Here is a 72,089-nt window from a genome sequence, read left to right as displayed (position 1 = left end):
AATGAAATGATATTTGTAAAGTGCTCAGTGCAGTACCTGGCATGTAAGTGGGTGCTAAATAAATATTAGCTATATATTATCTCAAAGCCACTGCCCTTTGAGGTTGGTACTATTATCATCTCAATTTTACAGATGAGAAAACTGAGGCTCAGAGAGCTCCAGTGACTTGTCCAATGTCACATAGAAGCATCTAAGACAGGATTTGAACCCAGATTTACCAATTCCAAGGTTATCAGATGTAACAATGAAGAGATTGTTCATAACGTTGAACAATTTCAATCTGCATAAACACTAGAAACCAGGTTGTGAAAGGCTGAGAAAACAGTAGAATGAGAGACAAGCCACCAAAGGCAATTGCGCTCCAACCTGCGTCTAGGTAGTAAACGAATTAAGTCTAGTCACAGCAATTTCTCTGAATATCTCTTTCACCCACAATGCCTTTAACTACATGATGAAACTAGGATAAAGCTGTCTTTGGTTTGACAGAGGTCTCTTGGGCAAAGAAGATTTTATCGGTAACAGCTAGGTGGCACATTGGATAGAGCACCAGCCCTGGAGTCAGGAGGACCTGAGTTCAAATCCGGCCTCAGACATATGATAATCACTAGCTGTGTGACCCTGGACAAGTCACTTAAACCCAACTGCCTGGCCAAAAAAAAAAAAACAAACCCAAAAAAACACCATTATTATCTGTATCATAGGAAGACCTGAAAGGGACCTTAGAGGGCATCTAAATATAGAATCATAGTTCTAAAGTTGGAAAGAACTATAGTGTTCTAAGCCCAACCCCATGATTTGACAGTTGAGGAAACTGAGTCCCAGAGAAGTTAACTAACTTGCCCAAGGTCACACAGGTTGGTTAAGTGGCAGAGCTAGGATTTAAACTCAGATCTTATGACATCAAGTTCAGCACTCTTTCTGCTGTGAACTACATCTTTATTATACAGATTGTTATCTATATCACTATTACAAATACCATGAAGCCATTGTTGAATCAGGAAGAAGCTTTCTCAATGTTCTGGGAAGGTCCACATATGTAAGTGCATGCATGTGGGAGCACATGTATCTACAAATACATACCTTTTTATTCTGTATTCCCCATTCGAATTTCCTTCCCCTGTTTCGACTTCTCTGGGTACTATAGAGGTTACAGACAATCCGAAGCGCCTCATTTCCCCACATGAGTCTCCACCCCTAATTACGTCTCCCACTCCCCACAATTCTGCAACTCTGGTCCTTGCTTGGGGACACCTCTTTTTATGTTAACCGCAGAACTGGTTTTCCCCTGTTAGTCTATTCACCACCAACAGTATTTTCTTATTCTAATGTAACTCCCTTTTATTCAACTTCCACCTAGCTCCCGTACTGCATTCCTTAAGGTTTCCACTTGGCTTTTTAGTGGAAATAATAACAAAAAAAACCAAACTATTTCTCTGACTCCAAACTCAGATTAAGTGATATGCAGAAGCAACATCCATATATCCCACACAGATAAAGAATCTAAGACCCACAGGGGCATTCTGGGGTAGAGATAGTACTGACCTCAGGGTGAGAAAACCTGAGTGAGTCCTAGTTCTGTTACATACTAGCTCTGTGATTGTGGGCAAGTCACTTCTCAAAACTTTGGTTTCCTCACCTGCAAAATGGGAGCCGTTGATTGATTGATTTCCTTCCTTACAGGGTTATTGTGAGGAAAGGAAACTAAAGCTCTTTATCAATTAACTTGCTTTTAATGCATTGAGAAAGTATATTCGAAGAGAGAGAAAAAAATCAGAGCGGGTATGAACAGTCAAATTATCAAGAAGTTGGCTCTTACCCAAATGATAAACATAACCAGAAAAGAAAAAGGAAGGAAATAAAAAAAGATTATAAGGGCATCAGATTAAGACAAGAGACATATAAAGGATCATTTGTGTGTGAGAGAAGTCTAAAAGGTTACCAGATAGTTAAAAATTGTTATTGTAATTACTGGGACATCAGAAATGTCAGACTAGGTCAGACCTCTGGTCCATCCCGCCCAATATTCTTTGTCTAACATGGAAATCAAAAAAGACAAGCTGTGGAAGGAAGAATATAATTAATCCTCCATAACATTACATTTCTAAAGGTTAGTAATGTACCCCTAAGACATCCCTAGATTCCTTTCTCCATCATGGATCTGTCGTCCATTAATTCACCTAGAATCCTTTTTAAACCTACATTCAGTCTTATCACCCTGTAGGGGGTCTATTTTTTAAAAAGTCATTTCCATCATCATAATCTAGCCACATATTAAACAGAAGGCATCCTTTGCTTTTCCATTGGTAATAACATCCTGCCTCCAAGGAGATGGCCTTACAATGCTTTCACGAAGAAAAGGAAAAAGTGAGTCATTCATCACAAACTTATAACCAAATCATTTTAGGTTAATCTCTCTAATCAATCACCTCAAAGTCTGCTGGGGTGGAAAATACTGAGATATAGTACAAAAGAGTATAGATGCCATTCATAAACCAGGGAAAAAAAAGTACTCCTGCATGAGCCAGACTCTTGTTACAAGAAAGGACATTGAGAGATCATCTTCTGCAAAGCTGCCATTTTATAGATGAGGAAACTGAGGTCTGGAGAGGCAAAAGTAGAGAAAGCACCAGATGTAGAGTCAGAATACCTCAGTTATCAGGGAGCTTAAGAAGTTTAGAGAAGTTCCTCCAAGTTCTCTCTTAGAGCAACACTCTTAGTCTGGGTTCGATGAGGGATAGGATGAAACGAATCCTTGCAAGTTGTTTGACATTTAACAAAAGGTGGCTGATTTTAACTCAGCTAAGATATGGACCAAGGAAACAGGGGTACTTAGCTCTGCTAGAGCAGGGACAACCATCTTCATAAGGAAACAGGTGTGGTCAGCAAGGCATGGTTGCTTGAGCAGGGGTGGGGAACCTGCAGCCTTGAGGCCACATGTGGCCCTCTAGGTCCCCCAAGTGTGACCCTTTGACTGAATCTAAACTTTACAGAACAAATTCTTTTAATAAAAGGATTTGTTCTGTTAAAACTTGGATTCAGTCAAAAGGCTGCACACAAGGACCTAGAAGGCCACATGTGGCCTTGAGGCCGCAAGTTCCACACCCCAGTTTAGACCCTTTTAGATGACCTGGAAACTGCATCAGGGAAGCCAGGGCCAATCAAGATCCAGGAACAGCTTTGTTCTAGGCCTCTGCAGTGTTGTCTAGGGGCTTGGGGTGAGGAAAACTGCATTTAGGTTTATCAGGCCCTGGAAGCTGCTTCGTTTTCAAAGGAGTGTAGCTCGAGCCAGCTCTAATGATTGTTAGATTTTTCAGCATGAACTTAGAAATCAGCCACTACAAATCAGGGCTTGGTTTATTGTTTTGTCCATTGTCTAGACTCAAGAAAATGTTAATAATGCAGATTAATACAATTTTTTTTTCAGAGAGTTCAGTTATTAAACATTTACCGGCACACCCCTGGGTGAAGCCTCCCCATATTATGAGTGAGAGGAAAAAAAGCTGAGTCAGGGAAATGCTGGTCCAATTACAAGAGTGGAAAATAGGTTTTGTAAAGGAAGTTTAAAAGATTGAAGTGTATTCAGGGAAAGGATAAGAAGTAATTTCTATTCCTGTCTTCTAACATGCACAGGTCTGATCATGTCACTCCCTCGCTGAATAAACTCTACTGTCTCCTTTTAGGAGTAAACATTAACTCATCTGTGTGACATTTAAATCTCTTCACCACCTGGCGCCTTCCTATCTTTCCAAACTTCACATGCTTTATTACCACCATTCTGGAGGATGGACACTCACTCTATTCCCCGCCTCTCTGTGCCTTCATACCGGCTCTCCACCATGCCTGCAATGTGCTCCCTCCTCCCTTTGGCCTCCTGGAATCTTTCAAGCCTCAGCTCACCTGCATGAAACCTTTCCTGATTCCCCAGCACTTGGTGCCTTCCATATCAAAACTCACTTATATTCATTTTGTATAAATTATGTCTGTACTTACTTAATTGTTGTTTTAATTGTACTTAATTATTTTGTCTTTGTATCTCCAGCACTTAGCACAGGGTCCAGTAACATAGTAAGTGTTCAATAAAGGCTTTTTGATTTATCAATTGAATATATAAGGAGTTTTTTTTTATGAGATGGACTTAATTCAGTTCAAGAATCCATTATTAAACAACTACTCTGTGCACAGCACTGCACTAGTAGGCTAAGGAGTTGACTATGGAAATTTGAAGTAAAGGAAATAGGCCTACATTTAAGCAGGAGACATCTAAGACTAGTTACATAGGAGAGCTTCTCGGCTGTCATGTTGGTAAAATCCTGGAATAAGCTAGCAAAGATGATGGGAGAGGCTTTGGTCTCCAAGAACAGAATAGTCAACCACCACATGGAAGGTTCAGACACTTACCTTTATGGAAGCAGGAGGCTGTAATAAACATTTTAATTTCTATGACAGAGCCAAGATCCATGTGGAATTACCTGAAATTCTAAGAGGTAACATGTGACCCAGTTTCTCAGCATTGCAGGTGGAGTCCCACAAAATCGACATAGAACTTGCTCCTTGGGTAGAGGAAACCTTTTCTAGTGCAAATGACCATTATGATTACTAAACTGTATTATGACCCATTTCCTCTTTATTATACTTACAGGAATTCCTAACCTTACAATAAAATTGAGTTCTAATTTCCTTTATGAAAATATTGGGTTGGGGGTGGGTGAGATAGAGGTCTGCCATTGGGAGATTTTGAACTACTCTGACAGAGAATGAAGTCAATAAGGGTGTATTGGGTGTGAAGGAATTCCATTGGGACCCTGCTGTAGAAGTCCTGTGGTGTGTATTGTGCTCTGGAACTAGAAATTAAGCATGGCAGGCTGACCTCAGAGTCAAGCCTCTGCTTTATGGAACAAAGACTCCAGATTAAGCCCATCAACTTTTAAGAACTGAGGAACTTTGTATAAGTTTTACTTTACTTTCTCCAATTTCCTCTTCCCTTTCCCTCCAAAGAAAGGATAGAAATCCTAAATTTTCTGTTTCTTTTAAATGGCGCATTGGCTGTTTTCAGCAATACTTTTAAAAAGTGAACTATCTCTAGGGATAAAGATAAGATAGATCTCAGTTGCTTCTGAGTTATATATGCATTTGATTGTGTACAGAAAGTGAAGATGGGGGAATGGTAGTGACTAAATTGAATATATAGGATTTAACCCAGTTGAACATCTACTCACCTGACCAAATATTAAAGATTTTCCTACCTTGGGGCTTGACAAGCTTTGTAGGTGAAGAAGGATCTTATTTTTAATGATAACCTGTATTCTTAACCTCCCTAAAATAACAGAGAAAGAGATTCATGTGGATCTGATGGTCATCATCCTTGGTCTAAAATTGAGAACTCATTATTTGAAGTTGCTTTAAACATGGAGCTCCAGACAAAACCATCAGGCTCAAAAGTGAACAAAAAAGGATTGGGGAGGTCAATGGTCAAAGAAAAGTTATTCCCTGAACCAACCCAATGGGTACAAAGAGAAACATAGTTTGGCAGAATTAGTCCTTCCTCTTTTCATTTGGGAAGAGATAAAAAGAGCAAAGTACTGTTGTTCATGAGCTCTCTGAAATGAGAGAAGAGATAGAAGGCACAGTGCCCTGTAACAGCCATCAGGTGGTGCTGTTGGCCTAGGACAGCTTTGTTGATATCCAGATGGAACAAATGTATGTATACTCTTTCAGCAAAAGGGCCAAGATAAATCACAGGAATCACGTGGTCATAGAAAGAAATGGGTTGCAGGGAAGGAAGGAGTTTAGGTGATACAGTGGTAGAACATTGGACATGGAGTCAAAAAGACCTAACTCACCTCAGCCATTTACACTGTGTGATCCTGGGCAAGTCACTAAGCCATTGTCTGCCTCAGTTCCTTTATCTGTAAAATGGGGAAAATAATAGCACCTATCTCCCAAGTTTATTGTTACATAATATTTATAAAACACTTTGCCAGCCTTAAATTACTCTGTAAAAGCTATCTATTAAGAGTATATAATAGGCCCCAGACTTCCAGGAGCCAAGATGGTGTAGTAAGCAGGGAATTGTCTGACCTTCCCCATATTCACCTCCAAACAACTATAAAATAGCACCCCAAAACAAATTCTGGGGTGACAGAACCAGCAAAAAAACAGGTGAAACAATTTTTCCAGCCTTAGAAACTTGGAAGGTTGGCAGGAAAGGTCAGTCTCGCTCTGGTGAAAAGTGAGTGCAGCCCAGGACAGGAAGTATCCCAACAAGGTAGCAGTGGGCCTGCCTCAACAAGCCAGTGGGAAGTCCTGAGCCCCAGTGTGGCACCAAGTGAGCAGGTAAACATCAACACCAGCCCCACTCCATCACCACCACCATCAGATGCCTTAGTACAGTGCTGGGCAAACAGGCAGATGCCAGTGCCAGGGGCCCCATGTATCTTAGTGCAACACCAGGTGAGTCATTGGACACCCATAACCCCAAAGCATGATGGTCCCCTGTGGGCCTCATGGCAGCACCAGCGCAGCACCAGGCAAATAGCCAGGGCCTGCAACCCCACACAGAAGAAACTTAGAATAGTACCTCCTGTGCCCAAGAAGCAGAGCTCAAATTTAAAAGTAAGGGGAGTAGTGGATAGAGCAACAGCCCTGGAGTCAGGAGGACCTGAGTTCAAATCCAGCCTCAGACACTTGACACTTACTAGCTGTGTAACCCTGGGCAAGTCACTTAACCCCATTGCCTAGCCAAAAAAAAAAGGGGGGGGGGGGGGGAAAGGTTGGAAAAGAAGAGCAAAAACAAACAAACAAAAAAGGAATCTGACCATAGAAAGTGATTATGGTGACAGGGAGGATCAAGACACAAACTCAGAAGAGAACAACAATGTCAAAACACCTGTGGGCAAAGTTCTCTCCTCCCCAAAACTCAAGCCCAAAAGAACTACTGGAAGAACTCATAAAGGAGTTTAAAAATCAAATAAGAGAGGTAGAGGAAAAATTGGGAAAAGAAATGAGAGTGATGCAAGAAAGTCATGAAAAAGAAAACAACTCCTTAAAAAGTAGAATTGGCCAAATGGAAAAGGAGGTTAAAAAAAAAGCTAACTGAAGAAAATGACTCCTTAAAAATTAGAATTGGACAAATGGAAGCTAATGACTCTATGAGACATCAAGAATCAATCAAACAAAAAAAAGGAATGAAAAAATAGAAGAAAATGTAAAATACTGCATTGGAAAAACAACTGACCTGGAAAATAGATCCAGGAGAGATAATTTTACATATATAATACATATACACACATATATATATATGTATGTATATGCACACACACACACACACATATATATATATTTTAATTTCATTTTCCCCCAATTATGCTAAAACAATTTTTTTTAACATTTGGGGTTTTGGTTTTTTTTTTACGTTTTGAGTTCCGAATTCTATTCTTCCCTTCCTCCCCTCCCTCCCCCTTCCCTGAGATGGCAAGCAATCAGATATAGGTTATATGTGTGCAATCATGTAAAACATTTCCAGAAGAGAAAATTTAAGAATCACTGGACTACTTGAAAGCTATGACCAAAAGGAGGACCTGTACATCATACTTCAAGAAATTATCAAAGAAAACTGCCCTGGTATCCTAAAACCAGAGAGTAAAATAGACATTGAAAGAATCCATCAGTCACCTCCAGAAAGAGATCCCAAATGAAAACTCCCAGAAACATTATAGCCAAATTCCAGAACTCCTCAGTCAAGGAAAAAAATGTTGCAGGTAGCCAGAAAGAAAGAATTCAAATAGCGGCGATCCACAGTCAGGATTACACAGGACTTAGCAGCTTCAACATTAAAGGATCAGAGGTCATGGGATATGATATTCCCAAAGGCAAAGGAGCTAGGACTACAACCAAGAATCACCTGCCCAATGAAATTGAGCATAATCCTTCAAGGGGAAAAAAAGTGGCTATTAAATGAAATAGAAGGCTTTCAAGCTTTCCTGAGGAAAAGACCAGAGCTAAACAAAAAATTTGATTCTCAATATCCAGTCTCAAGAGAAGCATAAAATAGTAAAAAGTAAAGAGAAAATGTAAGGGATTAAATAAGGCTAAACTATTTACATCTCTACATGGGAATATGATACTTGTAATTCTTAAGAACTGCATCATAAACAGTTCAGTCAGAAGGAGTATACATAGACAGAGGGTACAGGTATAAGGTGACTGTGGGGAGATGACATAAAAAATTAATCAAGCAGGGAGAAAGAGGATTACACTGGGAACAGAAGGAAGGGAGAGGTAGAACAGGGTAAATTATCTTACATGAAAAGGCACGAAAGACCTATCCCCCTATGAAAATGGTGAATTTACCACCAATAAAGAAGAAATTGAAGCAATCATTAAGAAACACTTTGCTAAATTATATGCCAATAAATCTGACAATCTGAGCAAAATCAGTGAATATTTACAAAAATATAAATTGTCCAGATTAACAGAAAAGGAAACAAAATACCTAAATTATCCCATCTTCGAAAAAGAAATTGAACAAGCCATCAATGAACTCCCTAAGAAAAAATCCCCAGGGCCAGGTGGATTCACAAGTGAATTCTACCAAACATTCAAAGAACAATTAATCCCAATACTATATGAACTGTTCAGAAAAATAGGCAAAGGCCTACCAAATTCCTTTTATGACACAAATATGGTGCTGAAACCTAAACCAGAAATAGTCACAGAATACCTGTGTATGTTCTGAATCTGAGGCAAGGCCCCCTCCATTACATGTCATCACACATTTCCAGAAGTAGGCTTCTCAAGACTCCAAGTGGGTCAGTATTAGGAAGAGTAGATTGTGCATGCTCAGAGGGCTGAGCCCTTGTTAGCAAATCCCCCCAACAAATACACCATCCACATCTGATAATATATGTAATATTCTATGCCCCTGGTCCCCAATCTCTCCAATGAAAGGAGGATACTATATCATTTCTTCCCAGCAAAAACAATCTTGGTCATTATAAAGGATTCAGTTTTAAATAAAACTTTTAAAATATATATTTTTTTTATCTTCCTGGAATGAGACTAAGTTATAGCTGTAGTTTTGAAAATCTTTTCTGAACATATGTGATTATCACTAACCAGATTCTCATGGAGGAGTACATGTCAGACTCATCTCCCCAGCAGAGGAGGATTGTTGAAAGGCAGAAGGATATCTTACAACCTGCCCAATGTGGAACAATTCTAAATGAATTGCTGTTTTCAGGTATGAGCTTTGGGGTAGTCTGACATGTTGGTCAACCCTCACAGAGAAACCTCCAATGAGGTCTGGCTGGGATGTCTTTCCCAAGAAAATCCTTTGATGAAATATTGGTGAATATACTAGAAAATCCTATTCAGGAAACAGAGGAGGTGAACTTTCCCAAGAGAATACAGATAAAATTAGCTTCCAGAATAATAGTAATCTAGAATTGATGCAAAATGCTTGCATAAGGAATTTTTATCCTCTTCCAATGAAATTTCATTCTTCACTTGGAAAATGGAATTTTTCTTCCACACCGCCTCCAGAACAGCTAGTTTGGGAAAGTCATGCCTTTGAACTCCAAACTGGAGAGCAATGACGTTTCTTTTTAAAGTAAGCATAGCACATATAGGATCCAGAGCTACTCTCAACCCACTCCTACTGGCCAGCTGCAACCCCATAATTCAGCTACTTCTTAGCTTTCAAGGTCTAGGGATAGCCCTGAGGGGTTGGGGGCTGTCTTTCTAATTCTATAGCTTATGAATTCTCACAGTTGAACCTTCCCCTACATCTATTAGTTGACATTAGCCAGATTTAATTAGCTTTTAGAAATGGTGGCATAATTGATACAAAACATCCCCCCAAACCTCTCAGAATTGAGGGGAAAGAAAGGCTCAGCCTTAGAGCACATAATAGTGAAAGGGGTAATTTATATGAATTTCTCCTTAATCATTACATTTTTTGCTGATATTCTTGTAGGGTCCTGAAGCTATCTTACCACAATTCCTGATGCAGAGACACTAATGCTGGCTGCTACAATCCTGAAAACACTGCTAGAATGCCAATGCAAAATAGAAGTCCTCTAACCTTCCAAACTTCACAAGGTGTTCCTCCAGGTAAGGTCGGGGAAGAAGACAACCAAGGCTGAGGCTTGGACTCTTCTCTATGCCACCCCAAGCAATTCATTCCCAGGAGTTATTGAATTCATTTCTTAATTGGGTTTTCTACTTCCAAGCTCTCCCTACCCTGTTATAGCCTGCACAGCCCTGCCAGATTAATCATCCTGAAATATGCCTTTACACCATCCCTTTGCTCAAGAGGGGAGACTTGCTGGTCTGGAAGCCAGGAAGTTGAGTCCACATCCTATTCTTGACTCATGCTTGCTCTGTGACCCTGAGAAAATCACTTAACCTTTCAGCCTTCTAGGCAACTGTCTCAGATTATAAATAGCAGAGAAAGTACCAAACTGCATTGATAGAGGGTATTTATCATTGAGATCTCCTTATACCAATGAAAGAACAAGCCTGGTCCATATATATGTATGCATACACACATATATGTGCATACATACATGCCTATATATGTATACATACATACACACATATTCTATGACTCACAGGATAACTAGGTGACACAGTGGAAAGAGCACTGGGCTTGGAACCAGAAAAACTCACCTTCATGAGTTCAAATCTGGTGTTGGACACTTACTAGCTATGTGACCCTGGACAAGTCATTTAACCCAGTTAGCCTTAGTTACTCATCTGTAAAATGAGCTGGAGATGGAAATGGCAAACCACTCCAGTATCTTTGCCAAGAAAATCCCAAATAGGATTATGGCGAATCAGATGTGACAGAAACAGTTAAACAATAGTGCTATGACTTCCCCTTGCATATACAGAGAAATGGTCAGTGGGGTCCTTTGATGACCTTGAAGAACTTACAGCATAGGAAGCCATTATCTTACTTTGGGGGAATAAAAAGGAGAATTCCAGCTCTGCAGGGTTCCAGGTCTCAACCATGGAGAGGCATCCAAGGTCCTCCACAATCTAGCTCTATTTATTTCCAAATCATACCCCTGCCCTATGCAGAACTCTAGTGTAGTCAAAGTGGTCTGTGCATGGTTGCCTATACACTCCATGTGCATTCCAGCCTCTTTACTCATAACATTTCCTACCCAGGAGAAGGTTTCAGAAGAGAAGGATGGGCAATAACAGCTGGAAACCGCAGCCAGCTAAAGAAAAAGTAAGGATGGACCAAAGTATGAGAGGCAATGCTGGCCAGCAGTCGTGCACATTGTTAAGTGACTAAAGCTACTTGAGTCACCAGGACAGTATCACTCATTGTGACATATTATTGTTTTCTGTTATGATACCATTTTCTTTGACCTAAGAAAAAAGATAGCTTCTTTATTCTTTGAATCTTACATTAGAGGCAATAGACTGGATGGTGTTAGGCACTTAGGGTCCCAGGTTATCTGAGTGGGGCCATGAACCAAAGGAATAAGAAAGCTTCTAAAGCCTATCCAGGCCCTTCTGAGGCAAGGCCTACACAGAGAATTCCAACATTCCAAGGGCTGAGTTTTTTGACATGTGGATAGAACCTTATCTCTAGAGGAAATGGTGTTTTAGGAAAAAGACATGAGACCTAGAGTCAGGAGGTCCCAGGATTTGAATCCCAGAACTTAATACTTGTGTTACCATGGGCAGGTCTCTGATCCTCAGTTTCCTCATCTATAAAACGGGCACAATAATGCCTTCAGTATTTACTTCTCAGGGTGTTATGAATATCACATGAGGTAATGAATACACAGTGCTCTATAAACCTTCAAGTGCTATATAAATGTGAGCTGTTGTTAATAGCCCTTTCCAAACTGTAGGGCTGGGCTTTCACGATTCACATGTACTAAGATCAAACTTGTAGCATTTTGTACCTACACAATAATGAATCCATTACTACACTGACAAATGCCACCTTGGTCTCTGGCTTTAATTAGGTCGAGGTGCCAAGAATCATTAGGATCACCTATAAACACTATGCTTCAGTTTCCATGATGCCGTGGATCTCCTTTTGTAAAGAGAATAGTCCTACTTAGTGGTGTTTTTTTCCCCTCTAATTTTAGATGCTGTAAAAACAAGTTGCCTTGGATCTAAGACATCTCCAAAGGTCTCATGATGGAAAATGCAATCCACATCCAAAGAAAGAACTATGGAGTTTGAATGCAGATCAAAGCATACCATTTACTCTTTTTTTCTTCTGTTTTGTTTTGTTTCCTCTTTCTGCTGGTTCCTCCCATTGGTTCCAATTCTTCCTTACAACATCACTAATGTGAAAATATGTTTAATAGGAATATATATGTATAGCCCATATCAGATTGCGAGCCATCTTGGGGAGAGAGAGAGGGAGGGAGAGGAAGAAAATTTTAAAACTCAAAAGCTTATGGAAGTGATTGTTGATAAATCAAAAGAAATTAAGAAAAAAAGAAAAAAAACCAAGTTGCCTCAGTGTATCATCTAAAAATAAATTGTTAAGTCTTGCTTAACATTATTTTTTAAATTCAGAATTATGAACCTGGCGCATACTTCTGAAAGCACTGAAGTCCATCTCCATGTAGGCTCTCCTTGAATATAATTTAATAAACCATGACCTACCTTTTTCTTTAAAACATCCAGAGGTTCTGTCTCTATAACTGTTTTTGCACAAAAAGCCTAGTGACAGGTGGGTGAGGCTCAAGCAGGAAGAGGGAGTGAGCAGAGAACGAAAAGAAAGAGAAGTAGACAACAGTGTAATATAATAGAAAGACCCGTGACTTTGAAATCAAAGAACCTGCACTCAAATCTTGCTTCTGTCACTATCTTGTGGCCTTGAACAAATCACTTTGGGTCTCAGTTTCTTCATCTGTGAAATGAAGAGGTTAGACCAGATAACTTCTAAGGTCCATATCAAACTCTATATCTGGGTCCTTTGGAACTAGAGAGATTGAGACAGGGGAAGGGAGAGAGAAAAGAGAAAACGGAAAGAGTGAGGGAACAAAGAGCAAAGAGGGAATGTGTATGTGGGTAAATGGAGAGACAGAGTTAGAGACAGAGAGAGAGACAGAGAGAGGGAAGGAGGAGAGATAAGGGAGAGGAAGCCCCAGAAAGAACAGATTCTGAGCAGTGGGAGTGTGAGGGGACTGAGCTAGCAGTCCATGGTGCAGGGAGAGAAGGAAGAGAAGGGGAAGAAGACAAGATCACTCTCTGTGGTTACTGCGACCCAGTTTTGAAAGAACAGACTAATTACTTTGCAGAGGGTATTATCCAAATCCCAGGTGTCCATTCAGCTGAGGAGACAAAAGTTTATTCACTCTCCGTTTCATCATAATAGCAATTTCCCCATCTTTTCCATGTTAAAGGACCTGTTTTTTGTCCTCTCTTAAACCTCGGAACCTCCATGAAGAAATCTGGGGCTGAAGTTAATTAGAGGGATAATTTATTTTTCATTATCTCTGTTTGTGAGGACAAAAAATTATTGATAATGAAAGGCTGACTGCTTCAGTATGAACTCCGAGGCTAGGAAGGCAGGACCATGTGGGTTTTCATCTTTGTGTTTTTAGCATCTAACATGGTGCCTGTCATGATTATTTTCCTTTTTAGGTCTAGACCTGTGATTTCATCAGTGTAGGGAACTCTCCATGTGCAAAGACCCTCCACTGATGCAGATCAGCAACTCCTCTGTAACTTACAGTCTCAGGACATTGAGAGGTAGAGCAATATCCCGTCTGAGGCAGGGCCTGAACTCAGGTGCTCCTTCATTCTTATTCACTTTTTCATTCCTCTCCAGGTGGTGCTCCTGATTCTCCAGAGTTCTTTTCCCACCCAGTCACAGAAGTCATCCCTCTTACCCCTTCCTCTGATTGGTCAGTTCCTCCTTGGACCCTCCATTTTAAGGAAAGTACCCAAGCCAGCCATGTTCACACTTCATTCCTCTTCTGGCTCCACTCCTGAGTCTCTGGACTTTTTTCTCAACCACACCTCCTTCTGGGACCTTTAGCTTCCTTTTACATATTGTCTTCTCCCTTTAGAATGTATGCTTCATGAGGGCAAGCACTGTCTTTCTTAGCACAGTGCCTGACACATAGTAGGTGCTATAAAATGCTTATTCCTTTTCCCTTCCACTTTTTCTGTTGGTATAATTGATAGAATACTGGAGTGGGAGTCAGAAAGAGTGAGTTCAAAACCTGCCTAATATAATTACTAGCTCTGTGACCCTAGGTAAGTCACCTAACCCTCTCTGTGCCTCAGTTTCCTCAACTATGAAGTGGCCTCTGAAATACTTTCTAAATTTGTGATACTATAATTCTTGTCTACATCCTCCTGCATAGAATGGGTTCACCCAATCTGTCAGGAGCTATCCCCTAGATCTCAAGATAGCATGGATACCAATGGAGCGCATGAGATGCTTGATGATGCTATGCTCTGACTATACATGACCATTCCTTCTTTTCCTTTCCCGTATCTTCCTTGATGATATCCTTCATGTCATTTCTCCTGTACAGTTCTCATCACGTATTCACTTCCACCACGTGCATCTCCATTGCTCCATGACTAGGTGACCTCCAAATGTAATTCTTCGGAGTCTTTTTGCCATTTTTGTCTTCCAATCTGTAGGCACTTAATAAATACTTGTTGGATTGGATTAGAGACTGTGGTAGTTCAGTCATATATCATCACTGGATGAATATTATTGTCAAAAAGATGAGTTGTTGGGTTGGTTTTTTTTTCAGGGAAAAGCAGAATTCCCTTCCTAAGAATTTAATCTAAATTGAGCACATTTTCAGCTACACACATTTTATTAACTTCACATCAATGCTAAGTATATAGCCATGACCCTTGGGCAATTCAACCAGCATGACTTTCTTTACAAGTTGCCTTTTGAAGGAATAAGTACAAAAAGTCACATTGTTTTAGAACAAAGCCAGGACCCTAAGAAGAGAGCAATGCACCATCAACCTGTAGCCTCAATCTTAATGTAACTAATTTTTTTTTTCAGTTACCTCATAGGACCTGAGGAAAGAGTGGCCCTAGGTTTACTGGGAGTTTTATTAGAGATTTTCAGAGAAAGACCAACCATTTACCTGTTACTAAAGCCTGAGCTCACTGGATCACAATTTATCATGTTACATCCTATGTCATTTTCTTAGATATTTCATTCAGAAAATTCTCTGCTTATAATAAACATATTAAATATATGTTCCCCTGTCTAAGGAAACTTAGCGTGTAAAAATCTGAGTTTACAAAACAGATTGGAAGGTAATTACACTATACAAGACCAAACCACTGGGCTCTTTCCTATAGCCAGATCTACTAGAGAATTTAAAATATGATTAGATTTATACTTCCCTCCCCATTTTTGTTTAACAAGTAACTTTTAGGGAACTCTTATTGTTTAAGGTTTACATCTCTGTTTATGAGAGGCAAAAGTTAGAGTGGCTAAATTAGCCCTATCAAAGGGGCTGGTATTTGAACAACTATAATTTTCTTTGATTTTTCTTAAAATGAAGAGAATAATTGATCCCTTTTTCTGATCCATCTTAATCCTTTCATTTGGTAGCAAATGTGTCTCCAAATATGAGATTTGGGGGCAAATGAGGCCCATACAAAGAAAGGAAAAGGAAAAAAAAATCATGTACAAAACTTAGGTGCCCCAAATGAGACCTATTGAAGGATGTTCTGTATAAGTCCACAGAGGCCTCAGGAGAGATGAAGAAGGAAGGCTGAGAATGCTCCAACTCTCCAAGTTTGCATCCAGCACAACTGAGTTGTACTGAGAGAAGGAAGAAAGGGGAAAGGCTGTGTAGAAGTCCCAAAGATGGTTTCCCAGCTTTCTCCCTTTGTGCAGGAAAAGTCCTATCTCTGGTTAAGGGTGCTCCCTTTCTTCAGATAGTTTCTACGGCAATGAAATCATAATGATTAAAAACAAGAATAACTTTTCAATTAGATTTAAAGATATGAAGCAAAAAATAACCAACACCCAATAAGACTATGGATGTACAGGAAAATAAACAACTGGGATGGACAAAGTATCCCCAGGGAGCTTTCACTGTCTCTAAATCTCTCAGTTGGTGCTGGGAGAAGGGCCTTGGCCTGTTTTCTCAAGTGAGAGGACAAAGACTTTTCGATGAAAGTGTTTTTATACCTTTCCCCTAGATAAACTATTGGGTGTACAGAATAAACTTCCAGCACTCATGGATTCTAATATTAGGGGAAAGGGGTCTCCATTACTAATATATCTATACATAAATATATGCATGCATGAACATATTCTCTAGTATGCGATATCAGTTCATTTCTATTGCTAGACTATGAATGGAACTTAGTTACAACACTTTTAAATAGCAAACATATCCTTCTACACATAAAATACGATAGCCAGTATTCATATAACAAAAGGTAGCCAGATGGCTCAATGGATAGAACTCTGGGCCTGGAGTCAGGAAGACCTGAGTTCAAATTTGGCCTCAGATACTTACTAGCTGTGTGACCTTGGGCAAATCACTTAACCTCTATTTTGTCTTGGAGGCAGCTAGATGTCTCAGTGGATAGAGTACTGGGCCTGGAGGCAGGAAGACTTGTGTTCAAATCTAGCCTCAGATACTTATTAGCTGTCTGACCCTGGGCAAATTCACTCAAACTCTCTTTGCCTCTGCTGGAGAAGGAAATGGCAAACCACTCCAGTATCTTTGCAAAGAAAACCACACGGACAGTACTGGCATGTTATCGTCCATGGGGTCATAAAGAATCAGACACAACTGAACAACATTTATATAGCACTTGAAGGTGTGCAGAGCACTTTACAGATATCATCCCATTTTGTCCTTATAACAACCCTGGGAGCTATTATCATCCCCATTTTACATATGAGGAAACTGAGGCACAGAAATTAAATGACTTTCCCAGAGTCACAGAGCTATGTGTTTGAGTCCAGATTTGAACTCAGGACTTTGAGACTCCAATACCAATGCTGTAGCTATTATGTTACTTAGCCAACTTGCTAAGTTATTATGAGAAGGGTCATAGCAACCATACTATGAAATGAACTAAGGCCATCAGTTTAGTGGGCCCATAACCCTGGCCTTGGAGTTGGAATATCTGGTTTCAGGTCCTGCCTCTCATACATCAGAATGTAGATTTTAAATCTATGATCTCTGCTAAATCTATCACGGTCCTATGTTTGCTTCATCAGCCTAGATTCCTGAATTTCAGGTTTTCTGTGGCTCAAACTCTCTGCCTTTGAGACTCTCAATATTGGAGAGGCAGCTCCCTGGACCTGAAAAAGGACAAATGAAAGGATCGTAGACTAAGGCTCATTCTCAGGGACCATATGGCCTTAGGGTGATAGGTTCAGAGAGAAGAAGACCCTAAGGCTTTACCTCCTTACCATTGTCAACCTTTCTTCTCATCTAGGTCCACTAGAATTTATTTAAGAGAGAAAAGGAGGCTCTTTGCCTGTCCTTTCGTCATTGTCTTCAATACTCAGAAGTTTAGATCTTCAAAAAACCTAGGACTCATTGTAGGACAACATTTATTCCTGTGACCTTGTTTGATATGACATTTCCACACTAACCTTCTTTCTGAGCAGGAAAATTCTACTCTCCTCCTAAAACTGAAGGCTCCTTCATGTTCTAACCCATGCTACACTCTTGAGACAGGGAGGGCTCCAGAAGCCAATCATATTTTGGCTAAACACCTAGCATAGGCCCAACACTGGGCTAAGTCTGAAGGGAGAACAAGAAAATGAGAATGACCCTGCCATCAGGGAGTTTGCAATTTTGGGGAGAAACAAGATAAACACAGAGCAATACCCAAAAGTCACTCATTGGCGTGGCTCAGACTTCAAGTATTCAGAGAAGAAAAAGATTGGTTTGGTGGCATAGTCAGAAAAAGGAACAAAAATGATAACATTAGTACCTGACATTTATACAATGCTATAAAATTAGAGGACTTTATATTCATTATATCATTTTGAGCTTTGCAACAACCCTGAAAGAAAGGTTAATACTACAACTATCATTATCCCCATTTCTCAAATGAGGAAACTGAAGCTCAGAAAAGCTAAATGACACAGCCATCATGATACAGCAAATAAAGTGTTAGAGGCAGGAAGGGATCTGCTGGTAAATGTTTAACAACCAGCTGTCCAGGAAAGGGGGGAGGGGATGTATATACAACTTACTCTTAAGTTTAATTTGCATTATTTAGCATTTTTCCCATCACTGCCTTAAGTCTAGGCAATCAACAAAACAACAAACCAAGCCCCAATCTGTAGTGTTCATTAATTTTCAAGGTGTAAATGTTCACATTGAAAATATATCAATTACTTTGAGAGCCAGCTGGACTCCAACACACCCCAGGAGGTGGAATTCAAGCCTAAGTCTTCTTGACTTGGCTTAAAGGAATGGTCAGGATTTGCATAATTATAACAACAACAACAACAACAAAAACAACAACAACAACAACAGTAGTAGTAGCTAGCATTTACATGCTAGCTTGACTTGCCATGAAGGAATGCATAGGATTTGGATAATAATAATAATAATAACAACAATAATGATAATAGAAACTAGCATTTATATGGGCCGTTAAGGTTTACAAATATTATCTCATTTTCTCCTCACCCTGGAAGGCAAGTACTATTATTATCTCCATTTTATAGATAAACAAACCAAGTAGACAGAGGTTAGGTGATTGCCTAGAGACACACAATTAATATCTGAGGACAGATTTGAACTTAGGTCTTCCTGATTCCAGGCCCAGCTCTCTATCCACCAGGGGAGAGGAGTAATCACTCGTATATCTTCACAGCTGACCTGCTGTAGCATTACTAGGTTGGCATATTTATATTAGTAAGGGTTTAAAAGTCTGTGATGGGCACCGGTGGGTGGTGACCCTCAAGCTGAATTTAACTCATTTTCCTGAAGTTAAACAAATATTACTTTAAATATGTGGAAATGAGGGTCTCTTATGTTTGTGGTGCAATAGTACACAAAACAATATATGGATGGGCATGTTAGCCTGGGGACCCGACCCTGATGCTTTAAAAAATAATTTTCCTTCCTCTAGTAGGAGGTGTGTTTTTTTTTTTAAAGGCCGTAAGTCCTTCTGGGCCTTCCTAAGGCTGCAACAGTCTAATTTCAAAAACGGGCAGAGTTATTCATGGAACTCTAATCACCAAAAATAAATTGCGTAGGAAAGTAACTATATGGATCTAATACATGAATTGAAACAGCTCCTGGATAAGGACCTGTCCCCTTAATAGTGAGAGCCAAATGAAGGGAATACTGGTGTGAGTTTTTACATTGTCAGTTTATCTTACGAACTTTCCAAAACACTCAGGTTCAGAGTAGGGGAAAAAATACTAAAGAAAATAAGCAAGTTTACAGGTATGCTGGGTCAGGCTGAATGATGAGACACTTGGGAAAAGAGGACAGAGCAAAGCAGAGTAGAAAGAAGCCAGGACTGATTATGCCCCTCATTCAACATGGGACCTTGGGGAAGTCACTTTATCTTGCATCCAAGCAAAATTGAAAGATTTTTGGAGAACAAAAATAAAATAAAACAAAACAAACAACAACCAAAAAAAAAAGCCAGCTGTGTTTGAATCCTTTGCTGCTACTTACTCTCTGTATGGTCTTGAGATACTTCCCCTCACTGAGCCTCAGTTTCTTTTTCTGTAAAATGAGGGAGTTGAACTGTATGTCCTACAAGGTCCCATCTAACTCTAAAGCCTATGATCTGTACAAAATAGGAAACTAATTGGTGCCTACTCTAAGTGGGAGAAGAATGGGGGCAGAATAAGCACTTGATAGCACCTACTTTGTGCCAGGCATTGTGCTAAATGCTGTTTACAATAATAATTCTGGGAGGGAGATACTATTATTATCCCTATTTTACAGTTGAGGAAACTGAGGCAAACAAATTAAATTACTTGCCCAGGACCACACAACTAGTAAGTAAATAAGGCCAAATTTTGAACTCAGGTCTTTCTGACTCCAGGCCCAGTGCTTCTACCCACTGTACCATTTAGCTTTCTCATGATAAGAAGTATAATAATAGCCCTACTATTATTAGTCCCTACATAAACCCTCATAGGATTTTTGTTAATTAATTTTTGTTAAAAACAAATTCTAGGTCTATATCCCAAAGAGATCATAAAAACAAGAAAAAGACCCACATGTACAAAAATATTTATAGCAGCTCTTTTTGTGGCGGCAAAGAATTGGAAACTGAGAGGATGCCCATCAATTGGGGAATGGTTGAACAAGTTGTGTTATATGAATATAATGGAATACTATTGTGCTATAAGAAATGACGAGCAAGTGGACTTCAGAAAAACCTGGAAAGACTTATATGAACTGATGCAGAGTGAAATGAGCAGAACCCGAGAACATTGTACACAGTAACAGTCATACTGTGTGATGACTAACTTTGGTAGACTTAGCTCTTCTCAGCAATGCAAGGATCTAAGACTCCAAAAGACTCATGATGGAAAGTGCTATCCACATCCAGAGAAAGAACTCAGGAGTCTGAATGTAGATGGAAGCATATATTTGCTATCCTTTTCTTTTGTTGTTTGGTTTTTTCTTTCTCGTGGTTCCTTCCGCTAGTTCTAATTCTTCTTTACATCATGACTAATGTGAAAATATGTTTAATATGAATGTATAAGTAGAGCCCATATCAGATTGCACACTTTCTTGGGTAGGGGGGAGGAAAAGGAGGGGGAGAAAATTTAAAATTCAAAATCTTATGGAGGTGAATGTTGAATACTAAAAAATGAATCAATTAAAAAAACTAATAGTTCTTACAAAAACCAAGAAATAACATCTATATGGTGATTTGTAAAGCTTAAAGTGCTATAAAATGCTAGTTGTTGTTGTTGTTGTTGCAAGAATGACTACATATTCTCCATTTCCAAGAGTCAAGTTGTATGGTAGAAGAACATTGGACTTAGAATCTGGAAAAACCTTGACTCAAATCTCATTTCCAACTCTTACACTGATTTGGAGTCAGGAAGATTTGTGTTCAAATCCAGCTCAGGTACTATCTCTGTGAACATTGGTAAGTCACTCATCCTCTCTGAGCCTCTGTTCCCTCGTCTGTAAAATGAAGATTATAGCAACATCTACAATGTTGTTGTGAGGACCAAATGAGATTAAATATGAGATAATACATCTTGTGAGGACCAAATGAGATTAAATATGCAAAATGCCTTGCACACCTTGAAGCCATATATGTGCCAGCTCTTACGAACTAATTAAAGTTTAGCCAGGCATGGTAGTGCATGCCTAGAATCCCTGCTACTGGAGAAACTGAGGCTGGTGGATTACTTGAGCTTAGGAGCTCTGAGCTGCAGTAGGGCTGCAGCTGATTTGGTACTGGAGCTAAAGCAAGCCCCAATAATGGCGAGACTCCAGGAGCAGGGGGCCGCCAGGCTGCCTCAAGAGGCACAAACTAGCCCAGATCAGAAACACAACAGGTCAAAGCTTCCATGCCAATCAATAATGGGGTCTGGTTTGTGAGTGGCCACTGAACTTCCAGACTAGATGATGATAACACAGTCTCAAAAAATAAAATAAAATAAATATTAAAGTTTGAAGAACTTAATTACTCAATCCCTTTTCTGATCAAAAAAAAAATCTATTAGGCTTTTGGTTTAGTGACGAAGTTAGGCTGCAGAATCTTTGTCTTTAAAAAAAATTATTCTTAACCATCTGGGACAACAGATAGAGGAAAACACAAGTAGATCTTTTACCCTCAGGCTTCTAGTCCTGTATGGCCCAAGGAGTAGGTGGCAGCTCAGTTTTGTTTAGAGCTAATGTTTTCTGCCTTACCTAGGAGTTTCTCAATGCTACATTTCATTTTCTGTCCAGCCTACCCTCTCTATATGATTTCAACATCTTCTTACAAATGAGAGCTTTTTTCTGCTTTGAATGTCTGCCTTATTAACCTGGGCATGAGCTGGACTGCCCATCACAGTTCACTTTCTATCACTAACAGAGCTAATTAGGTCCTTGATTGGGAAAAAAAAAAAAAAAAACCTTGTCTGCTCCTCAATTAAATGAAATGTCATTTGGAAAGGAGAAGTAGACATTTTCGACTGAGGGTAACTCCCTGGGCAGAAGCAAAACTAAGGCTTTAGGAAGGATAAAGAGTGAAGACTGATTATTTGGGGAACACAGACTGAAGTATCACTTTCTGGTGCACCTTGAATGAGGAAGCATAGCATGACAGAAAGAGCTCTGGTTTTAGAACTAGAGGATCTGGGTTCAAATCATCTCCTATTTTAAAAAATATTCTTTTGATAGTTTTTGTTTTCACATTGCCTAAATTTCTCCCCATATCCTTCTCCACCTCCGTACAAGAGAGTGTGATCCTATACAATGAAGACAATTTTTCAACAAAAAAAGAAAAAAATAGCAAAATTGATGAATACAGCCCAAAAGATCTGGAAATATACACAAGATTCCACACCCACCGACCCCTTATCTCTGCAAGGAGAGTTTGTGTGGGTGCAGGTTTGGAGGAAGGGGAGAGGAGGGTATCTTCACATATCTCTTCTCTGGGGCTAGGCTTGTTTTTATGTCATTTTGCAACATTCATTGTGATTGTTTTGTGTTTCTTCTTTCCATTAACATTGTTGTAGTCACTGTATATAACATTTTCTTGGCCCTGCCTACTTCACTCTGCATCAGTTCATAGAAGCCTCTCCAGACTTCATCATATTCATCCTTTCTTGAAGCATAGTAATAATCCATTATTCCTTCCCTAAGCAATGGGCATCTACTTTGTTTCCAGATCTCCACTACCACAAAAAATAATGTTGTAAACATTTTGTTGTTTGAGGACTTTCTCCTTTTCAACGACCTCCAAATCCACTTCGGTTGATTACCGTCTGCACAACTTTGGACGAATCACTTTAACCACTCTGTGCCTCAGTTTCCTTATCTGAAAAGTGAGAAGGGTTGTGCTTGATGGCCTCTGAGGTCTCTTCCAGTTCTGGTTCTATGACCCTACATAGGGCTGGCTAACAGGACACTCTGGATTCTTTCCCGACCTGTCCGCATATGATTCTGTGGCTCTCCTCTTATCTATAGACTATCTATAGACTATATATAGCTATGCTATCTCACTTAACTACCAATAGCCAACTGGGGAATGCTCAGCTTCCAAGAACCGCTTAGGGACATTCAAGATGAGCCTAAGCATCAACACACTTGCATCACACGCTGACTGAAGCAAGTTAGCAATTGTATTGAACACAACAACAAACCCATTAGTGGAACCTATTAATGTAGATGAGGCTTGAAAACTTTACTATAATTAAACTACCAGTTTTCAGAGAATTTTCATATGACATTATATAATACTATATTTTATATATTGTATATATATTACAGAGCAATTATATACATATATATACATACACACACATACACACATACACACACACACACACACACACACACATATATATATGTATATATATATAACCATAGCTTATTTTTTAAAAGGAGAAAGAGAATATGAGGAAGCCTGTTTTGGTTGGAAGAACCCTGAACTCTGAGGCAGGTTCTAGTTTACCTTCAAAGGTTCAAAGAACTAGAGTTGGAAAGAACCTTAGAGGAAAGGGAATGAGTGTTTATATAGCACCTACTGTGTGCCAGGCACTGTGCTTTACAATGATTAATTCCTTTGATCCTTGTTCAGTCATTTTTCAATTGGGTCCTACTCCCCATGACCCCATTTGGGGTTTTCTTGGCAAAGATACTGGAGTGATTTGTCATTTCCTTCTGCAGATAATTTTATAGATGAGGAAACTGAGGCAAACAAGGTTAAGTGACTTGCCCAGGGTCACATAGCTAGGAAGTGTTTAAGGATGGATTTGAGTCTTTTCTGACTTCAGGCCTGACATTCCATCCACTGTGCCACCTAGCTGGGCACCATAAATGCTATGATTATCTGTGTTTTACCACAGAGGAGACTAAGGCAAACAGAGGTTAAGTGATTTGCCTGAGGTCAGATTTGAACTCAAGTCTTCCTAATTCTAGGCTCAGCGCTGTATTTGCTGGGAAACCAATTGCTTCTAAGATGAGCTTAGAGGTCATCTAGTCAACTCCCTCACTTTATATATGAGGAAACTAAGACCTTGAATTTTCCAAAGATCAAACCAGTAGTAAGAGTGAATGCAATGGGGCAGCTAGATGGCGCAGAGGATAGAACACCAACCCTGAAGTCAGGAGGACCCGAATTCAAATCTGACTTCACACCAAACACTTGACACTTACTAGCTGTGTGACCCTGGGCAAATCACTTAACCCCAATTGAAAAAAAAAAAAGAGTGAATGCAGGTCTTGAGAAATGAACTTAGGTTTTTTACTTGGAGTCTAGTGCTCTCTCCACAACACAACATCGGTTATTAACACTTATTAGTGCTGCTGTTTAGGTCAGATTTGGGAGAGCTGTTCAGGTGTGGAAGAACTCACTTAGACGATGTTCTCTTAGCCATTCATTGGCTATTGTGTAAACAGCACGGGTCTCCTTAGCAAGAAAGCTAAGTGAGACCCTGATATTTGGGGAAGTTATGCTTATATAGAGGTTTCAGAATGATGATGTAGTTTTAGAGGTTAAAGATTAAAGACAGGGCAGGATAAGGGAGATAAAAGGAATTCTTTATGGTTTAAAAATTTAAGGACAGGACACAGGGAACCCAGGTTAAACATTAGAGACAAGGGGAACACAAGATAAGAGAGCTTAGAAGGTAAGGAGTAGTTTTGTGGTATTTCAAGATAAAGGGAAGAGACTTTGGGATGCCCTGAAGTTACAGAATAAGCTATGGGGCTTCATAAAGTACTGGAAAAGCAACCCTTAATATTCTTTTTAACCCTTAGGGCACCGTTTGTATTCACATCACTGGGAACTTGGATAAGTAACTTAATGTCTCTGGACCTCATTTGTAAAATGAAAGTAGTAACAACATAACTTGGAGGGGAGTTGGGTCTGAACCAGATGATCTCTTGTGATTCTTAGATCTAGGATTTTTTTACCTTAAAATGCAGAAATAGATAATGGTGGGAGATAGTCCTTGGTACCTAGGTAGTGATGGAGGAGGAGGTGATAAGCTAGTCAAAGACAAGGGTACCCTGGCAAGGGTGGCAAAAAAGGCATAGTTTGCAAATGTGTGCTTTTACTTACCTTTAGAGGCAAGCTTGGTATAGTGGAAATACCACTGGGTTTGGAATCGGGAGACCTGGATTAGAATCCAAGCTCTATAACTTCTTATAACCTATTTGCCCCTCTGTTAAGTGATGGAATTGTGGAAAAGTGATAATGAAGCACTTCCTTTTAGGGGAGCAGTGGAGACTGTGGTTGTGGAATGTGGTAGACTCTGACAGACATGGCGACTTTGTCATTGGACTTTACTTAGCTATTGTTCCTTGTTGCTACAAGGAAGGGTTGGTTTGGGTGCAGTTAAGAAAAATATTGAGGCATATATATATATACACATATATAAAACTGGTAAAAAACAAAAGGTAACAATAAAACTAAAAAATAATGAGTGAATTGGACTAGGGAGACAGTTCAGTTTTATGGAAAGCGTGTTGGCTTCAATGTCAAAAGACCTAAGTTCAAATCCCTTCTCTGATGATTACTACCCATGTGCCCTGGGGAAGTCATTTAATTTCCCTGGGCCTCAGTTTCCTTATCTGTAAAATGAGAGATTAGACTAGATGACCTCTAAAGGCCCTTTCAGAAGTAAAATCCTATGATTCTATACAATTTAAAAAAAAACATAATTTAGAAACAAATTAGAAGAGTGGCATTTGGCCCAAATACCCGTAATTAATATTTTTTCATCCATCTATTTCAGTATCTCCCACATTCACATCCCAGTTGAGCTGCACAAAGGTGTTTTACATAATTCATGTATAAAATGAAAGACTAAATCATGGAAATTAATGGAAAATGGAAAATTCATCATCCTGTAGCAAAGTGAACTCATGACTAGCCATGAAATCTGTGCCATATGCCCAAAAAAGCTGGGGTGACTGAGCCCTGAAGATGTTGGTAAACATTGTTAAACATTTATTAAACTTCAGAATCAAAGTGCTGTGTAAATTCAAATTAAAAAGAGATATTACAGAACCTTCCTAGCAACGTTTGAATATTCCCGAGAAGAAAAACAAATGTGAAAACTCTCAGTAAATCTAGTTCTGATGCATCCTCTGTGTCTCTAGAGAGCTGGAGAGACAAAATGAATGACAATAATAACAACAGCTAGCATTTTTCTGAGGTTTGAGGTTTCTAAAGTACTTTATAAATATTATCTCATTTTACCCTCACAACAACCCTGGGAGGTAGGTGCTACTGTCATCCCCATTTTACCAATAAGGAAACTGAGGCACACACCAAGGTCAAGTGACTTTCCCAAGGTCACACATACAGTAAGCAGCTGAGGTCAAATTTGAATTCAGGTCTTCCTGACCCACCCCAGTCCTGTATCCACTGCACCACCTAGCTGCCTTTGGCTGATGTGTTAGACTTGGAGTCAGGAAGACTAGGGCTCAAGTCCTATCTTTGCTACTTGTTATCTGGGTAACCACAGAAAAGTTAAAGTCTCTGAATTTCCATTTCTTGTTTCTTCATCTGTCAAGTGAGGCAGTTGGATTAGATTACCTCTACGGTCCCTTCTAATTAGAAATGAAGTCTCTTGGAATTAAAAATGACATAATAAATACACAAAATTCTTTGTAAACCTTAAAGTGCCATATAAATGCTATTATTATAGTGTTATACAACATATTACTATTATAATAAATGCTATTAATAATAATAAATTGATAATCCTTGATTCTACTTTGAGAAAGAATCAATTATGTTGAAGTCATTCTAAGGACATTTGGGGAAAGGGAAATGGGATCCCCTGTCCTTACATCTCACGTTAGCACACTAAAGGGCATTCCTTACAATTTGCCTCATATTCTCAAGGGATGTGGCTTTCCTGCCTCTTCTTTCTGGTCATTTTCCTTTCCTTGTCTGAGAGTTTGTTTTTCTTGCAATTTTTAATATGAGTCATGGAATCATAGGGAATTAAATTGGAAGAGGGGTAGCCTTGGAAATCACCTTACTCATCACATCAGAGATCTGAAGCCTGAAAGGAAACCTAGCTGTCAATTAGTCCAAACTCATTATTTGACAGATAAAGAAATTGAGGCCACAACCACACACGTAGATGGCAGAGCTGGGACTTAAGCCCAGGTTCCCTGGTTTCCAGTCCAGTGCTTTTCTCATTAATAAGGGACAGAACAGAACTTCTCTTTTCAAAGAAATGCTCCTGTTGCTACGCCGTGTGTTAAAAGCGGAGTCTGGGGAAGTGAATACCAGAAAGGGCCTCCTGCTATTACAGGAACAATTAAAGGGACAGTGTTCCAATGTTACAACATTGGAAACATGAAGTCCGCGGCACTATGTGAGGCATCACTCATGACCTTAAGTTAGGGAGGGCAGGGATCAAGTCCCAGTGCTGCTAATTAAAAACAGTGTCAATAATAATAGCTAGGATTTATATAGTGCTTTACGGTTTGCAAAGCTTATAGGAGAACAATATAGTTCAGCTCACTTATAGTACAGAAAAACTGTATAGAAGAATCCCTGTGAGGTAGATGCTTTTATCATCCCCACTTTGCAGATGAGGAGACTGAGGCTAAGACAAATAACAGCAGAGACAGGATTTGAACTCTGATCTTCTTGACTCCAAGTTCTGTGCTCTCACCCAAATATGTCAAACAGGGTCTCATGGAGGCCTCAGATTAAAATATAATTGGGAAATATTTTACAAAATAAAAATGCAATAGAACATGGATAATGTTAATATGTGTTTTTCTTTCTTTCTTTTTTGGAGGCAATCAGGGTTAGGTGACTTGGTCAGGGTCACACAACTAGTAAGTATCTGATTTGAACTCAGGTCCTCCTGACTCCAGGGTAGCTGCTCTAAGCCAGTGCACTGCCTCGCTGCCCCTTAGTATATAGTTTTCTAAATCAATATACAGTGTAGGAATCTTCATGTACAGTTTAGTGGTTCCTTTTCTATTTGAGTTTGACACCATTCTTATCCTCTTATCACTTACCTGACTTGTTACAAATCATCTATCTTCCCTGGAACTTGATTTCCTCATCTATAAATTGAATGAAGGAGTACAAGGGGTAGCCTAGATAATCTGTAAAATCCCTTCCAACTCTGGAAGTCTATGAATTCTGTTATCTCCAGTATCTAGCTTCAGCAATCATCTTTTTTCTTTCATGCATCATCATTCTCTCTCTCTCTCTCTCTCTCTGTTTTTTTGTTTTTTTTTTTTGCTGCAAATGTGTTCAGGTTTCCCAACTCCTAAAAAAAAAACTAATAAATCTTACTGTCTGCCTCTCAACTTCCCTTTTCTTCTCCATAACTGCCAAACCTTAAGAAAATTGTCTACCCCGGATACCATCACTTCCTCATGACCCATTCTTTCTTCAACCCCCTATATTGTGACTTCTGCCCTGTTATTCTACTCCCATTCCCCCAAAGGTTGCAGCAGCATCCTAATCACAAAATACAATGACTTTTCTGTAGTTTTCATCTTCCTTTACCTCTGTAACATTTAATACTGTTGACCTCCCCTCCTTCTGGATATTTGCTTCTCCCTTGTTCTGAGACAATAGTTACGTGGTGCAGTGGATAGAGCTCTGGACCTGGAGTCAGGAAGGGTGAGTTCAAAGCCAGTCTCAGATACTAGCTGTGTGACCCCTGGGTAAGTCTCTTGATCCATGCTTCAGTTTCCTTATCTGTAAAATAATATTAGCACTTATCTATCTCCCAGGATAGTTATAATGATAAAATGAAATATTTGTAAGTTACTTTGCAAATCTTAAAGAACTATAAAATGCTATTGTTATTATTCATTATAATTACTTGTATTACCTTATCTGGGTCTGAATTTTCTTATCCATAAAATGACGATGTCAAAATTGATGATTTCTAAAGTTGCTTTCTTTCCACTCCAGTCCTATAGCCAAGACAGCAGGGAGGGGAGAAGAAGCCAGCCTCTGGTTGGTAAAGAGCTGATTACCAGCTTTGACTGTCCCCTCAGCACACCTTTGCTGGGAACACAAAGCTGATGTTCAATTACTATTGAATGACTACAGACTTCCTGCTGCGAAAGGTGATCAAGCTCTGTTGGAGAAGGCTGAGAGGCCATTTCCCAGGCCTGGGTTGCAAAGATCTTTATTCCTCTGCTAAAGCAGTCATCAAGTACACCTTTCTCTCTTTAGTTTGGACCTGAAGGCTGCTTCGCATCAAACCAAATTGAGGTCACCAACTCAATCTCCCCTCCCTTGCTCTGAAGAGCCAACGGCAGATGGTAGCTGTTTTCAATCACTACCTTCTATCTTCTTCCTAATTAAGATGCCTATTCTTTTACCAGGGACTCTCTCAGCAGATGGCAAACTGTGACCTGAGTTAGTTGTCAAATAATCCTCAAAGGGTAATGGAAAACAGGCTTCAGGGTGTGGTCTTTTCCATTTTCTGTGCCAAGGCTGAACGCTCAAGGCAGGAGACATTGGAAGAAATATTTTGATGAGTTAACTTGGATGGGGAGCCCTAAAATAGTCATTTCAAAAAAATGCATATGGAAAACAAAGTAATAGTGGAAGACCCTCCCACACTCTATGTCCACACTTCAGTCTGGATATATAGCTGGCCACCGGCCCATCTGGCATTCAAATTGTTATTGGTTTATGAGATGGCTTTAGGATTCTGGGTCCAATTGGGGTTTCCTGGTTGTAGATAAGTGATGGTAAAAATTAATTAATAAACACTTATTAAACACCTACTATACGCAAGGTACTAGGTGCTAGGGATACAAAGCCAAAAATGAAACAGTGCCTACTCACAAGCAGCTTACATTCAAGCAGGGAAGACAATGTCTACATATGTAAGTATATATCAAGTATATTCGAAATAAACCTAAGTTCAATGGGGGAGAGGGAAAGAGAGGCATTAACAGGTAGGAAATGTATCAAGAAAGGCTTCTCAGCAGAGCAAAACATGGAAAAAGCACTGACTGGCATCAGAGGACCTGGGTTCACCTCTGGCACTTCTTACCTATGTGACCTTGGACAAGTGACTTTACCTCCCCGGGCCTTGGTTTCCTAATCTGCCAAATGAAGAAGTTAGACTAAATGGCTTCTGAAATCTTTTCCAGTTCTAGATCTAAGATCCCAGGCAAAATGTAGTGATTGAGCTGAGCTTTGAAGGAAGCTAGGGACTCTTTATATCTTCTGCAGCAGGAGCCCTCTACGCTGCTAGCCTGTTTATCCCTCACATCTCTTCTTTGCAGAATATTAGGCTCCAGGGCTCACCCACCCACCCCTACACAAACACACACTGAACTGCAGAGGCCCAAAGATACCAAATATACGTTCTCACCCTCACCCTTCTCTGGAGTTGTGGTGTTCTGCTCTCGCCATTAAACTTCGAGGGTAAGGAAGGATAGAGGGCATTTTAATTGTCCCTCTAGGTTTACAACCTGAATAAACATATAGGTATGAGCTTTTTGTTTTTACCTTTTTTCTGGTGCCAGAAACCACTCTAGATTTTAAAATTTTCACCCAAATGAGGTAACATGGCATATAGTACATAGAAAGCTGGTCTTGGAGTCAGAAAGACCTGAATCCAAATCCTGCCTTTGATACCTAATGTGTGGCCATGAGTAAATCATTTAATTTCTCACTCCCTATCCAAGATTCTACTTTGCAGAAAAGGTGCCCATCTGCACTGGTAGAAGGACATGTTCTTCAGGAACTCCCTATACTAATGAAACTTAAAAAAAGGCAAATGTGTGTAGTTAACTCTGAACTAATTTATGGGGCCAACAAAAAGAGACAAAAGAAGGGGACTATGGAATCATATCAACCAAATGCTGATCCTAAAGAGGAAGAAACTTGGCATAGAACAGTGAAATAACTTACCCAAGGTCTCACAGCTAGTTCCAAAATAAAATAATCCAACAGTCATTTAAACTTGGATTTCTATCACCCTGTATTATCTTCTTCTTTTTATTATGTTTGGCTTAGTCTGACATTAAAGTGAATTTGTTTTCCCTGAACACATACCAGCTGTTGTTAGGGAAAGGCAGCCCAACTGTGTATTAGATGGCAGGGAGAATCCACCAGCCTGGGACTAAACATTTTCTGTAGCTAAATGACTATGTCTTGAATAGCAGCAACATCAGGGTTGACAATACAGGGTAGCCTGTGCTAGAAAGGGGGAAAGAAAGCTTTCTCTAGGACACCCTAGGGATCTAAAGCACACACAACATCCAAATCTTCCCCTGTCCTGGCCAGGTGTATCACAGAGTCTCTTCATTTTACTAACCCTTGCTCTCAATAGAGAAAATACTTTGAAGAGTTGAATGCATCCCTCAAGTGGAGAGGTCAAACAGCCCTTAATTATACTACCCGAGATTCAACCCACTGAGGCTGCTGTATGCTTCATTTCCCACAAGCTACCTTTCTTGGACTGGATTCCACCATGATCATCTCCCAGGAAACCTTATCACCAGGAAACTCATTGTCCTGTGACATTTCATCAGCTTTGGTCCTCATACCTCATCAGCGTCTGCAGTCCCCTCTGTCCTCAACTCTCACCTGTGGCTCCAAGAAGCTGTAGCATGCACAGCAGCCACACCCAGGTAAAACCATCTTGGCAGATGGGCTAAACCAGGCTGAGGGTAACCAAGGGGTCTCATACTTGTCAGTGAGTTAGCGGGATGTCTACCCCAAGCAGGTGAAGACTTTGCCCTGCAGAACGGGTAGATGAGAGCAATTTTTTCCAATGGCCATGAAGGTAGATGAAGCAGGTGCTGTGGAGCACTTAGAGCTTGGTCAGACATTGAAGATGCCAAAGTCATCCACTACAACCTGAGCCATCACCAACCATCCTGACTTTTGTCTTTTTTTTTTTTGGCTACGCAATGGAGTTAAGTGACTTGCCTAGGGTCACACAGCTAGTAAGTGTTATGTGTCTGAGGCTGGATTTGAACTCAGGTCCTCCTGAATCCAGGGCCGGTGCTCTATCCACTGTGCCACCATGCTGCCCCCTGACTTTTGTCTTGCCACAGGACTCTGATGACTCTGGAAGAGAGAGTGAGGCTGACGACTGTGCAACTCTGCCTCACTTAAATCCAATTCCTGCACAAGTCAAGACTTCACTCCCATGATGTCACTGGTCCTCTTTGAAAGGAAGGACAAAGAATACCTTCTGCTTCTCTGATTAAAGGAATGGAAGATGGAGCAAAGAACTCCTTCCTCCCAAAGACTCCATTTAAAGAGGGCTACCAGACCAGCTAATTCTTCCTTTCCCATCAGCTGCACTTCTTAGACTGGACTCCACCTTGCCACCATACTGGGCATCTTCTCCCCTTTCCTTTTCAGCTTGCTTTTGTGTGTTATCTTCTCCCCCCTCCAGATTGTAAGCTCCTTGAGAGCAAAGACCGTCTTTCTTTTTCTTATTTGTATCCTTAGCACTTAGCACCATGTCTGGATCATAGTAGGCACTTAATAAATATTTATTAGCTGACTGTGGTAGATCCTCTAGGTTTTCTGTGGAAGAGGTTTCTTTCCCCTTCTTTCTTATTTTGAAATAGAAGGCTATTCAACTCTAATGTTATTATAGATCTCATATTTGCATTCATTTTCATAAAAAGGAATCTTATTTTCTTTTATTGAAAGAGTATAACTATACTGGTAGATCAAAGGAATGCTATGGATAGGACTTTCTTAGATTTTAGCAGATTGGATTGGGAGCAGGTTTTAAAGCCAGAAAGACCTGGGTTTTAGACCTACCTCTGACACATACTGGTTATATGATCCAGGGCAAATAACACAATCTTTTATTGTCCCAGACAACTATAACTTACAAGACCATAAGGCATCAACCAGCATTGATAAAGAGAGTTTCTTCATGTGGGAATTCCCTGTACCAATGAAATCACAGGTCTAGGTTTATTCAGTCCCTAATCCTATCCTCTCCTGCTGCTTTTAAAGAAAAGAAAAGATGGAGACGTGTAGGGTCAGAATGGCATACAATTAAGTAGATTCAGAATTAGTTGAATGGCCAAACTCAAAAGCCCTGCCCAAAAGACTGGTTTTGTTTGGCTGGTCTAATATATGTTAAATTAAGAGGTATAAATAAAAAGCTAACAGTCCTCTTGTACTCATTAATGATCCAGTGTCAATTTAGGAAAAGATATCCAATGAAGCACCCCAGGGATCTGTCACTGGCTCTGTGTTGTTTAGTAAATTTATCAATGGCTTGATTAAAATCCTCGGAAGCGTCCTTCAACCTATTTTTCCAGCCTTGTTCCATGTTACTGCCCTCTATATACGGTGTGTCTACATCCAGCCAACTTGACCTTCTTGAGGAAGACTTCATTCATAACATCTCATCTCTTGTCTCCCTTTCTTTGCATTGGCTGTCCCCTCAGGCCTAGAACGCACTCCTCAGCTCTTCTCCTTAAGATACTTAGTTTCCTTCAAAGCTCAACTCAAGAATCACCTTCTTTCTTTCTATATACCTTCTGGTATAGTGACTGAGGACTTTGCTAATCCCACTAGCTGCTAGTGCCTTCCGTACCCCTCCTGCCTAAATTATCTTGTACCTATTTGTCAACCCCACTGAGAAGACTGAGTTCCTTGAGCACATAGAGGCTATTTTCACTTTTGTTTTTGTATCTTCAGTGCCTGGCATGGCACCTGGCATATGGTAACAATTTAGCAAATGCTTATTGATTTTAAAATTAAAAACTAGCATTTATATAGCTCTTAAAGGTTTAGTAAAACACTTAAAAATATTATTTCTCTTTATCATCCCAACAACTCTGAGACGTAGGTGCTATTATTATCCCCATTTTACTGATGAGGAAACTGAGACACAAAGAGGTTGTGACCTGCCCAGAGTCACACAGCTAATAAGTAGCGTAGGTTAAGATTTGAACTCAGGGCTTTTTGGTTCCAAGTTCAACACTCTATCCACTATGGTCATAGGTTTTGTGGAGAGGAAAGGTTTGTTTTTCCCCTTTTTTCTTCTCTTCTCTTCTTTTCTTTTCTCTTCTTCTTTTTTTCCTCTCCTCCCCTCCCTTTCTTTTCCTGTTTATTCTGAACTTACCAAATACCAAATAAAATGAGAATTTCCACATACATAGTAGCACAGAAAAAGAGGATTAAACCTGTAACTGCAGATCTCTATTATGTATAGCTTGCTTTTCTTGTTAAGCATATAATAAGTTCAGTTTATAGCTTTCAAAGCTTTTTATCTGTGGTTTCTTTCTAGCCCTCTTTTTCTCTGCATTTTTAAAAAAATGCAGCTAGGTGGTATAGTAGATACCAACTAACTGTGTGACTCTGGGCAAGTCATTTGGTTTTGGTTTCCTAGCATTTAAGTAGAGCTTTAATATTTGCAAAATACTTTACAAATATTATATCATTTTATCCTTACCACAACCCTGGGAAGTAAGTGGTATTATTATCTCCATGAGGAAACTGAGGCACACCAAGGTTAAGTGATTTGCTTAGGTTCATATAGCCAAGTAAATATCTGAGCCAGATTTGAACTCAGGTCTTCCTGACTCCAGGCCCCGCACTCTATCCACTCTCCCACCTAGTTTAGCCTCAGTTTCTTCATCTATAAAATGGAGATAATATCACCTATGTCTCATAGGCTTCTTGTAAGGATCAAATAAGATAATGTATGTACAGCACTTTGCAAACCTTAAATGGGCAGTATTTACTTGATAGGATTGTTATAGGGATCAAACAAGTTAATGTATATAAGGTATTTTGTGTATTTGAAAGTCTTATGTAAATGTCGGTGATTATTATTATCCCACAGCAAGTTGACTCAGAGGAGTAAAGGGAGATGCCAGCAGATGCTGAATTTGAAGGTAGCCTCACTGAGAGTAGAAGCTGAGCTAACTGAGCCTTCTCCAAGGGTAGGTCCACTGAGAGACTGAACCTGATTCCCCTTTTTCCTCCTGCTGTGACCTGAAGACCAGTCTACCCAGAGTCCCAGGGACTACCCCGCTTACATTCTTCCTTATTATCTTCATTCCCTGTTGCTCCTGACCTCGGGTGTTTAGCTTTTGCCTCTGAGTAACGCACAATAGGCCTCTATTAGAATATATTTTATCTCACACATACAGTAATAATGGCCTATTGCCTTATGCAGTACTAATCTGCCTCATTCTTTTGTGAAAACCCGCTCTGACTTTAACTGACAACCACAAAACCCCCAAATCCTCCTAAGAAAACTCTTCAGTCTGCTCAAAAATAAATCAGGCTGGAAAAGTAGTAGCTATCAGTAATTTTCTCCTGAACACAAAGTCAACATGCTTTCCTCATTTATCCCTGCAACCCCTCTCCAACAGAATGGACTGGATCTGTTTTTCTTCTAGGATATTACAGTCAGTCTGTCAATTATCTCCCTGGGGATTATTTCCTTTATCCATTACCTGTGGTATATTCAAAAATCAAGGCTGATTTCCCTCCTATCACACAGCATGAGCCCAGGCTACCTTTCCCTAATAGCAGTTGGTTGCATTCCCAGGAAAAACAAATTAGTCTGCTTTTTCTGGGGAAAAAAATAAGTATGACATAATGCATTCCAAAGTTAAGAAGGTAGATCATTTGGATTTTCCATCAGTGTTTTGAATTATCCATGCTGTTTCTCCCCTCTATTGACAGAGTTGACTGTGTATTTTTTATTCCAATTATAATAGAATGCTATTTTGAATGGAGGTATGTAAAGGACCTGAGATTTCATCAGCATGGGAGCTCTCTTCACTTATACTTGACTCCTGACTCCAAGCCTAAGACTCTAACCACTCTACCACACTATCTCTCTCCAAACAGATATGACTACATTTGTTGTTGTTATTGAGTCATTTTAATTGTGCCTGACTCTTTGTGACCCCATTTGAGGTTTTCTAGACAAAGATGCTGGAGTGGTTTGCCGTTGCCTTCTCCGGTTCATTTTACAGATGAGGAAACGGAGGCAAACAGGGTTAAGTGACTTTGCCCAGGGTCGCACAGCTAAGCTAGTAAGTGTCTGAGCCCAGATTTGAACTCAGGGCTTCCTGACTCCAGGCTCAGCGTTTTATCCACTGTACCACCTATGTGGCTGCTACCCCTATGACTAAATATACTTAAAATCAAATCATCTTCCCATCCCCTCAAGTATGATTAGGTAGAATAAAAGCCTATGTGAACATAGCCCACAGAGTGGGCTTAGTGCTATAATACCAGCACCATGAATCAGGGATCACATTTAGAGCAGAAGGAAATTTCAGTACTGAGATAAGCATTTGCCAACAGTTAAATCTTGCATTCAGAAACAAGTACAATAGAAAAGAAATAGACAAAATAGAGTGTCAGCCCAGTGTGGGAAAACATACTCAGTTGGGAGCCAAGAGGGCTGCAAGTCAAATGACCCTTGTGGTCACTTGTCCAGTAATTTAATAACTGACATAAGAAATAACAACTGAAAGTAAGAAGCAGTCAGAATCCTGGGATTCCAATCTCTCCTCTGGGCAGCCACTTTCTCTACTCTCAATTTTCAGGAGTATAGGCCCTGGAAATTGCTTCTGCCAGAGGTCAAGTCCAGCAGGAAACAACCAGCCTCTCACAAGGCCCAGATAGAATGCTTGGCCTTGGCCTCACTTCTTGTCTCCATTTCTCACATGGCCCTAGGGAAAAGAAGTCTAGGTGTCAGGCAAGTTCCATCTGCTTTCCAAGATACTGAAAGTCTCCAGATAAGGTTCAGGTTATTTTCACCCTTCTGTTGAGGACCCCCACTCCTCCCACTTCTCCCCTTTTTAACTAAGAACTGTGAATGCATCATAGCATCCCTCATTTTGAGCAAATCCTGGGACATGAAAACCTAGATTTGCACAAAATAAATTAACAGAGGATTATTCACTTCACAAAGGGATTCAACATAGGATATCCTTAAAAGAGAACAGCCCCTAAGGTATTAAAAATTATTTCATTTACAAAACCATGTGTTTCTGAAAAATTGGATTGGTACAGTGCTATGTATACTCAATAAGAACTTGTTAATTAATTGAATCACCTACTCAAAATAGTAATAATAATATAATAATAGATGACCTTTATATAGTGCCTCAAGGTCTGCAAGGTGCTGTACATATGCTGATTTGAACCTCACAACAACCTGGTGAGGTGATGTCTAGTTTTGACTCCAGCATAAATTGGATTTAAGTGAGGTAGAGTTGCTCAAAGTCACCAGCCTCACTCTCTCTTCCAGAGTCATTAAGTCCAGGGGCAAGAAAAAAGTCAAGATGACTGGTGATGGCCCAGGATACAGTAGATGACCTTGGCTTCTTCAGTGGCTGATAAGCGCTAACACTTGCTTCTGCCATCTTCATGGCCTCTTGGAATAAATTGTTCACATTTACCTGTTCTTTCGGAGAAGTCTTCATGTGCTTGGGGGAGACACTCCATAACTCAACTGTCGGGTCTGAGGCCTATTGATTACTCTCAACCTGCTGAAATAGTTTTCCTGGGTGTGGCTGTTGCACATGCTTGGAGCCCCAGGTGAGAGTTGGGTCAAAGATAGATGAATAGTCCTGAAAGGGGGTCAATAAGCTCTCACACCAGAGGTGCTAGTTTTCCCTCAATCCCTCATTTTGTGAGGTAAGTTCTGGGGTGTTATCACCCCCATTTAGCAGATGAGAAAACCAGGGCTCAGAGATGATGTCAGGTGACTTGCCCAAAGTCACATAGGCAGTAAATGCCAGAGATGGGATTTGAACCCAGGCCTTTTTGTTTCTGAGTCTAGATTATTTATCACATTGCCGCTGAACAAAGCAAAGCACATGTGTAGAACGAGTGCCCCTTGAACTGTTTCCACGGCACACAGGCTAATGCCACCATGTGAGCATAGAGTAGTAAAAATTAGATGTTATAAGGTTATTGAGCTGTGTGCTTCCTTTGTGGGGTGAGCTAAACAGAAACTTCTGTTGTCTCCCCCATTAGATCATGAGTTCCTTGAGGGCAGGGACTGTCTTTTGCCTTTTTTTTATCCCTAGCATTTATCACAATGCCTGGCATACAGTAGATGTTTATTTTATTAATTTTTTACTTAATCTTTAAAATTAATTTCATTATTTTATTAATTTTATTAATTTTTAATATTTTATTAATAAATGTTTATTGATTGACTAATCAGCTTCAATTTATTTTAACTATAACTAACTGTTTTAACTAGTAACTAACTGTTACTATAAATTAAATATTTTTGAGTGATTTCCACCTTACCTCACCCCTTCTTGAAATAATCATTCAGTAGGAGTCTAATACTTCTTAGGCAGGGATGTGTGAGATGTAAAGGGAACTCAGCACTGGGCCCCTTCTCCATTTCCTACTTCAGTCTGCAACATGGTACAGTGACTCTGTTGTCAGATGACATTGGTTCAAATCCCATCTATGACATCTACTGGCTGTGTGACCTTGGGCAAATCACTTGACATGAGAGGGAGGAACAATGTTGCCATGGTGACAGAGGAGGAGACTGTTAAGAGACTAATCTCAAGCAGTCTGTTGCATAGAGTAGAAGGGGCACAGAACAGACAGTCAGGCCTAGGTATAGCCCTGGCTCAGTTCCTAACTAAATTGTGAGATGTTGGGCAATTTGTATCATCTCTTTGACCCTCAGTTTCCTCATCTGTAAAATAAGGTCACTGGAGTAAATGATCTTTTAGTCCCTTACTGCTCTAAAATTCCATTCAATGTAGCAAATGTTTATTAAGCCACTATTACGTGCAAAGTGTGACCCTAGGGAAGTTACTTAATCTATCAGTAACTGAGGTAACTCCTAGGAGTAAGTTGTTGAGTAGATGCTGTCCAGGTTTCCATTGGTAGAAGGAATTTCTCACCAGGGATACTCCCACATGATGAAATACAAGTCCATTCAAATAAACCAATAAACCCATGTAAGGTACCGTGCTAGGTACTAGGGGTGCAAAGACAAAAGTGAAACAGATTTTACCTTTACATTTTACTAGGGAAAATACGACTTATAGAAATAAATACACGAAGTGCATTAAATCTAAGGAAAGTCATTTCCAAAGAGGAAGAGTGCAAATAAGTGGGGGTGGAGGAGGTGACACTGGGCTGTGCATGGAAGGCAGCTAAGGGCTGTCAAAGGCCAAGGAGGGGAGGAAATGACCTGCAGACATAGACTGCAGCTGTGCAAAGGCACATGGCCGGCCAATGGAATTTTATGTACAGGAAGCAGATGCTAGACAAGTCTGACAAGAAGAGAGTGCAGAGAAGGAAGTAATAGGGAATACAACTGGGAAAGCAGGGTTGTGGGGATCACATTGTAGAGCTGATGCATTTATGTTTTATCCTAGAAGAAAAAGGGCGCCATTGAAGATTGGGAGTGGAGATGACACACTCATATATGTGTTTCAGGAATAGCAACTTGATAGCTATATGGAGAATGCATGAGAGAGAGAGAGAGAGAAAGAGAGAGAGAGAGAGAGAGATGAGACTGGAGGCAGAGGCCATTTGGAAAACTGTTACAGTAATAAAAAGTGATGAGAGCTTGACCTAGAGTAAAGGTTGCGTGAGTGGAGAGGAGTCAGATGTGAAAGATATTGTGGAGGCTGGATCAATAAGACTCAGCAATCATCAGATATGGGTCTAGTGGAAAGGGAAGAGTCAAGGATGATTTCAAGGAAGAGCAGTTCTAGGATGCTAATGAACTCACTTGAGCTAAAATGTTACGGGTATATTGTGCTACTCTCTTGCTGAGCTAACAGCCTCTCAAGGCTCCTAAGTACAAGGGGTTTTTGACCTTTTACCTAAAGGAATTTTCCCATGGATCAGACCAGGGTGGTCTTCAGGGTGTCCCATGTAATGGAACAAATTTCCCCCTTGGCCATCCTTTCACTGAAAATAGTCCACTATTAGATAATGTGGTGGGATTTCATCAGGAACTCAGGAGAACTTTTGGTATCCTACGTCTTTAGAGGGAAGATTGCTAACTACCAAGTTCACCATCTCTGGCAGGGCCAAGATACTGTGGTGGAATATGCGGGTTCATTTTTTGGATGGCTTGGCTTTAGGATAAATGAACTTGGGAAGACATTGTGACTGACCTGTCTGTATTTATCCTACAATGTGTTTATATCGAGTCCCACCTTGAACTGAAATCAAAATTGAAATTCCTGCACTCTCATATGCAGTCATTGGGAGCTGGTTGCATGACATGACAGGGGAAGGGCCAGTTCCACTCAGAAGGCTGCTCCCACCTCATTCCCACTGCTGAGCATGGAGCTCCACCTAATCAGGGAGCTAGCTAACCACAGACCAGGCATTATGAACAAGGGACTCTTTGGACTTTCTTTTCTCATTTCCAACTTAATGGCCCACCTATTTATGACCCTTGAGATACAGCTGCCACATTCCCACATATGTAGTATGACCAAAGTAGAAAACCTGCCCCTACAATATAATGTTTGATTGTGTGACCAACAGGGTTTTATTCTTTGGCCAGTCCAAAGCAGGTGTCTTTCTGAGAGTTCTTGGAGCAAGACCAGAGGAAAAGGTTCATCTGGCACTCATCTTCCCCTCACAGAGCTCTAATATATCTTGTCAATGAATGAAAATACTAGAATGAAAATATTAAGTGCTTACTATGTGCTAAGCATTAAGAATACAAATAGAAAAAATGAAACCATCCTTGCTCTCAATGAATTTGAATTCTAAGTGCAACAGAGGACAGGTATAGAAGGGTTTAGCCGCACACTAGATGGAAAAGCATGGTGCTCCACCTGTAGGGTAGATGGCAACGCTTAGAGGTCATTAAGGTGGATTAGCAGGTTCCTTCAACTGTAAAATCGGGATAATAACAGCATCTAACTTGAAGGGTTGTGGGGACCACATTAGAAGATATACATAAAGCACTTAGCACATGGTGCCTGGCACATAATAAAGATTTGATAAATGCTTGTTCCACTAATGCATTATTGGTGGAGTTGTGAACTGATCCAACCATTTTGGAGAGCAATTTGGAACTATGCCCAAAGGGCTATAAAAAACACATACCCTTTGACCCAGCAATATCACTTCCAGGTTTGTATCCCAAAGAGATCATAAAAATGGGAAAAGGACCCACATGTACAAAAATATTTATAGCAGCTCTTTCTGTGGTAGCAAAGATTTGGAAATTAAGGGGATACCCATCAATTGGGGAATAGCTGAACCAGTTGTGGTATATGAATGTAATGGAATTCTATTGTGCTGTAAGAAATGATGAGCAGGTGGATTTCAGAAAAACCTGGAAAGACTTGTATGGACTGATGCTAAGTGAAGTGAGCAGAACCAGGAGAACATTATACACAGTAACACTGTGCAATGACTAACTTTGATAGACTTGGCTCTTCTCATCCACATAAGGATCTAAGACATTTCCAAAAGTCTCATGATGGAAAATGATATCCACATCCAGAGAAAGAACCACGGAGTCTGAATGCAAATCGAAGCATACTATTTGCTCTTTTTTTCTTCTGTTTCGTTTCATTTTTTCTTTCTCATAGTTCCTCCTATTGGTTCTAGTTCTTCTTTACAACATGACTAATGCGAAAATACGTTAATAAGAATGTTTATGTATAGCCTATATCAGATTGTGCACTTAAGGAGAGAGGAGGGGAGGGAGGGGGAGAAAATTTAAAACTCAAAAGCTTATAGAAGTGAATGTTGAAAGCTAAAAATAAATAATTAAAAAAGAAATGCTTATTCTCTTCCCTTCCTTTCCTTTCCCTAGCCTTCCCTTCCCTTTCCTTCTCTTCCCTTCTCTTCCCTTCTCTTCCTTCTGGTGTATACTGGCTATGTGACCTTGGGCAAACCACATAACTTCTTATTGCTCTAGGCAACTCCCTGTGGCTATAAGTGGCAGAGAAATTCCCTGGGAGTTCCCTGGGCCAGTGAAATCAGATCCTATCCTTATCTCTATCCCTATTGCCTTTATTTTCAGACAGTACAATTAGCTGGCAAATGAGTTATTACAAAAACCTGAATTTGGGTAGTTAACAGATGAATCATCCCAACATGCTCTTCTATGGATTTTGCAAACACTAATCCTTAACCAGAGCTATTAGAATTCATCTACAAACAGCAGGTGCAGAATCCCTATGCTAGGCCCCAACTGTCTACCTAGGCTTCCTTCCAGGACAATGCTTCAGCCCTCTCATTATAACCTAGCAGTTGTCCACTGGGGTTGTTAAAACTGTATGCTCCATTATCTGTAACTCTTAGAGGCTGGGAGTGCAATATAATGCTAATAGACGTCTAATGACATGAAGTATATGGTCCATCTACTGCCCACTGGGACAATCAATCAACCAATAATAAACATTTTTAAGCATCTACTATAAGCCAGGCACTGTGCTAAGCCCTTGGGATACAGAAAGAGGCAAAAGACAGCCTCTACCCTCAAGGAGCACACAGTCTAATGGGAGAGAGAACAAACATATATACAAACCAGTTAAATAAAGGATGAATAGGAAATAATTAACAAAGAGAAGGCACTAAAATTCAAGGAGTTGAAAAGGCTTCCTGTAAAAGACAGGATTTTAGTTCAGACTTGAAGGAAGTCAGGGAAGCCTGGTGGCAGAGATGAGGAGAGAGTGTGTTCCCGTATAAGGGACAGCCAGAGAAAATGCCCAGAGCTGAAAGATGGAGTGTCCTGTCTAGAAGGCCAGTGACACTGGATCAAAGAACACATGTCAGGGAGTAAGATGTAAGAAGACTGTGAGAGGATTAAGATTGATGCTACATTATTTTCTTATTGATCCTATTTACAAGTAATTGATTTTGCCCGGTAACTGCTTTTTTTTCCCCTGTAACTGCTTAAGTCATGGTTCTTTGACTCTTCACTTAGTTGATCCTCTAACCTGTAATGGGTTAAGTTTAGAAATCCATCTCTCCTGCTAATCACTGGTCTATTCTTGAATCAAGGAATTTTGCTAACCTTGGGGAATGTGTGAAAGAAAGGGGTATCTTTGCTCCACCAAGCTATCCTTCAAGGACATCTGGGCTATCTCAGCCCTGGACTCAAACAATGAACATTTCCTAGTCTCATGAGAGAAGAAAGGGGTTGTTGCTAGCCCCCATTACCAAATTTCCAACCAATCAAGTTGTTCCTTCTGCCTCAGCTCTGTAACCAATCATGTTGTCCTTGATCCGATGATGTCATCCACTTTGTTCTGTTCTTTGTTCTGTATTCCCTCAAACCTACAAAAGTGGAGCTATCCTTTTGCTTGGGGTCTTTGGAATGAATGGAGGCAATTCTTAGACCCACTAATTGACAGAGAGCATGCCCCTGCTAATAGTCAAAGATCTGTCTCAGTTTACCCTTCTGTTAAAATCTCAAACACAGCAACTGGAAATATAGTTGGGGGATAGATTTTGAAGGGCTTTGAATTCCAAGCAGAGGATTTCATTTTGATTCTGGAGGTGATCAGGAGCCATTGAAGTTCATTAAGGAACCCCTCCCAAACTCCTCCATTCCTGGGTAGTGGTAACATTAGAGTTCATCATGTACTTGCCCTCCTCCTAGGGGTATATTGCTATCTTGGTGGTAGTCAATAATCTGACCAAGATTCACTTCTTCCACTGCACAGAACTTTTCACTGTGACTGAGGACACACATCCAATTCTCCAGTTTCACAGCCTTCCCTCTTATATAATTTCTGATTAGGACCTTAAATCCACCACCTCTCTAACATACAGCCAGTTGTCAAGTCTAACGGATATCAGCTCTACAATAATTCTTTCATACATCCTCTATTTTCTTCTCCCACAGCCACCAGCCTAGTACAAGCCTTCATTACCACCTGCCTGGCCTATTTCAGCAGATCAGTCTATCAGATCTTCCCACTCCGACCCTTTCCCTTTAAGTTCATCTCTCATATTGCTGATGGAAAAAGCTTTCTTCTGCATAGATCTGGCTGGTCACTGTTCTGCTCAAAAAAATTTAGTGACTCTTGATTGCCTACAAAGAAAAAAAAAATCAAATCCTTTACTTTGATTTCAAGAGCACCTAAGGTCTTTTCTGGCTCTGAACTTAAGATCTTGTGCTCCCACCTGGAACCACCCTACCTTTCTAGCATTATCTCATATAACTCCTCTGCATACACTCCAGGCAAACTCAACTACCCTCTTGACCCTGAAAATGCCTTGTCCTTTCCAGATTCTGTGCCTACGCTCACACAGGTGTTTTTTTTTTAATGTTTGGCATGTCTTTCCTGCCTTTCTTTATCTGTTGAATACTTATCTATCCTTTAAATATCAACACTGATGTCAATTCCTTCATGAAGCTTTCTCTGATCACCCTCTTAGTAACAATCTCCCCCCCTCAGACCTCACATAGCCCTTTGTGATAAAACTTCTATAAAGCACTGGACTTGTAACAGAGCCTAACATAGCTATGTGTATTTATGTCTCATCCCACTACTAAACTATAAAGTTGATGAAGACAAAGACTCAATTTCATATCTCCCTCAGAATCTAACACAATGTTTTGTATACCTTAGAAGTTTGATAAATGTTAATTGAATTGAATATAATCATTTTTGTATTCACAATATAAGGGCCCATTTAAGAATACTAGCCCAGAGGTACTAGATCTCTCTGTATTTTCTGCATCTAGGTAACATTACGGGTAGCTAGATGGCAAAGTGGGTAGAATGTCAGACCTGGAGTTAGAAAGACTCATCTTCCTGAATTTGAATCTGCCCTTAAGACACTTCCTAGCCGTGTGACCCTGGGCAAGTCACTTAACCCTGTTTGCCTCAGTTTCCTCATCTGTAAAATGAGCTGGAGAAGGAAATGCAAACCACTCCAGTATCTTTGCTAAGAAAACCCCAAATGGGGAACACAACTAAAATGACTGTACAACAACAAAAAGTAGCCTTACAATCACAGGAAAACTCTGCCCTTACTGGATGTGTGACCTTGGTCCCTGAGTCCCACTTTCCTCATCTGTAAAATGAGGACATTGGAGTGGATGGCCTTTAAGGTCTCTTCTAATTTAAAATCTGTGATCACATGATCTCATGATTATGCCATTATGAAGGCTATTAACAGCACCTGCTCCTTCTTATTCCCACACCTCAATTACCCAGACTCCCTGATTGTGGACATTATCACCTTTCTCAGATAACATTTGTAATTTAAAGGAAGTAAGGAGATAATAAGGACCTTGAGCCACCACATGAAAGAAGAAGTTCATTTAAAAATTTTTTTTATTTCTTTGTTTTTAGTTTTCAACATTCACTTCTATAAGATTTCGAGTTCTAAATTTTCTCCCCCTCCCTCTGCTCCCCTTCCCCAAAACAGCATACAATTTGGTATAGGCTATACATGCACAATCCTCTTAAACATATTTCCACATTAGTCATGTTGTAAAGAAGAATTAGAACCAAAGGCAAAAACCACAAGAAAGAAGAAACAAAAAAGAGAGCAAACAGTATGCTTCAATCTGCATTCACATTCCATAGTTCTTTCTCTGGATGTGGATAGAATTTTCCATCACGGGTCTTTTGGAATTGTCTTAAATCCTTGCATTGCTGAAAAGACTTAAGTCTATCAAAGTTGATCATTGCACAATGTTGCTGTTACTGTGTACAATGTTTTCCTGGTTCTGCTCACTTCACTCAGAATCAGTTCATGTAAGTCCTTCCAGGTTTTTCTGAAGTCCATGGGCTCATCATTTCTTATGGAACAATAGTATTCCATTATATTCATATACCACAATTTGTTCAGCCATTCCTCAATTGATGGGCATCCCCTCAATTTCGAATTCTTGGCCACCACAGAAAGAGCTGCTATAAATATTTTCGTACATGTAGGTCCTTTATCCCTTTTTATGATCTCTTTGGGATACAGACCTAGAAGTGGTATTGCTGTGTTAAAGGGTACACACAGTTTCATAGCCCTTTGGGCATGGTGAGGAAGTAGTTTTAAAAGGGAATCCTCTTGATCCATTTCAAATCACATTTTTGGGTAGGATACTGCTTCTTCCATCAAATGAGATAATGATAATATATACTGTGCTTTGCAGACTTTAAAATGATATAGATTATAGCTATTATTATTATTCAATATTAGATCCCCCTCAATTCTATGTAAGTTCTTATTATTTTCAAGTGAGATAGATAAGCTATCTACCCAGGGATGATCAATATCAAACTGGACAGGACCTCAGAGGCCTTCTCATCCAATCCTCTCATTTTATAAACAGGGAAATCAAGGTCCAGAAGAATAAAGTGATTTGCTCAGGGTCACACAGACAGTAAGTGCCAGAGTTAGGTTTCAAACCTAGCTCCTCTGACTCCAAAGGCAGCATCTTTCCTTTGTACCACATCACCTCCTTGAAAAGTAGATTCACCCACTCTCCCAATTAATGGCTCGATTCCAGAATGTTCACATTTAAAACCTTACAGATTAGTTTCTCCCACATTTTCACCAAGATCTCATGCCCACATTGGCCGTTCATTTATTTGGTTGTGTTTTCCCTTCTCAAAGTAATTTCATTGAAGGAAGGGAGGGAGGGTGTAATTTGGGCCTGCACATCTACTCTCCCTATTTTAATGCACTTTCTGGCAGCTTCTGAGGAAAGAGGGAAAGAGAAAGAGAAAAAAAAGTAGCCAAGAGCTTTAATTACTAGAATATTAGGACCTGCTTGATTGGAATCCTCTCAAGTTAAGGCCCCTTAAAAAAATGGAAAAGAATAGAAAGCTAACACAAACAACAAAGCATTTAGAGCTCAGTTTTCAATTAGCAAATGATATATTCTCTCATGCAACTATCTCAGTGGCACAATTCGACATTAACCCAGAGCTAGCTCACTGCGTGGAAACAGCAAAGAGCTGAAGTCAACAGACCCATCAGGGTAACTTTCCCCCTGCATTTAAGGACATAAAAAAATAGCCCACACAGGACAGGTGCATCCAGATAGTGAAGGGGAGAGAGTGAATGTAGGTTTCAAAGTCAGGAACACCTGGGTTCAAGTTCTCCCTCAGTGACAGTTGCTGGGTGACCTCAGACAATTCACTCAGTTTCCCACTGCCCCCAGGCAGATCTTTTATAAATTGTAGAAAAGGTGCAGACCAGTTTTGGTTGGGGAAGCTGTACACCAATGAAATCAAAGGTCTGGTCCCTCCCCCACTCAAAAAGCCCTCAATTACTTAGATGTATTCAGGCTGTTCCCAAAGGAAGTCCCATATTTCCAAAGGAATATGAGCTCCTAAGGAGTAGAGACTATTTCTTTCTTTTCTTTTCTTTTGTCTCCAGCATCTATCAGAGCGTTTGACATATCTACAGGGGCTTATCACACATAGTAAATGAGGATTGCATTCATTCACCCTCCAATAGAAATAATAATAATAACTAGCATTTTATATAGTACTTTAATGTTTACAAGGTACTTTACAAATATCTCATTTATCTTCACAACAACTCTGTGAGATAGATGCTATTATTATCCTCATTTTACAGATGAGGAAACTGAGGCTGACAGAGGTTATGTGACATCACAAACATTACAGAGCACCGTGCAGGTAAGAATGTTTACATAAGACATATTCCCTGTCTTCATGGATATAAGATTCAAATACAGAGAATTCTAAAGCATAATAATACATGATAAGTGAATTAGACAAGCCCAAAATAAAAGTGCTGATTTCATAAAATAGATAAAAGAGTTATAAAAGAAATAAGAGTTCTGAAGGTGAAGGTTTTAACCGAAGCTAGAGGAGGTAGTTAAGAGTGGTGAAGGCTTCATGAAGAAGATGGCATTTGTGTTGGAATTTTAAAAATAGCTAAGGTTTAAGACACCAAGACAGAAAGGACAGTCACTCCAATCCAATCCAATGCAATTCAATTGAAAAAGTATTCATTAAACATCTACTTTGTATGTGTCAGGCACTCTGATAGGTGCTGGAGAGAAAGAAAAAGAAAGAAAAGAAAGAAAAGAAAGAAAGAAAGAAAGAAAGAAAGAAAGAAAGAAAGAAAGAAAAAAGAAAGGAAGGAAGAAAGGAAGAAAGAAAGGGAAAAGAGAGAAAGAAAGAAAGAGAGAAAGAAAAAAAGAAAGAGAAAGGAAGGAAGGAAGGAAGGAGGGAAGAAAGAAAGAAATAGTCTCTACCTCCAAGGAACTTCCATTCCTTTGGGAAGGAAATGACCTGAACATATATAAATAAATACAAGATACAAATACAACATATATATATGTATATATACATTATGTATGCAAAATACGTAACTATATAAATACATACAAAAGAACATAAATAGAAAATAATTTAGTGAGTAGGCAGTGGAAACTTAGAGGGACCCGGGAAGGCCTGAGAAAGAATTAGCATCTGAACTCCGCCTTGAAGAAAGCTAGGGATTCTGAGAGACAGAGATGAGGAGGAAGAACATTCCTCTTCAAGATTCTGGAGATGGGAAAATGGATTGTTGTGTACTGGAAATAGCAAGCTGGCCAATTTGGCTGGAACGCAGATTGGGTGAAGAAAGAGTAATGATGAGCAGTAAGGCATTTCAGTGATAGGGAATGACATAAGCAACGCACAAAGGTAGGAAAGTACGGAGTATATCTGGAAGACAGAGTGTACTCTAAGTTTGAATAGATGATAGCATTGTGAGATAAGGCTAGGATGGTGCCAAGATTATTGGGGAGTGAGAAGGAGATGTTTTGAATGCCAGGCAGGGAGTGTGAACTTTACTTGGGAAGCAATAAGGAGCCACTAAATACTTTTGAGCAAAAGATGAGTAGCATGCTTAAGAAAGATTATCCTTGCTGTATGAAGGATAGATTGGAGTGAGTGTGAAGAAAGTGGAGGTAGGAAGACCTTTTTGGTGTTCTCTTCAGTAGTTCATGAAGGTAGTAGTGAGGGCTAGTAGATTGTTGGCAGTGGGTGTAGAGAGCATGGATTGGATGTGAAGAAACTTGTGGAGGGGATAAACTGGACTTGAAATGTCCGCTGTGCATTTCCATCCCTAATTCACATGCACATGCGTGTGCCCACACACACACACACACACACACACACATTTAAATTTGCTCTAGGGGCAAGAATTCCTAGTTCTAGCATTGTGTCCCCCATTTTGTAATGGCAAACATTTGGGGAGTCAAATGACCAGTTGGATTCCACCAGAGCTCTCTGTCTCTGTGAAAAATCTTAATCAGGCTGACATTTACAAGCTGATCATATTTCTCTGTCTTTGATTTTCAGAAACAAGACAACTTTCTTCCTGTCACTGCTGTTTTTTTAATCGCACAGTGGCACCTAAGTGAATTACACTATTTATATACGAGCTGTTTTGTATCCACAGCCTTGATTTCCCTCATTACCAACACAGCACAGAGCAAACCTTAACAGGTCTAACGCTTCTGATGAATTGACTTCCCCTGACAGATGATAGTGATTGGTGAGGCCTGGAATACTGATACCAGAATGCTGCAGTCAAGTATATAGAACTTGTGAAGTGGCACCACTACCTTCTGAATTCTTTAATTCGAACTCTCCTCTCTCTTCCTATCTGCTTCTTCCCTTATGTACCAGGTGCCAGGAAGGATGCAACTACTTGCAGAAAGCAACAGGATATTGCTACCAGGCCTGTGGGATAGCCTGGAAATTTGGCCCTTGTGGAGGAAAGGGAGACAGTGAGGGAGCATTCGCAAATATTTGCAAACATTATCTCAACGGAGCCCCTTGAGATAGATACTATAATAATAATTACTACTGTTATTCTATTTCTTTACTGATTAGGAAACTGAGGCTGGGAGGTTAAGAAATTTAGCTATGGTTACAGAGCTAGTAAATATCAGAAGTTGGATTCGAAACCAGGTCTTGATGGGTCTAAGTCCAGTATTCAATCCACTACAATATACTTCATATCTTTCTGAGTCCTTTAGGAATATGCCTCATTTGTTTAGTGATAATAATCAACCTCTGACTTTGTATCCTCTACAGAAGCTTTACAAAAAGAACTAAGAAGAATGAGTAGATACATGATATGGTAGAAAGAATCAGTCAGTCAATGTCAGTCAACAAACACTTAAATGCTTACTATGTAACTGAGTACTATGCTAAGTCCTGGGGAAGCAAAGAAAGACAAAAGACAGTCCATGCCCTCAAGAAGTTCATAATCTGAAAATGTGATAAATTTTATTTCTTCCTTACCATGTATATTACCTCAATTTTTTTCTTGTATTTTAACATAGAGAGCATGTGTAGAATTATATTAAGTAATGGTAGTGACAGTGAATATCCTTGCTTTATTCCTCATTTTATTGAAAAGATCTTAAGCATTTCTTTGTTATAGATAATGCGGCTGGCTTTAAATATTATTTACCATGTTGAGAAAAAGTCAACCTATTCTTGTGATTTTGAATGTTTTTTTCAAAGAATTATGCATTGTATTTTGTCAAAAAAGATTTTCAGAATCTGCTTATAATATGTAATACTTATTTTGTTATTAATTTGGTCTGTGACATTTATAGTTTTCCTTAAATAGAATCAACCTTGCATTTTCTATATAAATACAACCTGATCATAGTGGTCATAACATTTTAAAAATGTTGTTGAAGACTCATTTCTATTATTTTATTTAATATTTTTGCATAGATGTTCATTAAAGATAAGGGTCTATAGTTCTCTTTTACTGTTTTATCTCTCCCTGCTTTATGAAACAGAAATGTATTCATTTTCTAGAAGGAGTTTGATAGGATCCCTTCTTTCTCTATTTTTGTAAATAATTTATGTAATATTAGAATTAATTATTCTTTGAATGATAGAATACTTTTGTACATTCATCTGGTCTTTGAGTATTTTTGTTTTGTCTTTAGGAGACGAAGTTTTCATTATCATTAGTTGAATTTCTTTTTCTAAGCTTTCTCCAATTCTTATTTTTTTTCATCTAGGTATTTATATGTTTGTAAATATTCATCTATTCATTTAAATTATTAATGTTCCCATATAATTGAACAAAATTGTTTTAATACTTTCCTTTATTTCTTCTCTATTTTGAATTTTTTAATTTTCAATTAGTGGCAATTTGGTTTTCATTTTTTCCTTCTAATATCAAACCAGCTAAGAGTTAGTCTATTTTATTAGTTACTTCAAAATAAAAAAGCCCCTAGTTTACTTTATTGACTGAAGTTTTTGTTTTAAATTTGCTTATGCTTTGATTTTCAGAATTTCTAGTTTCGTATTGAGTTGGGTTTTTTATTTGTTCTAGTTTCTTTAGATGCATATCCAGTTTGCTTATCTGTTCTTTTTCTCTACATCCAAGAATGCTTTGGTCTGTTATCTTACTGACATTTTCTTTTATGAAATTATCTTGTATTTCTTTGATTTGTTCTTTAACCAATTTTTTTTTTAGGCAATTGGGGTTAAGTGACTTGCCCAAGGTCACACAGCTAGTAAATGTCAAGTGTTTGGTCTGAGACCGGATTTGAACTCAGGTCCTCCTAACTTCAGGACCGGTGCTCTATCCACTGCGCCACCTAGCTGCCCCTTAACCAATTTTTTTTAAGGATTGTAATTATCTTGATTTAAGTTTGAATCCTATCTTCGAATAACTTTAATTATAATTGTGTTGATCAGTAAAAACTTTTTTATGTTTAGGGATCTCTGCATTCATATATGTGATTTTTGTGCACAATTTTTGTAAAGGTGCCAGGTACAATTGAGATTTTATACATATATATATATGTACATACACACATATATGTGTGTATATATGTGTGTGTGTGTGTGTGTGTGTGTATGTATATATCCATTCAGCAATTACTAGAGATTCATAACATTTAACTTCTCTAAAATTCTATTCAGGTCCTTAATTTCTCTTTTGCTTATCTTTTTGTTAGCTTTCTCTATGTTTGAAACAGGCACATTAAGTTCACAAAGCATTATAGTTTTGCTGTCTATTTCTCTTCAAAATTTGACTAACTTTTATTTTAGGTCCTTAAATTTTATGCCATTTGGTGCATATTTAGTAAGTATTGACACTATCTCATTATTTATGTCTTTAAGCATCTCTTATCTGCTTATCTCTTTTAATCATGTTTCTTTTTACAGTTACCTTGGCAGAAATCATGTCACCCTTGATTTAAAAAATTCTCCTAAGGCATAATAATTCTGTTTTGACCCTTCATTTTAACACTGTGTTAATTTTTATGTTTCAAGAAAAGTATGTATTCTTGGATTCTGTTTTCTGATCCATTCTACTAACTTCCTTTGTTTTATAGGCGAGTTCATCTCATTCATATTAATAGTTATGGTTATTTATTGTGTTTTTACTTTGATCATCCCTTATGCTTTTTTCCTCTTTGTCCCTTGCCCTGACCTTTACAAAGAAAAATTGGTGGGGGAAAGAAAAGGAATACTAAAAAATGATAATAAAGTGATCTGATTCCATTATTCTGCCCCATCCTACTCTCTTCACCCAGTTCAGACTGCCATCACTGATTCTTACATTTTCTTTTTCTCTTTTTAATTTCCAATGTAGAATCTACCCTCCAAAGTTGAAATTTATTTTCCTCTAACTATTCCCTTACATGTTTCATCTTCTCTCTTAACACCCTCATCTGTTTGTCTTCTCTCTTTTTTACTGTGTTTGTGTTTCAAAGATTCTACCCATCTCTGGTCTTTTCATTAGGAATACTTGAAAGGCCTCTAATCTATTAAAGCTTAATACCATTCTAATTTTTCAGTTCTTTGACTTCATTCTAATATTTTTTGTTGTTTCTTGGAATCATTGAATTTGAGTTCTGTTTGTTCCATTCTGTTTTTAAGAAAGTCCAAGTGTGAGTTTTTCTACTTTCTGTTCAAAGCTACTTATTCTCTTTCCATTTTTTCCCTTTATGAGCTCTAATTTCACCTGTAATTTCATTTTTTAAAATCACCTGCCTTATTTCTTCTGGACACTGCTGGAATGGCCAGGCCATTGTCTTCTCTGAAGCTATCCTTGTACTTATTGTAGAGTATTTATCTTCTTCTAGATTGACTTCTTGGGCTTCTCTGGATCCAGAATACTTCTTCATTTTATTTGGAGTTTTCTTCTGTTTATTCATATCTCCAGCCTCAGTTCCTAGGTCTGTGCTAGGGTCAGCTTCCTCCCCTTCCCATACTTTTGAATTGGGTGGACAGACCCTTTTTGGTCCTGACCCCTCTACAGAAAGGAAATCACTCTTGGTGCAGTTCTACCAGGACTAGTCCCTGCCCTCTTCTACAGATCCTGGTTTTTATCTCTGTCTGCAGGTAGCATGATGTGGGCACTAGTCTTGGCCCTGGATTTCTTTCCTTCTCCATAACAATCCCCAACCAGGACTTGGATCTGCCTTCTGCTGTGGTTTTTAGTCAGAGTTCAAAGATCATTCTGGTCTTAGGTCTCTTGGAAGTCCCCTTGGGGCACAGATTACCCTGGTGTTGTTCTAGCCCTGTCTCCTCATGTGTCTCCAGCAGAAGCACTGACTTTGAGCCTCAAGACATATGTATACTACCTGGCCCTATCTCTCTGCCAAGTGTCTAATTGAGGGCTAGTTCTAAGCTCCATAGGCTAGGGCTGACATCCCAATTAAGCCCCACTTACCAGAGATCATGCTAGCTTTCACGCCCCCTTTCCATGTACTTACAAAATTCTGGCTGTCTTCTTGTGCTGTTATAGACTGGATGGAGGAACTCACTGGTATTTCTCTTTGGTCTTCTTGATCATCATTCCATTTGGTGCTCTTTGTTGGGGGGTTTTGAGGGATAGTTAGGCTCCTATAGGATCTTTAACATCACCATTTTAACCACTATTCTTTTTAATTGTCATCTGATGATGTTTCCTCCAGACTCTAGGCTATGGACTGTCTCAAGCATTATTAGACAACCAGCTGGCTTCATTTGGAGTTTTTGTTTTCCTAATCCATACAGATTGGGACAGTAGTAAAAAGCACAAATGCCTACACTAGTCAATATGTAACCAGGACAATACAAACATTTTCTTCTCATACACGCTGTGCTCAGAGACAGCTCATCCATGCTCCCCAGGTATAGGGGCCTTTGACTCTATTCCCTGATTCATCCCTACTTAATTCATACTCCCACATCTCTAGGCAAGGCATAGTGTAGCAGTCAGAGATGCATATTTGTTGAGGGTTTTGGTTGATGATGTTGTTATTTTTCACACAAAGCATTTCATTGAAACTCAGTGACCCAGGCTCAAGATATTCCCCTTTGTTTATATTTGGGGAGAACTGTGAGTCTTAGTTGTAAGGGAAGAGAGGTATGATGACTCACCTGGTTCCCTACGCCCACATGCATCCATCTTGAACAACTCTGGGATCAATCCAGGTCTTAGGTAATATAAATAGAAAGACTCTTGGTTTCAATTTGATTCAATTCAAAGAGTTGTTTTTTTTAAAGCATCTATCCTGTGCTAGGCACCATGCTAGGTGTTGGAGACACAAAGATAGTTCCTGCCCTTGAGGAGTTTTACACTCTACTTAGTTTCATAGAATTAATCTTAGAGCGGAATATTACCTTAGATATTACATAATCCAGCTGTCCCATTTCAAAAATGTGAAACTTGAGGTCCAGAAAAGTTGACTTGTCTAAGGTGGTCAGTGGTCAAACTAAGCTTTGAATTTTCATCCTCTGACTCTGAACCTAGTGTTTTGTCTTTTGTACTATGCTTGAAAGTTTAACTTTTTTTTTTAATGACCCTTGCGTTGGCCCAGTCTAGAGCCTGGACTAATCTGGTAGGGATCAGGGAACCATATGCTGATTGACCCTACTCTTTCTATAGTCATTGGAGATAAAGCTAACAGGAAATTTCAATCCAGATAGAAGTTGGGAATGTGATACAATCCACTGATTCCAACAATAGCAAAAATGTATTAAATGTCTTCTATAAATGGTCAGATTAGCTGAGCCTTAAAGGGACTTTCCAGCTCTAAATCTATGTTCCTATGATCCTATGTGCCAAGCATTTTGCTAGTCATCACACTAGTGCATAGTCAAGACAAAGATAAAATTGAAACAGTCCCTGATCCAAAAGAGTTTTTATTCTGCTGGGACAGGACTTTCATTCTTCTGGGGTCACAAATTGACTCACTAGAAAGAATTAATGGCAGGAGGTGAAATCAGGGCTACAAGCAGGATATAAAGCAGGAGGGAGCAAGAAGGGAGATGCTGAGAGGCAATGTGTGGGTTTCAGGCTGTAAGAATTCTATTCTAGGGGGTAGAGCCAAGATGGCAGAGTAAAAGCAGTGACTTGCTTGATATCTTCCCCAAATCCCTCCAGATACCTGTAAAAATGGCTCTAAACAAATTCTAGAGCAACATGAAACAAATTTCCAGCCCAAGAAGACCTGGATGGTTGATTGGAAAGGTCTATTGCACTGGACTGGGAGAGGAGCGCAATTCAGCATGGGCACACAGGCAAAGACCAGGCCTCAGCAAACCTGGAGCAGGCATCTGGGGACTGAATCATGGGCAGCTGTGGTGGTTTCCAGACTTCTCAACCCACAAATGCCAAAGACAACTTAGAAGATCAGTAGGAAAGGTCTGTGACCTCAGTGAGAGAGAAGCTCGGTTCCAGCCCCAGTCCTGGCACAGCCCCTGGGCAGCAGCTACTTCCAGAGCTCTAGGCCCACAGATAGAGGGAGAATTGAGTGGATGATCAGAGGGGGATTGCAGGGATCTCTTTGCTGGTGCAAAGGCAGGAATCTCTTCTTTTGCCTATGCTTGGATCTGAGTCACAGTTCTGGGTGGCGGTCCTGGGGCGAGGAGGAGCACTGGCATGGGGGTGAAGGAATCCTCCTCAGAGTTCCAAGGCAGAAAAGAGTGCTTGTGGTCACTCATAGACCACAGCACAGGCCATGAAAGGAGTAAACACCTCACCCTTAATCATACCACCTTGGAAGAATTGAAAACATACAGGTTCCTAGAAGTATTTCTGGAAACACCCACACAAAACCACCAAAGCTTGGGACACTACATTCTCCACACTGGAAGCAGACTACTACCTTAACCAAGAGTTTAAAACTCAAGTAATTGGCTGAGATCATGAGAAAACTGCACAAAAATATCAGACCATAGAATCTTTCTTTGGTGACAAAGAAGATCAAAACATACAACCAGAAGAAGACAACAAAGTCAAAGCTCCTACATTCAAAGCTTCCAAGAAAAATATGAATTGGTTCCAGGCCATGGAAGAGCTCAAAACGGATTTTGAAAAACAAGTAAGAGAAGTAGAGGAAAAACTGGAAAGGGAAGTGAGAGTGATGCAAGAAAATCATGAAAAACAAGTCAACAACTTGCTAAAGAAGACCCAAAAAAAATACTGAAGAAAATAACACCTTAAAAAATAGACTAACTCAAATGGTAAAAGAGGTTCAAAAAGCCAATGAGGAGAAGAATGCCTTCAAAAGCAGATTTGGCCAGATGGAAAAGGAAGTCCAAAAGCTCACTGAAGGAAATGCTTCCTTAACAATTAAAACGGAGCAAATGGAAGCTAATGACTTTATGAGAAATTAAGACATTGTAAAACAAAACCAAAAGAATGAAAAAAATAGAGGACAATGTGAAATATCTCATTGGAAAAACAACTGACCTGGAAAATAGATCCAGGAGAGATAAGTTAAAAATTATTGAACTATCTGAAAACCATCTTTCCAGAAATTATCAAGGAAAACTGCCCTGATGTTCTAGAACCAGAAGGTAAAATAGAAATTGAAAGAATCCACTGATCACCTGCTGAAAGAGATCCCCAAAGGAAAACTCCTAGGAATATTGTAGCCAAATTCTAGAGTTCCCAGGTCAAGGAGAAAATATTGCAAGCAGCCAGGGAACTGAGCGCTTAGAATATAACATTCCAGAGGTCGAAGGAGATAGGATTACAGCCAAGAATCACCTACCCAGCAAAACTGAGTATAATCCTTCAAGGGGAAAATGGACATTCAGTGAAATAGAGGACTTTCAAGCATTCTTGATGAAAAGACCAGAGCTGAATAGAAAATTTGATTTTCAAATACAAAACTCAAGAGAAGCATGAAGAGGTAAACAGGAAAGAGAAATCATAAGGGACTTATTGAAGTTGAACTCTTTATATTCCTGCATGGAAAGATGATATTTGTAACTCTTGAGACCTTTGTCAGTATTAGTCGGAGGGAAAAAAAAATATGTATGTTTAGATAGATAGAGGGCACAGGGTGAGTTGAAGATGAATGGGTAATATCTGGAGAATAAAATTAAGAGGTGAGAGAGGATTATACTGGGAGAAGGAGAAAGGGAGAGGTAGAATGGGTTAATTATCTCATATAAAACAGACAATAAAAGTCTTTTTACAGTGGAGGGGAAGTGCGAAAAGGTGAGAGGGAATGAGTGAATCTTATTCTCATCAGATTTGGCTTAAGGAGGGAATAACACACCCACTCAGTTGGGTATGGAAATCTACCTTACCCTACAGGAAAATAGGGGGGAAGGGGATAAAGAGCCGGAGGATGATAGAGGGGAGGGCAGATTGGGGGAGGGGGTAATCAGAAGCAAACACTTCTGAGGAGGGACAGGGTCAAAAGAGAGAATAGAATAAATGGGGCGGCAGGATAGGATGAAGGGAAATATACTTAGTTTCTCCACAACATGACTGCTATGGAAGTGTTTTGCATGACTACACATATATAACTTGTATTAAGTTGCTTGCCTTCTCAATGAGGGTGGGTGGGAAGGGAGAAAGGGAGAAAATTTGGAACCCAAAGTTTTAAAAACAAATGTTAAAAATTGTTTTCACATGCAACTGGGAAATAAGATATACAGGCAATGGGGTATAGAAATCTATCCTGCCCTGCAGGAAAATTGAAGGGGAAGGGGATAAGAGAAGGGGGGGAGATAGAAGAGTGGGCAGATTAGAGGAAGGGGTATTCAGAATGCACGCTGTCTTGGGGTGGGGGAAGGGACAAGATGGGGAGAAAATTTGGAACTCAAAATCTTGTGGAAGTGAATTTGAAAACTAAAAATAAATAAATTAATAAAAAAAGAATTCTATTCTAGGAGACAAAGAAGGGGTCAAGCTAGAGGAAAAAAATAAGGTTTGATTGGACACATTCAAAGGTTGCACAGATTAAGCAAGTTTTAAGCCTGGCCATTTGTTGACAGGTTCATTCTCTCAGATCCAACAAATTTCTGCGAGCTCTTGTTTCCTTTGTCAATTTTCTGGGCATCTACAAGGAAGTGGGCTCCCTCACACCCCTGTCATAGAGAGTTGCCTCCAAGCAGGGATGTGTTGGAGCCAACTCAAACCAGATCCCAAAGTCCATTGTTAAGTTTTCAGTTTGAGAATTTATACTTTAGAAATAAGCAATGTTACATATCTGGGCATGATTTATTGCTTTGTTGATTTCTAAAGTCAAGAAAGTGATAGAGAAAATGTTAATAATGAAGGTTGACCTTTAAAGTGTTTTGTAAGTACTTTTTTTTGAGAACCAAATGTTAAACATTAATCAGCACACCCTTGTCTACAGGTCACTCTCAACTTCTCTGGTAAAACTACCTCCAGAAAAATTATTTGCTGATTTTTAGTTTTATTGATGACTTTTGCTTTTCTTTTTGTTTATTCATTTCAAAGCAGGTCCCTTCCCCCATGACCCCATGAGCCCTTTTTTGTACAAAGATTTAAAAAGAGAAGAAAAAATTAGTTCAGCAAAATCAAACAATGCATTGATTTTCTCTGACAGTATATGCAATATTCCATGACCTTAATCCCTCACCTCTGCGAAGAACAGAGGGAGATGTATTTTCTCAACTCTTCTCTGGAACCAAGCTTGGTGAATACAATAACAGTGTTCAGTTTTGACTTCTTATTATTTATATTTACAGTATTGTCATTTGGTACATTGTTTTCCTGGTTCTGCTTACTTCACTGTACATCAGTTCATCTAAGTCTTCCCATGCTTTTCTGCCTTCTTCATTTCCATTAAAGGGTAATAATATCACTTATAGACAATAGTATTCCACTACATTCAAGTAGCACAACTTGTTCAGCCATTTCCCAATGAATGGGTCCCTTCTGTTCCATTTAATTAGTACTATAAAAAGTGATGCTGTAAATATTTTGGTGTTAATTGGACCTTTCTGTCTATTTTTGACGTCCTTGGGGAAGAAGCCTAAACAGTAGGAATTCTGGGTCAAAGGATACGAACATTTTAGTCACTTTTTAAGCATAATTCCAAGATTTCTTTTGTTGTTATACCACAATCAATTCTTGATTCACTACTTTCTTTGCTGAAATTTCAATTGTAATAAAAATAAGCAAAACCAACCAACACAGTGACAGTATCTGACAGTATACGCTACATTTTGCATCCATATTAGATAATTGCTGTGCTGCCAGGAGGGAGATACATTTCATCATCTCTTTTCTGGGAATAAGATACCTCTGCAGAATTCATAGGTTAGTAGACAATTCTTCTTTGATCTTTTTCCCACCGAGAGGCCTCATTTTATTCTTTGTGAACAAGTTTTCCCCCGGTAGCCCAGTTCGACCAACTAGGTCCCTGTGACCTATAGCCAGAACCTGTCTGGCACCAACCACCTACTTGCCTAGATTTCTGCCTGTTGCCTCTGAAGTTTGGGCCCACCTTAATTATGCGACTCCCAAGTCTAAGGCATACTTTGGGTCAGTGTCTATTCAAAAATCACAGCTCACAAGTATCCATTGATGCTTCTCTTATAGCAAACAAAACCAGAAAACATATTAATTTATAGAAAATGGCATTTAATTAAACAGAATAATAAAGGAAAATTCTACTACATACATGGGAGCACACTCTCCCGAAGACTTTTAGTCATTTCTGATTCTGAGCATTTTGCACTATCTATCTCCCATGCTCTCCCTCCTAGCTTCCCCGACTTCCTTCAAGTCTCAGCTAAAGTCCTACATTCTGAAAAAAAGACTTTTCCAGGCCTCCTTCATCTTAGTGCCTTCCCTCTTAGACCACCTTCGATTTATGCCACATATATCTTTTTTTTGTATCAGTTGTTTGCATGTTATCTTCCCTATTAGACCATGAGCTTCTTGAGAACAAGGACTATTTTTACCTTTCTTTGTATGCCCAGCACTTAGCATAGTGCTTGGCACATAGTAGGTGCTTAATAAATACAAGTTGACCTACTGGCTAACTGACTCAGAAGGAATACATATAAGGCATATAAAGCAAAAGAACAGACATAGTCAAGGAACATGCATGAAAGAGGGAACATATGTAGGAAACATGAATATCTAGAGTAAGCCACACTCTTAAGACTTCTGGAACACTTTTCTACCTCTGAAGTTACTGTAGATCTTGTTATATTAATTTGGTAATTTTATCTACTAGGCCACTATCTCAACTGAGCTCCAAACTATTTTCTTCACTGGTTTTCTCATGCTGATTCTCTATTGCCATCTGTTTGCCCTGTTGATTATAGTTGCTATGAGAAGCAATGACAGATTTTTTTGTGCAGCTAGTTGATAGTTCAAGACTTTGTTGTTGTTTAGTCTTGTCTGATTCTTCACGGCCCTATGGACCATATTGTCCACAGGGTTTTCTTGGCAAAGATACTAAAGTGGTTTGCCGTTTCCTTCCCCAGTGGATTAAGTGACTTGTCCAGCCAGATTTGAACTCAGGCCTTTCTGACTCCAAGACCAATACTCTATCCATTGACCCACCTAGCTGCCTAGTCCAACACTTTTGTGAGTCAAACTAAGTGTTTCAGATATCCAGCCAGCCAGCAAAAAATCTTTAAGCTATTAAGTCTGCCCTTTTGAACTTTTTGCTTCTTCCTCAGAGAACATTGCACATATGACTATTATTTTGTCAGGAGTTTAAAAAAAAATCATTTCCCATCATGCCTCTGGTATTTACTTGGATCTTCACTGATCAAGTCCGGATGAGGTAAATGGAGCTGATGATCTTCATCCTGTATTCCAGAGGCACCAAAAAAATCTCTACTCTCTCTTCAACTGTGTCCAATAAGAATGTACAGTCCTGGCAAATCATGCCTAGTACACAGGTACAGTTTGCAGAGGAACATGATAAACATTCACCAAAAAGAATAGTAGTACTTACCTCTTGGGGTTGTTGTAAGGATCAGATGAGTTAACATTTGTAAAGGGCCTAGCACAGTACCTAGCACATAGTTGTAACTTAATAAATGCTTATTTCCTTCTTTCCTTCTATCCTTCCTTTTTTCCTTCCTTCTTTCCTTCCTTCCTTCAACTCAGAATGCAGTATTTGTTCCATTATGCCATGTTGTCTCTCTTCCCTCTGCCAATATATCTCTAAGCCTACAACTGCTAGACTTCCTAATTTGGTAGACTTCCCTGGTTTATAGCTGTGTAAGTTTTCCTCTATAACCAAGACCTGCCCCTGCTCAACAGTTCTGCCTTATCTCTTCATCATGGCCACCTTAGTGAGGCTCATCCTTCTGCCAACTGGTCACTAGTTCTGAGAGGGAAGGGAAAGAGAAGACTAATTTTTTGCTTTTGTTTCAAATTAAATTTCTAAAGCCCTTCTCCATTTACTACAGCTATGGCTTTAGAGGTTAAAGGCCAAGTATCTCCTTTCTTCTATGAAGTCAAGAGGTAATGGAGTTAAGACACTAGCTTTGAGAAATGCTGACTTTGGAGGTGAAGAAAGGGAGGGCTCATGCAGGATTAGAATCTTTGATCCTGGTTTATTCTCTAGCCCTGCTGTGGAAAGAAGACACCATCCCAGTAGGGGCATGCTAGTTTTCAGCTGCTTGATTTTTCTAGTATAGTAGAAATCCATTATACTTTGATTTATTTTCTTTAAATTTATATTGATATCTTTTATTTCTTTTTTTTTTTTTTTGGCTAAGCAATTGGGTTAAGTGACTTGCTCAGGGTCACACAGCTAGTAAGTGTTATGTGTCTGAGGCTGGATTTTAACTCAGGTCCTCTTGAATCCAGGGCTGGCGCTCGATCCACTGCACCACCTAGCTGCCCCCAATATCTTTTATTCCTACATTATCCTTATTTCTACTTATATCCTTCCTCTTCACCTTTCCCAGAAGACTATCCCTTATAACAAAGAATTAAAAAAGAAGATTTTAAAAAAGCAGTTCAGGGCAGCTAGGTGGCGCAGTGGATAGAGCACAGGCCCTGGAGCCAGGAGGACATGAGTTCAAATCTGGCCTCAGATACTTGACAACTACTACCTGTGTGACTCTGGGCAAGTCATTTAAACCCATTGCCTAGCCAAAAAAACAAAAGGAAAGAAAAAAAGCAGTTCATAACTAATTAACACATAAATTAAGTCTGACAGTTAATGTAATGTTCATACCCATAGTCACCCACCTCTACAAAAAAAGAGAGGAGATAATGTTTTGTCTTTTGTTCTTCAAGGTCAGGCTTGGTCATTATAATTACCTAGAATATTCACTTTTATTGTTATTATTTCCATTTCCATTGTTGTTGACATTGTCTATATTTTTTCCTTGTTCTGATTATTTCTGATTAGCTTTGCATCAGTTGACATAAGTCTTTCCACACTTCTCTGAATTTTTCATATCCAATGTTTTTTTTTTATGGCTCAAAGACATTCCATTACACTTATGTACCATAACTTGTTTAGCCACTTTGCAATCATTAGACATCTGCTTTCCAGTTCTTTGCTACTATAAAAATATTGCAATAAATATGTGAATGAATATGGAGTCATTTTCTCTTCGACACATAGTCACTTAATAAATACTTATTGACTGACTGACATAGTTCATTTTCAAAGAGGTAATATGACATAGGGGAAAAGTGATAAATTTGGTGTCAGAAGACATGATTTGAAATCCACATTTCTGACCTGTGAGTCAGGCCTCAGATACTTAGTAGCTGTGTGCACCTGGGCAAGTTACTTAACCCTGTTTGCCTCAGTTTCCTCATGTGTAAAATGAGCTGGAGAAGGAAATGGCAAACCACTTCAGTATTTCTGCCAACAAAACCCCAAATGGGGTAACAAAGAGTTGAACACAACTGAAACAACTGAACAACAACAACCTGTAAACCTGTAACCTGGGGCAAGTCACTTAAATTCTCAGTCTCTCCATCTGTAAAATGAAGATATAAGCATTGTATTGCCTATCTCACAGAGCTGGTTTTCTATGGCTTAAAGCAATACATAAACTTTTATTATTATTATTATTGTTATTATATAGATATGTTTAAACCATGTATGTCAAACAATGTGCCATAACCATCATATAGCCTAACACAGATGTAATACTACTGTGCACTTTTGCTGCCCAAAGGCTGGATCCTTATATCTTTTCATTTTAAATAGTAGGGTTTCATATTATTTTCACGTATAACCCATACTAAACCTATGGGATCACATAGACTGAGTTCTCACACAAGCTCTCTGGCTCATCTTTCCACCAAGTGTTGTCTCTGGAAATTAGAAGTTTGCCTACTATGGTTACAAATATGAGGACCATAAGAAAAAAACTGAGTAAGCAGAGCTAAGGAATCAATTTATACAGTAATTACAACAATGAAAATGAAAAGAACAGCAACACGCCAAAAAATCAAAAGTAAATGTAACAAAATTATAAAGGTCAAGCAGGACTCAAATGAAGAGATATGAGTAGACATTCCTAACCCACCCCTTCATGCACGTAAGAGGTCCACAGCTATCATACATTGCACATGCTTTTATTCTTTTTCAATGCATTGATCAGTTGTGCTGACTTTTTTCCTCTCCAAAATAATACCATTTGCCATATAGGATGGTTCTCTGGGAGGCAGAGGGATACTTGGGATAACTATGGTCATGCAAAAATTAAAAAATATCAATTAAAAAAAAGTGAATGTTTCAATGAATCTATTTGCCTGTCAATTCCTAAAATATATAAGGTATTATAATAAGTGACCAACTTTTTCTGTTGAGTTCAAAGGAAAGATAGATAACAAATAAAAATAGCAAGTGAGTATATCAGGAGTTGTTCCAAACAAACCTGATCTGAGTTCTTCTGAAATACAGTTGCTTATACAGGGGTTCTCTTGATTGGATCAGGCTTTCAGGTTTTGTTTTTTGGAGTTTTTTTAAAATTTTTTTCCAATTCTTTTAAAGATAGTTTTCAACAATCATTTTTTATATGCTTTTGAGTTCCAAATTTTTCTCCCTCTCTCCCTTCCCACCCCTCTCCTCAGGACAGCAAGCAATCTGATATAGGTTATACATGTACAATTACGCTTTTTTTAAAAAAGCTGTCAGATCTTGAAGAAAGAGAAATTTACAAATAGAGGGCTGACCTTAAAACCAGAGATGTCCCACTTCTGCCACATACTGGCTATGTGACCTGGGGCAAGTCACTTAACCTCTCAATACTCTCTAAGACTATACATTGTAAAGAAGGTATCAACCTGCATCAGTAAACATAGTTTCCTCACCTGGGAGTTCCCTGTACCAATGAAATCATGGGTACACTCCTGATCCCTATTCATTTAACTTCAGGTAAATTGAGACCAGATGCTCTTGAGAGGCATTAGTCTCTGTCCAACCCATTAATTATATAATCGAATAACTACAGTTAGTGGCAATTATGTAATTAGATGTCTCCCCAAAAAATTAGCTAAAGTGTAATGTTCTAAAGTTTTTTGGGAGCTAAAGTCAGAAATAACAAGGAGAGATGAGAAGTCTGAAAAATGTGGTCTGTAGAAGTCAAAAGTATAAGTTTTCCTTCTCTCAGGGAATATCAGGGATCTAAAAAAAGATAATACAGACAGAAAATTCTAGCTGAAAATAAAAACAATTATTTTGATATCACCTAAGACATATTCTTTAATTGCATTTGGTAATTTGATTATACTTCATTGTGGTGTGAGTTGGAGGATACTTCCAGGGGGAGGAGTTTAAATGAAAAATAATTTAAAATCATTTTAAAACATATTGCTTTTCCCTGGAATTTGTTCAAAGTTAAGCAATAGAGAGAACTGAATGAATGAATGAATAAAGCAATTATTAAGCACTAATGTAGGCAAAGCACAGTGGTAGATGCTGGGAATACAAATAGAAAAGTGACAGCCCCTGCTCTAATGAAGTTCACATTCTAGTAGGGGAGGCATTGCACAAGGAAGGTTTTAGCTGCAAGTCAAATGGAAAGGTCCCATGGTCCTCAGGGTGCAGCAGCAAACCTGTTAGTCAATAAGCATTTATTAAGTGCCTACTATGTCACAGGCACTCTGCTAAGCAGATGCTAAATGCCTCTGGTTTAATATCACTTACACTGATAAAATTATATCAGTTTGTGATGTTGAACCGTTAAACAATGCCAAGGACTTGAGAGACAAAAACGTTCTTTGCTGAGTCTTCAGTAGCTGCAGCTATAGCACCTGTGGGAGGGTTCTTGTCCTCATCCCACCTCTACCACTTAACTCTCTGTATAACCTCGAAAAAAATCACTTCCATTCTCTAAACCTCCTTGAGTTTTCTCCTTTGTAAAACATTAGGTTAGACTGCTATGTCCCTTCCAGCTCTGACATTTTATGATCTGATTAAAGGGTTGTGATCAGCATCTATGAAGGCAGTACCAAGACTGATAAAATCATGGATCTTCTAAAATGTTAAAGTAATTAGGTATGAAACCACATAAACATACAAGCCTGATTTGAGAAAATATTGTTTATCTCTAAATTCTAAGATGGCCATGCCCACCTAACCATTGCCACCTTGCCTTCTACCCTGCTATTTCCCCTTCCTTTCTCCCTGTCCAATCCTCATCCAACTTTTGTCCTCTTTAAACTGGACACCTGGGTGGCACAGTGAATGGTGTGCTGGACTTGGAATGAAAAAGACCTCAGTTAAAGTCCTATCTCAGATACTTACTAGCTATGCAACAATGGGCAAGTCATTTGATTGCTGTCTGCCTCAGTTTCCTTATCTGTAAAAATGATGACAATAATAGCACCTACCTTCCAAGGTTGTTGTGAGGATAAAATTTGTAATACTTGTAAAGCACTTTGTGATCCATAGTTATATAAGTTCTAGCTGTCATCATCATCATCATTATTATTAATAAGAAAGAGGAGGAAAGATCAGCTATATGTCATAGATACTACATTTTGTGAGGATAGAATGAGATAAGAGTTGTAAAGTATTTCGCAAATCTTAAAGCATTGTATAAATACTAGCTATTATTATTATTCATTATGCTATAGGAGAAAAGATCGACTACATGTCATAAGTATCCCTCTAGTGACAAAACAGAGTTACTACCCTTACACTGAATCACAAAGCAACAACCATATTACAAGTGCATCTGTATATGACTTGTATTGTATAGTAGTGAGAACGTCAAGAGATAGGAAGCACGTTAGATCCTCTCCTCCAACCCTCTCATTTTTTACAAGTGAGAAAATGAGGCCTATGTGCTTAAATAATTAGTTTGAGGCCATACAAGGACTCGACAGCAAAGCAGGCATTGTAACCCGATTCTTCTGATTCAGGAGCCATAGTTCTTTCCACTATATCACGCTGTCCTGCAAATGTGCTGCAATTTGACATTGGAACAGCACACCTGTTCACATGGATAACTGAGGTAGATGGAAGACCTTTTCAAAGATATCCCTCCACATGCAATAAGGCTTATCAAATCCAATTTGGGGAATTGGCTCTCTTTGCTGCTCCAAAATCTTAAATTTATAAACCACAGCAAACAGAATTTCCACTTGACCTATTACTTTGCTCCTTCCAGGATCTGGCAGATTGTATGAAGACAGAGTACAAAGTGATAAATACCTTGCTTTTCAAGAAAGAAAAAGCAAAATCACAGGGAAAAAGGGCAGATAGATAATGCTGAAATCAAAATACTCTCAGAACAACAAAGGGAGATAAAGGTAAATTCATTTTTCTTGAAGTAGTATGTCTTTGAAGAATTGTTTTTTTTTTTCATGTATACTGAATACATTTATTTCCCATGCTTGAGCATGTTCATCCTGGTATTTAGGAATTTAGGGAGTTGAAAGTGGAGGAAACTATGTTAAGAATGCCCTGAAAACTGAAAGCCTGGGAAGGTAGGAGGATGGTGGAGTGCTCAACAGAAATAGGAAATTTGGAGGGGGAGGAAGGCTTTTGAAAAAGATAATGAGTTCTCTTTGGACAGGTTGAGTTTGAGATACCTCTGAAACATTTGGTTAAACTGGAAAAAGACAATTGTTGATGTGGGACTAGAACTCAAGAGAGAGAGACTGGGACTGGATATATACATCTGGGAGAAGGAGGTGATAGTGTCATATTCCACAGAAGTCAAGAATGATGAGAATTGAGAAAAGGTCATTAGATTTGGCCATTAAGAGATCATTGGTAATGACCAGGTCAGAAGCTAAACTGAAGAGGGTTTAAAAGGAAGGGAGGGAAATGGAGTCACTGATGATAAAATACTTCTTAAGGAATTTAGCCACAAAAAGGAGGATGGTATTAGAAGACAGAAGAGAGATATGGGATGATGACTAGAAGAGATGGTAGGATCAAGTGAAGGTTGTATAGGGATGGAGAAGACATAGATGTGTCAGGGGAAAAGCCAGTAATTAGGGACAGATTGAAGATTAGAATGGGGATGATAATGTAAACAATCTGCCAGAGGGGATGTAATCAAGGGTGCATTAAAAGGGTTGATTTCAGTAAGGAGAAGGGTCACTTCCTCATCTGAGACAAGAGTAAAGGAGGAAAGGAAAGAAGTATGAGTGAAGTGGTATGAGGAAGAGGGGAGAAGAGGGAACTCAGTGAAATTTCTCAATTTTTATGGTGAAGTATGAAGAGAAGGTTTGGGACTGTAAGAGCCTTGAGGAAAGATGAGAAGGTCTGGAACAGCTACTGTAGCAAGTGAAACAGTGAGGATTAGGAATGAGAGAAGAATGATTGTTTTGCTGCAGTGAGAGCCCAGTTGAGATTAGTAACATAAATTTGTAGAAGACCCAATCTATATGCATTCTTTCATGATTTCTTCCAGCTCTGCACTGCTGTGCATAAACAAAGATGAAGGAGCTAGATGGTGGGAATAACGCAGGGTTAGGGTTTGGCAAGGCATAATTGGCCATAAAACAAGGAGATAGAGGATTTGGGAGTAGAGAGTGGTGTAAAGTTAATCCAGTTCACCAAGGTATCTAGAGAGGGAAGAGAGGAATAGAATCCAGCCAGTGCACTGGAGATGGCCTAGGAAAGAACTGGGGAGGGAAGGAGAGGAGGTCATAGTGACAATGAAGAAAAGGGTTAGGAGTTATAAGGAATAGGGAAAGACAGAATGACAATAGAGTATGATAAAATAAAAAAGAATTTCAGAATTTGTGAACATGAAAGCAGAATAGGTCGTGGGAACTGAGTAGACTGATGAACGAATAACTTGGGGTAGTTGAGGAAACATCAATATGTTTGTTGGAGTCCCTTAGTGTAAGGGCAGGGATTGAGGATACTTAACTCATTGAGGAAGAAAAAGAAAATGTCTGAGGTATTATTAATAGAGAAAAGCCACCAGGGTCTGGATTGGGTCATATATTTGAATAGCACAAACCTCACAGGAGGAGAGGTTTCCGGGTGATGGTGGTAGAAGAGCAATTTGGAAATGGCAATGGAGAAAAAGGACAAGGAGTATTCCCACTGCCCCATTATGACCAGTGTGAATAAGGGGTGTGAGAGAAAGTGTTCTGGAAAAGTTCTGGAAAAGGGCAGTGAATGAAGCATCATCACTACAGGGAAGCCAGGTCTCAGTGAGTACAGAGGATGGAAGGAGTTAGAAAGGAAAAAGTTTAGGGTGAAAAAGCAAGTTCATTACCGAAGATGTAGGTATTCCAGAGGACGCAGTGAACAGAGCAGCAGTGGGACATGGTGGGGAGACAGGCAGAGTTGAGGGGGGTTAGGATGGGTTGTGAGGAAGTCAGCAGTTGGGAATGGGGAACAGGCTTTGTAATTAAGCAGCCTAGGGTTCAGAATCACTGAGATTGGGAGGTAATAAGGGGGTGGGAACAGTACTTTTTGAGAAATGAGTTCAAGCAGAATATTGATGGTTATTGAGAAGTCCTTTGAGGGAGGCATGGTGGTTAGACTACATGAAGGCTGATCTTCATGGCAGACAGCATTGTTGTATCCTGTGAAGGCCTTAGGCGGCCTGCCTCCTACCAGGTGAGAGAAGTAGGGGGAGGTATGGGAGGCCAGTCTAGAGGCTGTGGGCAGGGGAGGGGGTGGGTGGGGGGAGGAGGGGCAGGAGTCCGGCATCATCTGCACTGGTGAATGTGAACAGCCTTGTTCCCAGGGTGGGAGGCAGGGGCTAGAGAAAGCCTTCAGCCTGCAGGAGGTGCAGGCGGGCAGGAGCTGCAGAAAGCCCTAGAGATGCAGGAGGTGTAGGGGAGGTCTAGTCCCCAGGTGGGCAGGCCCTAGAAAAGGTGGGAGCCAAGGTGGGAGTGGAGGGAGGGAAGGGTCTGGGTCTTGGCCTGGTGCAGAGCCTACAGAAGCCCGAAGGCCGGGCAAGGTCTTGTTCCTATGCTGACTACCCGTCTCTGGCACTAGAAAAGGCCCGGGTCCAAGACGGATTTCACACAAACTCGAAGTCTAGAAAAGTCAGGGTGAGGTCGGGAAACAGCCAATTGAAGGTCTAGCTTCAATTTGGAATACATCAGGGGAAGTAATATGAAATAAAGATGGGAAAGTATAATACAGCCAGACTGTAGTGAGTTTGGACTGTCAGGCCAAGGAGTGTGTATTAAGAAGTCATTTTCATTCCAAACAGGCTGATGGGGGCTGTCTTCCAGGGGCACAGAACACCTTCCCAGACCCAGCTTGCAGGCAACTTATTTATAGAATAATCAACCGCATTGAGCCAGTGCTCAGACTTTAATGGGGCTGGTTTTATTCCACATAATAAAGATTTACTACTGACTCAGGGAAATCATTAGGGCTAAAGTTGTAAATTCAAGTCCATACCAGGTGTGCGATTTGTCAATGCTCACAAAAACCCAAATTAAAACACATTAATTACTAATTGGGAAAACATCAAGAGCCTTCATTTAGTTTGAACCAAAAAAACTCCCAAACCCAGCTAATGAAGCAGTCTCTTTTCCCCCCTCCAAAACACGAAAGCTAACGTTAATAATATTTGATTTCTAATCAACTCCATGATCAGCTTCTCTGACAGATCTTATTAGCTACAGTAGCTGATTTAAGAGCTTTTTTTTGTATTTTCAAAACCTCATTAAAACACAATATTGACTTTTTTTCTAAATTTTAAGTTAATGTCCACAGATGGATCTCTGACTAATGCCAGAGTGGAGAAATGCCACATGGGTATCTTCCAACGATGGGCCGGATCTCCCTGGATAAGAAAACTCCTATCACTGAGGCACCTTGGTTAGTCCTTATAAGTCAGTAGGGTCCCAGTCAGTAATGATGACCAGAATCAAGACAAGATAGAAGGAGACAAAGGCCAGCTGCCGTGGAAAGAGCGCCAGCTAAGGAATCAGAGGATGTGGGTTCTAAACCTGCCTCACATACTTGTCTGATCATTTAACTTCTCTGGGCCTCTGTAAAACGAAGGGATTAGATTAGATGACCTCTGAGGTCCCTTTCACCTTTAAATCTGTCACCCTATGAGTGACTTGATTTGTATCCTCATGCCTCTCCTTTTTATAGGGTCTTTCCTGAAGGCATCCAGTAAAAGTGGTCACAACCCCACTGAACTTGAACACATCCCCACCGAACTTAGACAACCCCATACTACCAATTCTTATCTCCCCTCTCGAGCCCTCCTACGTACCACCCCCACTCCCACAATGTCTCCAAACAAAATCGATTAGAAGGCTTTCCCTTTCTTAGAGTCTCGGGATCACCAAACTGGAAGGGACCTCGGAGGTCATTTAAGTCCAGCCTTGTGCCTGATGCAGAAAGCTGCTCCACAACAGCCTAGATAAGTGGTCCTCCAACCTCTCTCTGAATACCTTTTATGACAAAGAAGAGAAATAAGAGGCCCAATAAGAAGAAACTTTTAGTGCTGGTTGGATGCTCCTTCCTGAGGGTTATTGAAGCAGATATTTGTTGACCTAATGATAACAACAGGTAACGATCTGCTATCTATTTTCCCTAATCAACAAGCATTTAGTTTTAAAAATATTTATATTTTTTCAAATTATAAGTAAAAACAATTTTGACATTCTTTTTTTAAAAAACATTTTGAGCTCCAAATTCTTTCCTTCCTTTTATCCCTTCCCTCTTCCCTGTGCTGGTAAGCAATTTAATATAGGTTATGCATGTACAGTCATGTAAAACATACTTCCATATTAGTCATGCTGTGAAAAAAAACATAAACTTTAAAAAAGGATGAAAAAAATAAAGTAAAAAATAATATGCTTCAATCTGCATTCAAACTCCATCAGTTCTTTATCTGGAGGTGGATAACATTTTTCATCATAAGTCCTTTGGAATTAATTGTCTTGGGTCTTTGTATTGCTAAGAGTAACTAAGTCATTCACAGTTGATCGTTGTACAATATCATTGTTACTAGGTACAATATTCTCACTTCTGCTCACTTCACTCAGCATCAGTTCATTTAAGTCTTTACAGGTTTTTCTGAAAGCATCACCAGATTCTTAACATTTCTTATGGCACAATAGTATTCCAACACAATCATACACCACATCTTGTTCAGCCATTCCTCAATTGATGGGCATCCCCTCAATTTTTAACACTTTGCCACCACAAAAGAGCTGCTATAAATATTTTTATACATATGGATCCTTTTCCTTTTTTCAAAAAGAAATTTCTTTGGGATCTAGACCTACTATATTGTATTGCTGGGCAAGATGGACGCAAAGTTTTGTAACCCTTAGGGCGTAATTACAAATTGCTCTCCAGACTAGTTGGATCAGTCTACAACTTCACCAGCAATGTCTCAGTGTCCCAATTTTCCCAC

This window comes from Vombatus ursinus, unplaced genomic scaffold, assembly GCF_900497805.2.
Source record: "Vombatus ursinus unplaced genomic scaffold, bare-nosed wombat genome assembly UNPS02014832.1, whole genome shotgun sequence".
In the NCBI taxonomy this organism is placed as follows: Eukaryota; Metazoa; Chordata; class Mammalia; order Diprotodontia; family Vombatidae; genus Vombatus; species Vombatus ursinus.
Note: the sequence above shows the minus strand (reverse complement) of the source record.